Source organism: Oryzias melastigma, linkage group LG21, assembly GCF_002922805.2.
Source record: "Oryzias melastigma strain HK-1 linkage group LG21, ASM292280v2, whole genome shotgun sequence".
Taxonomy (NCBI): domain Eukaryota; kingdom Metazoa; phylum Chordata; class Actinopteri; order Beloniformes; family Adrianichthyidae; genus Oryzias; species Oryzias melastigma.
The window spans coordinates 7297784-7350632 of record NC_050532.1 but is presented as its reverse complement, the minus strand read 5'-3'; the positions used below and the strand labels follow the sequence as shown (position 1 = coordinate 7350632).

General features: G+C 38.1%; 3 protein-coding genes and 1 long non-coding RNA gene across 4 annotated transcripts in view; 3 read left to right on the top strand and 1 right to left on the bottom strand.

The window, feature by feature from the left end:
• Positions 1-1517, bottom strand: part of tsn (translin) — a 3799-nt gene extending 2282 nt beyond the window's left edge. The window contains exons 1-3 of the mRNA XM_024287290.2: positions 1305-1517; positions 930-1023; positions 743-839 (exon numbers count right to left, since the gene is read on the bottom strand). Of these exons, the coding sequence (XP_024143058.1) occupies positions 743-839; positions 930-1023; positions 1305-1370 (257 nt within the window). The 5' untranslated portion in view covers positions 1371-1517. The remainder of the gene's footprint in view (positions 1-742; positions 840-929; positions 1024-1304) is intronic.
• A 3635-nt stretch (positions 1518-5152) lies between these two features.
• On the top strand, positions 5153-39139 carry LOC112154806 (protein FAM124A). Its single transcript, XM_024285979.2, has 4 exons — positions 5153-5416; positions 12799-12830; positions 27797-28569; positions 37668-39139. Exons 1-4 carry the CDS (start codon positions 5361-5363, stop codon positions 38469-38471), a joined length of 1665 nt encoding a protein of 554 aa, XP_024141747.1. The 5' UTR covers positions 5153-5360; the 3' UTR covers positions 38472-39139.
• Positions 39140-46151: 7012 nt separating this feature from the next.
• LOC118600289 lies at positions 46152-47394 on the top strand. Its single transcript, XR_004949911.1, has 2 exons — positions 46152-46773; positions 46905-47394. It is a non-coding gene; the product is annotated as an uncharacterized LOC118600289 (long non-coding RNA).
• Positions 47395-51229: 3835 nt separating this feature from the next.
• The window catches only part of serpine3 (serpin peptidase inhibitor, clade E (nexin, plasminogen activator inhibitor type 1), member 3), a 6379-nt gene continuing 4759 nt past the window's right edge, over positions 51230-52849 (top strand). The window contains exons 1-2 of the mRNA XM_024286730.2: positions 51230-51799; positions 51857-52042. Coding sequence (XP_024142498.1) covers positions 51542-51799; positions 51857-52042 — 444 coding nt within the window. The 5' untranslated portion in view covers positions 51230-51541. The remainder of the gene's footprint in view (positions 51800-51856; positions 52043-52849) is intronic.

Genomic DNA, 52849 nt, shown 5'->3' with positions numbered 1-52849 from the left:
CCACCACTCTGCTGCGGTTGGGCAGTGCTTTGCAGCACTCTCCATTCCTAAATCTAATTGAGGAATTCTTTCCTGAGCCAAGTGGGGTTTAGTTTTTGTTGTAAATGTTTTTACCCTAGATTTACAATGCTGTGAACAGTTGAAAATATACATTATAATGTGCATATTTAGTGTTTTTCCTTTATATGTAATTCTAGTTTTCAAAATGCCATACATGATATATAAGGCTGTATTCACTTTACAGGACATTGGGAAGTAGTTCCAGAGGAATCTGTCCCAATGAAAACATGTTCAAACCTTTTGATCCAATTGTTCAAAGATACTGGGTTCCTAACTTATCATTTTGACAACACTGATTCTTTCATTGACATAAAAACTTGAAGACTGAACTACCCATTTTGAGCTACTCTCTTGATTTTGAGCATTTGATTTTCTACTGAGTGACCAGGTTATCTACCATGTTTTGCAGATTGCACTAAGAGTTTTGAGAAAGGCCTTAGTAGTGGTGAAAACTTTAATACTGTTGTTAGAAATGTACCAAAGCGACAGAGGAATAACTGTAAAATGAGCACTGGATGTGCTAAAAACAATTCAATATCTTTGCAAGAGACTGTAACAATGTTCAGCAATAAAAATGTGTACATAAGAAACACACACACAAAAATGAAACTGTTCACAACATCCGACAGCAGCTCTGAATGTTTATGATGTAAATAAGCAGCAAGTACTGCCAAATCTGTACCTGTAATACTGCTCCGCTGGAAATTTGGTTTTGAGGTCTCCGATTTGTGTCTTGACTGTGCAGAACAATTCCCTGGCCTTTGCGCATTTACTGGGAACTACAGGGACAAGAAGTTGGTGCCAGCTTCAAAGTCCACGTGCATGGTAGTTCAACAAAAACGTGAGCATTTAGCATTAAAAACACTTACTTTCTTTAAATCCAGAGGGTTGGTGGACACTTTGAAGTACAGTCAGTATTTCTCTGGCAGTCTGCTCCAAACCCTGAACCACCTTACGAATTTCCTTTTTAAAAATAGGGAAAAGGGAATAATATTGAGTTATCTTTATTGACAATTTCATTTAATAAAGTAGAAATTAGTGTAGCTGATTCCGAGCTGACAAGTGACATTAATAATGTAATATAAAAGCTATGATACGCTACTGTAAGGTAAGCTTGACTTGTATCATTACATTACAGTAGAGTTTACGTAAATCATTAATGTTTATTTAAATAAAGTTTTCGTCTAATTTAGCTGCTAGCTACATGCTAACATGTGTAGCAGCAGAGCGACACCCGTTCTAACCTCTCGGACGTCCTGGTCGGCGCTCAGGAAACCCTGGATGTAGCTGAACATCTCGGTGACCGACATTTCTGTTTTGGTGCGGCGAACTGTCCGGTACCGACAGCGAGACGTCAAAGGCTAACGACCACAACGAGCACGCGAGGGTCGATCCACTGGCGCATGGAGGTGACGTCATCACACCGTGTTTATGTCTGAAAAAAAAAAGAAACAGAAAAAAAGGGATTGTTACTACTTTCATTGTTACTTCTTTTACAATAGTGTCCTTTTTAAATTAACATACAATAGAATACATTTATAAATATAAAATATATTTGATCATATATATGTTCTTAAGTGATTGAGAGAATTGAATGTGCATAATGTTAACATACAAGCTAACAAGCAAAAACAAAGATGCCTTAGCATGCATTGAATATTTCAATGGTTAAGAGTCAGACCGGGATTCGAAGTTGTTTTCTATCACATTCATATACTTTAAACATTTTCAGTTTTTAAGCTTTACAGTTTTAAGCTTTGAAGTTTCTAAGTCTTTAATTTTACAAATATGCTTGCCTTTACTTGTTTTAATTTTGTTGTATGTTTTGTTTATCATGTTAGCATTCATATGGAGAAACGAGTGTTTTTAATTCTTCATTCATTCATTCATTCAATCACTTGTTTTGTACTTCGATGTCCCTTTAAAGGCTCCGTATATTTGGACCTTGTCTGTAATATTATTCTATTCTACGGGCCAAAAGCTAAAATCAGTGACACAGGTCTAATCATAAAAAATAAGCGTAAATGGGCTAAAATACACGTGCTTAGTAAAAAAATAAAATGATATAATAATGTGAAAGTTTCAAAACAAACAAACAAAAAAAAAGGTGAAAACGTTTTTGGAATATTTTAATTACATTTCAAATAATAAGCAAAGACCAATACTCTCATAACCCAAGCAGATAGAGCTCAGTTAAGGGTCACAAAGTGATACCAATCAAAGCTGTTAAATTGGTGTTGACTTATTTCAGGGAATGAAAACAAACAAACAAATAAGGCAAACTAAATAAGACAATCAGACAAAAAAAATAAATAGGAGAAAAAGAGATATGCATCTATACTTAAATATGTCAAACCAAAAACTATTAGTTGTGATTTGATTGAAAAATAAAATCTTTAAAGTCAGGGAAATACATTTCTCTATAACCCTACAAACGTCCACATACATTAAGCCATTATTATTAGTCTTAATTATGAATTGACATGGGCTGCACGGTGGCGCAGTGGTTAGCGCTGTTGCCTCACAGCGAGAAGGCCCCAGTTTGAATCCCGGCTGGGACCTTTCTGTGTGGAGTTTGCATGTTCTCCCCGTGCATGCGTGGGTTTTCACCGGGGACTCCGGCTTCCTCCCACCGTCCAAAAACATGCTCATAGGTTAATTGGTGACTCTGAATTGCCCTTAGGTGTGAATGTGAGAGTGAATGGGTGTGTGATTGAGGCCCTGCGACAGACTGGTGACCTGTCCAGGGTACCCAGCCTTCGCCCAACAGTAGCCGGGATAGGCTCCGGCACCCCCGCGACCCCGAAAGGGACGAAGTGGACAAGAAGATGGATGGATGGATGGATGGATGAATTGACATATTTTTGCTTACACATATAACACGACACTTTGAATCAATTAAATGTGAAACTTGTCAAAGCGGTCTAAATAACTGCTTGAAACAGAGTGAATAACTAAAGTCTGTCCATAACTCATCCATGTTCATCCATAAAACAGTTTGAGTTAGCACCTCAGCCTGCTGATCATTGTAGGCTACTATTAATTTCTACAGGTAGATCATATTGTAACACTGCCACAGGTGGGCAGTGTAGATCTTTATCAAAACGGAAACAAAGGTATTTTTGGCCCATGTTTATGTAAGTGGCCACTACACAAAAAGCTAGGAAATATACTTTTTTTTTTGACTGATTAATTTTTGAAAACTGAAATGTGACTTTTTTTGCACTGACAACAGCCACAAGAAGATTGGTAGAACAAAATCTGTGAGCCATTGTGTTGGGTGCCTCTGTTTCTTGTAAAAAAGAAAAAAAATGCAAAAAATGACTACAAATATTTCCCCCAATAGAAGTAAATGTGGCTCAGACTTTGATCAATTAATTATATGATGGTAAGAAAAAAATCTCTTTTGATGCTCTGAGAAAACTAGCCAAGGGGCCTGCATATTTCCTGCTGTCATGTTTAGTTGTGCTTTTATTAATGATTTATTTTACAGTCTGATTGTTCCTATTGATAATGCGTCACATACTTTCAAAAGGGACAACCTCACTGCGTTCATCCCACACTAAAGGATTTTACTTCTGACACATTGAAACAGTTGAAGGCAATAAAACCACCAGTGCTGACAAATACGATCTGAACTACTTTCTCGTTTAATAATAAGTATTGGAAAAGTTGTGCAATTGTTGCGTTCTTTTATGTCTTTCCAAAACAATATGTCATATGTTGTCATTTCAACCCAACTGACTGAGCCCAGCAGAAAAATTATGATTTCTCTGATGAGTCACAGAGCACATTTAGTTTTGTGCAAAACCAAGCTGTGCTTTTCAGGTTACATTAGTGAGTAAATTAGTAGAATCTAAATGTATTCTGAACAAAGGATTTATTACTCTATGCTGTTGAAGTTGACAGCAGTTCATATGAGCTAATATGACATAATTTCATCATATAGTCTACCCCTTACATCATATGTTTTCTTTTGTCCAAATGACAGGAACATTTACCGGGGAAATGAGCTGGCACTGGTCTAATTCATGAAAAGATAATTAGATTTTTGCACGTAAGACCGTGTGCACAAGACATTTATTAGACCCATACTCTCCCACCATCTTATTCTTCCTTCAGTTTTGTTTCATCTCTAAAATGTTTTGTTTCTCTTTTTCTTTTCAAGTTACTCCACAGATATGTTGCATTTCCTAATTTTTCTCTGTTGGGGGCGCCAAAACAGTATACTAACAGATGTTGCCTTCAAGTGCTGCTTGTAAAATAAGGAAGCAAAAATGTCAAATAATAAATTAAAAAAAAAACAATACAACAAATTAAAGGCATGCATGTACAAATTTAAAGGAAAAAAACTTAAAAGTTAATTGTTATAATGACAATATACCGGAACTGAGCGAATAGGAACTAAACTACTGAATAAACAAATGAATTAAAGTTTCATTGGATTTTTTGCATAATAAAATAATAAATCAATAAAACAAGAATGCACAACAACTAACTCTTTGAGTTTCATTCAACCCCTCCTTTTTTCACTTTATAGATTTTAGGTTAGGATGTTACATTTCATACATTTTTGAAGTTTTACGTCTGACCTCGTGTCTTATTTTGTATACCTTGGACTGAATGTGCATCATTTTTCATGCATGTCTTGGATTTGTTTAGGAACATGTGTTACAGTTTGTTTGTTTTTTATTGTTTTTTTGGTTAATTGAAATGTTTTTTTAATGAGCGTGCTGTATTTATCAATTTCATCAGTAAAGTGAATTTACCAGCAATTTATCAGTTTATTTTGTTTTTAGTGTACATTCATGCTGTAGCTTTTGAAAATGAACAAATCAAAAGTGAAAAGTATCAGTAACCACAAATATTGAATCAAATGAAAGTTAAAAAGAATCAATACACTCCTACTATCTTGTTTTTTGAAATTCACTTCACTTGCTTTCAGTGGTTTCTATATAAACTATACATTTATAGAATGTATATATATATATATATATATATATATATATATATATATATATATATATAAAATGAAATATAGTTTTTATTACACCGTCATTTTCAAGAAAGGCAGTTAACTTTTTTTTCCACAGTCCCTGAACGCAACACGTCAGCCGTCTGCCGCCTGTTGCCGCTCTGCAGTCTGTTGAACCCGCAGCTCATTAGCGGGGCCAGAGCCCGCTGGATTCAGACTCTGCGCCTCCTTCTAACGGAGTTCCTGCTCCTGAGAGCGCTCCTCCGCTGGACTCCTCCGGCCTCTGAGGCGATGCAGCGTGCGGCTGCGCAGTCCACAGTCTGACATGGAGAAAAGCTCAGCAGAAGATGACTGCGTGGACTCTGGAGCTGAAACTGGAGGGTGAGTCTACAGAGGTCCCGATCCTCTCCATGGATCTGACTCTTATTGTTTTAAACTGGAACAATTAAAACAGTTTGCGCCGCTTCTGAATTTACCACTTTCATTATATAGTTTTTATTAAAAACAAATAAAGCTCAGCAAAGCCATTAAACTTCTGCAACTTATTTGTTAAAAAGATGAATTGCTTGAACGCAATAAAATAAAAATGCATTGGCTGCTAAGAGTTGAACGAGTGTTATTCCATGTATTACAGGCACTGAACAAACATGAGCTTCGGTTTCTGCTGCGGTATGTCTGCTAGATGTGCTGTATGTAACCTGCTGTGTGTAAATGTGTGTGAAGGATACATTAAAGGATTGGTTCACATTTCTTAAAATTCATTTAGAAAAAAACATAAAGCATGTAAAAATAGTAGATAATAATAGTTCATTAAAGTTGAACAAATCCAAAGTTGGAGATAAGGTGGTGCAGGAATGATGTTTCAGTGTCAATTTTTGGTAATAAGTTCCTTATTAAATTGATTTAAATTCACAAATTCATATAACTTGATTCTACTTATGATTTGATTCTATTCAATTTGTTTGAAAAAAACTGTTTTGCAACTTTGAGGCAAAAAGTTAAAAATTCTTACATCAAAACAAACATTTTGAATAAAAGCAAAAACCCCAAAAGTTTAAATTTACTTGATCAATCCATATTGCAGCTTAAATAAATGAAATTACTCCAGAAAATGTGAATCTATCCTTTAATTATTGTAGAATGTCAGCATAGTCGCAGATTTTGCCATTTGTGATGAATCTCTTAGTTCATATTTTATTATTTCTAGATACATTATCTAAAAATAGATTCCACTATATGTTTATAATGAAAATGGCTAATTAATTAAACAGTATTTCCTTGCATGAATGTTTATTATCAGTAATTCAAGACATTTAACAAAAAATAAATGTGTTGAATTAACCCTCGTGCTGTCCAGATGACCCCACCCTTACACTGATGTGTGATCCCTCCCATGACAAACGTGTAAAGGATTGTATGTCTGCCACAGACACCAGTAAAGATAAAAAATCCTCGGAAAAAAAAGTTGTTGTGGGGTCCAGATGAGCCCACTTTTAATGTAAACATGCCTAGGGTAGCACAAGGGTCAAATTGACAAATGTCAGTTAAATAACTTCAAAATGCCGAACTGGCTACCCATCCAGGGTGTGCCCCCACCTTAGCTTAACAGGGGTTGGGATAGGCTCCAGCAACCTGGTGACTCTAAATGGGATTAATTGGGTTTAGAAAATAGATGGTTTGCGGGGGGGGGGGGAGCACAAACATCCAGTTTTCTCTGTTTAACCAGCACAACTTCTGAAAATTCAGCCACGATTTATACAAATTTAGCATTTTGATATGTCAAATCAAGTTTAAAGGTCATTTGTAAGCATTTTCAGAGCATGCAGTGTGCTTTGCATTGTATCCAAAATGTATTACAGTGTTCCCTCTCTATATTCCAGATCACTTTTAGTGGTTTCGTGGATCAATTTTTCATATTTTTTTTCTTTTTTTTCTGCATTGTGTTCTGCATCCTGATTGGTTGTTGACCTTTTCAATTGATGTCCTCCTTGCTGTGTCTCCAGTACACATATGTACAGTTTGCCAAATTTATAACCTATTTTTCCACAAAAGTTTGAACTTTGGGAGTTTAAACAAGATAAAATGTTCATGTCTGTCTGAGAAAAGTGTATAAAGTGTGAAGTGAGGAGTTTTACAGCCGTAAAACCTCTTTAATCCTACTTTGCAAATTTCACTTATCACAGGTTATTTTTTAGAGCATAGCTCGTCATAATGAGGGAACACTAATCAGACCCTTTGAGGAAGGAGGAATTTAGGGTTCCCAGTTAGTTGTTGGTAAGTAGCTCCTCAACCCATTAAACTACAGTTGCTCAAGTGTCTGGCTTATCTTATCCCTCCGTTTCACGCACAGAGTTCAGGGCCAAGGGCCATGTCAAAGAAGTGTTGTTCTCCTTAGGTCTGGGTAGATGTGGTGAAAAATGTTTGACGACTGTAATTTATATATGTTGCATAAGATGGAAAAGGAAAGCCAACATAAGAACAGGCCAGTAGGGAGCTAAATGTTTGTCTTGAAGAGACTATTGGGAAACTAGATAGGAAAGTTTTACTTTTTTGTGCACGACCATCCCTGGGATTGGCTCCAGAAACCCCAATGTGTGAATAGATCATTGACTGTATATAGAGAACTGGACTGAGTTACCCCTCCTTCCTCACGTTCTAAATAAGAAGTACCTGCTGGCTCCAAGAAGTCAAAATCCCATAGATGTCCATTGAGAAATAAACATCTAATACTCAGTCATTGTATTTGTCAGAATAACTTTTCTTGCTCTGATACTCTTTTACATGTTCTTGCTAACATTTTTTCTCATTATATTGTTTCTTTATTGTATGTTATTCAAGTTATAAACTGACCAGTCAGATGCCTCAATAAAAGCTCACTTTCAAGTAGTAGGGGTGTGGCCTTCCAATGAGCTCACTCCTGATTGGTGAGAGTGGTTGCCATAGAAATGTGGACTCAGACCGACTGCTTACTGACAATTTCTGGTTCCAACATGGCGACTGAATTGACTTTGTTTCATAGTAATCAGAAGCAAGTCATTTTCTATGGGGGACATCACACTCACTTGGTCCAGTTCTCATATACAGTTAATGGTATAGATTAAGGTTGGATTATACCATCTCTTTACAGGGGAATTTATCTGGTCTCTTTTTTGTGTCAACCAAAAAATTGTCTGGTTTTGACACCTTCTTGTTTTTTTAAAGGTATAGAAGATTTTCTTTAGATGTATTATTATTTCCGTCCGTCCTTTCCCTTTAAATCATGACAGTGGACCTCCCCTGAGCAGAACCGGTGCCTGACTGTAGATGTGACGGACCATAAAGCACTCTTATGATTCATTGTTGGAAACATCCACAGGCAGAGCGATTTATTATTTCAAACTTGATTTCTTACCGTCTTCGTCTTTCTGTTTGCCTCCCTTCCTCCCCACCCCAAGCAAACAGTAGACACTCGAATTTGTTCAGCCCTCCTCAGGTCAGATAAACCGCTCAGACGAACTTTAGGTCACTCCTCAGTCAGGCGAGTGTGTGTAACCGGACTGCTGCCTGTCTGAGCTTCACTCTGTGTTTATTGTCTTTGGATGGAGATGAATCAAGGCAGCGCCTCCAGACCTCGAGCGGCAGGCCAGACGTTAACCGGCTCTGCTGGGGGAGCCCTGCCAAACACTCGCACCCAAGGGAGCCATCAAAGAGACCTACAACTACACACATTACCACTCCCAGCTTTACTCCGACAAGTCATAAACCTCAAAAAAGAATGTTTTTCTCATCATTTTGTCATCTTTTCTCAACGCTTGAGTAGACAAGACCATGACTTTTACAGTGTGTCCTTCTGGGGGAAACTTCCGGTAGTTTATAATCAGTTATGTGGAATTCTTAACCCCCCACGCCTCTCAGCTTTCCCCCTCTACAGTACCCCAACGACTTTCTCCGTTACCTCTTCTCCTCTGTCACTCTCAACCATTCGTCTCTGCAGTGAAAATTCCTGTTGGTTAGATTGATAACCTCCTGCTGCAGGAAACAGCTCTCCTCTCTCCTCTGTTTCCTGAACTTCCAGAGGTCCATTAGTTTAGACACGGAGTCACAGGGATGAAGAGACAGTGGTCTTTAGCTGTCAGCTGACTCCTTTGAAACCAGTAATCTGGGGCTGTGGAGTTTGTTTAAATCAGTGAGGTGAGCTTCACAGATGGATTGCGTAATTATAACCCAAAGAATTCATGTTGGCCGCCCGGCTTCTCCGTTTTATTGTGCAATATTTCTTTTCGCTCCTCATTTTTGTGGATCGGATTAAATCAAATAAATAGATTTACTTCTTTTTCAGTCAAAGATGGGAAGTTTTAGGCAGAGATCTCACAAAAAAGGTAAAAAATACTTAAAAATACAATCATATTTGCTCAAATATTAGTTTAAATAAGATTATTCCTAAAATTGGAACCAGGAGGCTCCTATTGGAAAGCTTAAAATAAAAAAAATATCTATGATTTTGTTAGCTGAATTTTAATGATCTTTTAATTATTAACATATAAGAACATAAAATCTAAGTTTTGACAAATATAAGATTTCTATAAGAAATATTTTGCAGATGCCGCATGCTTGCTTTGTTAAGGGTGTGCCTGCTTCCTCGTGGAAATTTTCTTTTTCCCGTTCCATTCTTGTTGCCAAACTATTTTGATCAACTCCAAACTTCAGGAGCCTCATGTGTGAAATTACAGAGCCGTGTGTAAAACTGTATTTATGCACCAAAGTACAAGCGGCATAGTAAAACCTTTATGCCTGACACATGAAGTCATGTTTGCCTTTGATATGTCTGACTAAACGAGAGAACGTCTTGCAGATTTAACGGCATGTCTACCGCTTTTTGCCATAAAGGGATGATGACACCAACACAGCCAGCTGTTTGTGTGTAATAAACAGCAGTTGACAATAAAACCAGCAATTAAAAAGAAATGTAATTTCAATGGGAGCCTCTGTAGTGGAACATTCATCTTTGAAGGAACATTATATTTAAATGTCCGTAGGGGACTGAACGGAAAATTCCTTAAAGTCCCTCTCTGATCATCTTTTGATCCATTTTAAGAGTTCCCAGTGGACTTTTAATTATTAATATGTTTTTTTTAACCAACCTGTGTCATTTTCAAGGACATAGTTTCTGCAGAGTGGCAGTGGTTCGTTAGAAATTCCCGTCTGAGTTGTGATCATTGGCACGTAGTGACTCCACTCCATTGTCCTTCTTTGCTGAGAGCTCTCTGTTTACACTCTCTCCTGCTAGCTTACAGCCCCTCACAACCCCAACCTAACATTAGCAGTGCGACAAAGATGGCGAGCAATATTGGAGCTATCCAGTCGTACAGTTTTGAGTCAAATGCCAGGAAATCACATCATGGATCTATTTTTCTACAAGTGGATGCATCAGAATGGAGCAGATCAGGGATCTTTTGCTCCGCCCACTGTATTTCTGGTGTCACGACTACAATCTTTTTTAAACTGCATTTTTGTGTCGGCTCCTAATTCACAACAATTCAAATAAAAAAATTGCACAGAAATACAACTTTAGGCATAATTTTCTAAACATATCTCCTCCACCATCAGAAAAATGCAATAAGAACGTGTTTAAAACACCTTTTTCATTGGAGTGGGTCTTTAACAGTAACTATTTTGTCGTGTATCTGGGCTACATATAGTTATGAAATTCAATATTAATTAAAAAATAAAACTACTATCACTATAAAACTCAGTCTTTACACAGTATTTTTTAGTTAAAATACTTTCTCTTCTATTCATTTTGTGTTTGTTATTTGATTTTACAGGAGCACAGAGGCATTGTTTTTTTTACATTTAATTATCAGGTCTGTGAACGCAAGAGACTTTTAAATTTTACTCTGGCCCAAATGGAATTCCCTCCCTTTCCCTACCCTTACACTTAGCCCTCCAAACGGAGAGTTATGGAAGAATAGCATCTAGTAACTTTCGCTCGATGACGTCATCAATAGTCACCGGTCAGCTAGCTCTAGCACAGAGATTCCAGCGCTCGAATATACATAACAACAACTTGTGAGCTTTCAGAGTGCACCCATGAGAAGAAAAGCACTTCTCCTGACGCGGGACTCCTTCACAACAGAGGGCTTCGTATCCCTCCGCTTGAAGGGTGGGATCTTAAAAAAACTATTTTGGACACTCCCTAGCACTACAAATGCCCCTACAAATGGAGGGATAGGGAGAAGGGAAGAATTTGGCTTTTCTCTTGCCATATGTTGGATCTTGTTGACTTGGATGGAACAAAATCCGGTCAGTCTGCACCTCTGCACTCCAGGCTTCATTTTTATGGAGTCCAATGGGTCCAATGGGTTTTGTCAAAAATGATCTACCCAATTTATGTATGGTTTCTGGTTTTAAAGCTTCCTCCTACACTTCATGTTTCCAACTACTCAGAAAAAAAGTGTAAGACTTGTAGAAGTGTGCACATAAGTATGTGTTTATGTGCAGCCCCCAAAAATCTATCCATATTTCCATTTCTACACGTCATTCACACTCCTGGTCATAGAACTGCACCCCACTACTTCTCAGTGTACGGCAAAAAAAAAAAATGTTGAGGACTTTTAAAGTCATTCTGATAGAATATGCAGCTTCCTTCATCAGAATGCAATAGTTAAATAGCTACAAGAGAAATCATGAGCTCATGTTGCATTCAAATACGCATACTTTTCATTCTTCAATGACAAGCAATCAGACTGTTTAACATGGAAACCATGCAGGCCACATTTTATTTAAACAATGCAATGCTATTCACCAGCGTCTGTTGGTTAGCATGCAATAGCACAAGGGTTGATTCTTTATTCATTTATTATGAGTTTAAAAAAACATCGGCTTTAAAAAAAAATATGAGAAAAAAAACCTTTAAAAATTATTTATTTTTGCTGTAATTGCAGCTACATTTGGGGGTTTCCATCTGTTAATGACCGAAATTCCAAATACATTCAGTGAACCATTAACGACAATAAACAACCATAATGAACTGTGGTTAACATTTTTTTTTAAACACAGTTGCTTGTAATTTACTGTGTAAATAATATGAGAGGAACGCCGCCACACAGTAAAGACCAATGCAGGCTTTTTGTTTTGGACTTTTAACAGTAAAGAACCAAATTTTTGGCTTTTTTTCCTCATTAGGGATTTTCTGGAAAAAATATTTAAAAGGTGCTGGAAAAAAACAAAACAAAAAAAACTTGATGATGGTGGCAAGCCCTATAGATGCTTCTTTACTGCTACAGCACTCCTCCAAAGACAGAAGGATGTCATTACATCAGATACTTCCATGTGGTATCACAGTCTCCACAAAGTCTAGCTTTGTCAATATCTTTGTGACTGAGAAAGTTCTGGATTAATTACTATATGAGGCCTGTGAGACTTTTTTGTGTCACCAGATTTTCCTGGCAAAATCTTAAAACTACCACCGGTAAAAAAAACGCTGCAGAGTACAACAGAAACAATCAGTTGTGAAATACAAGCAATCCCATAGACGTCCTGGTGCTTCATACTTTCACCAAGAAACTGCTGTCTGCATTTTTGTGGCCTTTCCAGCTGGAGCTCTCCCTACTGTTTAGCCAGATGTCAGCATTTGAAATAGGAGCATGTCCTGTGCTGATTAACGTAACGTGGACTTCATGCTGAAATCTAAACTCCTGTCCTCTCCCTTCTGTCTCCTCCTTCCCCCTCATCCCACGTGTCCACGCCGCCCCTCTCGACCTGCTTTCTGTCATCCTCTGCAGGTCTGATTACAGTCCCCTGTCATCAACGAGCAGTAAGTAAAACTAATCTGCTTTGTGGAGCATTGCTAAGAGCATCACACACACACCTACCGTAATACAGTCTGACAACACAAACGCACTGAAAGAAAACAAATCCACTCACATACTGACGGTTTTAGAAAGCTGTTTTCCTGCAGTTTACAGGAAAAATATCAAATTTTTCCAACTTATTGAATTGATTCAATTCAATTTGGAAAGAATCGTTTATAATTTTTAACTATACTGGCAACCTCGTGGAATAAAATATTTAACTCACTTAAACAAAAATGAACCTTTCCTAAATGTATGCCTTTGTGTAAGATTGATTTATGTAATTTTTTTTTTTTGTTTGTTTTGTTGTTGTGACTTGGTCAGGTGAACATTAGCCCTCTCATGCATGAATTATTATAAAATTAGTTAGAATTTTTATTTACCAAGTGCTTTTATTCATCTCTAGGAATACAGATTAAAGTTTTTTTTTTTTAAAGAAAGTTAGATATTTAAATTCTATAAATATATATTTATCTGTCCACCAAACATCAATGTCATTTTATGGTAATTTGTAGGTATAACTGTAAATAATTTGAATGAAATATTATAGCCCGGGGTAAGCTGAGGCAGCCCCGTGACCCCGAGAGGGGAAAACGGATTTAGAAAATGGATGGATGGATGTTATAATGGTGGTTCTTCTAAATCTATAGGTTATTTTTCTTGAACATGGTTAAAGTTCGTGACGTCCATGTTAAAAAAGACTGATGAAATTTAAACAAGTAACCAAAAAACTTCACACTGTTCATACATGTGTTCCTTTAGGTCTGGGGTAAGCAAACTACGGCCCGGGGACCAAATTTAGCTTGTTAAACTATTTAATCTGGCCTGCCAAATGGAAATATAATTATTATCCTTATTTGATTTATTTTCCCTATAGTTTTGGTGTTTCCCCATAGACGGTGCACCATAAATACAATAAACCTTGTTTCTGTGGTGTTGGAAGACTTGTCTTTTTTTTATACATTTTGTTTTTTCCGAGTCAGACAGTCCTTTTGCGATCATTCTAACACCACATGAAAGCACAATTTGTCTAAGTTTACGGTTTTCCCTGAAAAGCATTAAACCATTAGTGCAGTTAGCACTAAAATGAGAACTATTGTCAGTTTTGAAATTAAACCCCATGTTTTATGTTAGTTTTAATCAAAATTAAAACATGTTTTCATACAGCTTTGAGTCTTTCTCTTATGAGGCGTATTACCAAAATACTCCACACATCGGGTCCTGGTCCGGCAATTTTGTCAAATCTTAGAGCCTACAAGTCAAAAAGTTTACCCACCCCTGCTTTAGATATTTGTAACTGATTTTGGTTAATGTTCCTTTCATTTTTTTCTTGGTTTGCCAACATTTCACATTGAATACATTGTTTTTGTGTATATTAGCACATTAGTCTGGTCAAAGGAGGCTGTTGACCCACCAGTGTGGAAGAGGAGGTACATCTGAACATGCTTTTCATAAAAATAAGTTGGTTTTTATACATAAAATTGGATTATATTCTCAAAGATAACTACGGCTAAAACAACATAAAGTTTTCTTCATTTTTTTAACGTTTCTCTATTGGATTGAATACATTTTTTTAATGGTTGTCAAAGAGCTTTGATGAATGGCATTTGGTGAATTCATAAACAATAAATATTGTCCTTTAGGTTAAAGTCATTTATCTCCAATCCTGTGATCTCTCAAAGCCCATAAATGCACAAGTTTGATCATTTACATTGAAGTTTTCTAAATAAAAGTGTATAAATCAAGCAGCATCAGAAAAATAAACACAAATTGTTAAAGAGGAGATGTTTTTCTTTGGTGAAGAGAATCATCAAGCTTCCAGTGGTTTCTGCTTTGGTTAAGTCATGATGCTTTGTCTGTTGTTTAACTGTCCGTCGCCAAACCAACAATATTTCAGGCGAGGATAATCAGCGGTCGATGAGAGAACGCTTACAAACAAAACATCTTAAAGTCTGATCGCATCATCTTTCTTTTCGGGCTCCAGAGAGTTCAGTTTTGCACCATTTTTATTGAATTATTGGATCATTTGTTCAAGTTTTGTGATACTTTTGTTACATTGCCGTAAACCTTTAGTTATCAAGCGTTTCTAAATTTCATGCTGTTGTAAAACTACAATTTATCATAAACAAAAGTGAAATTGACTCAATTCAGTTAAACGTAGATAAGAGGTTTGAAATACCTTTTGTGTTTTGGTCATTTTTTTAATTAAAATGTAATGACTTTACTTCTATACCCATGACTGTGGGATGTATCAAACTATTTAAATACTGAGGTGGTGAAGTCTTTTAGTATTAAAGGATGTCACTTTTTAAGTATCCATCTTCTTATTGTCACTGTGTTTTCTCAAACTGTAAAAAAAAAGAGTTTTAGTGACTTTCTCTTTGTTTAGTTTCCAGAACCAAACTGTGAGTTAAAGTCCACAGCTTGTATTTCTGCATGAGTTTGTAAAAACAGTGTTTCCACAGACTGATAGAGTGAAAATCAGAAACGTATGCGGAGGGGGAAAGACAGACACGTATGAACTACTGCGACAACTGATTTACTGAAGTTGTGATGGTGACAAATGACCATTTGTCTCAGGCTCAGCTCTGTGTGTGGCTGCTCTCAGTGCCCACGCTGTGTGTTTATGCCTTTCTGCATGATTTTCTGACCTAATGTGGTCAGTCTGCACACGAGCATGTAAAATCAGACTCGCCTGTCTCCCAAGAAATACGTCTGGGTTTGGGAAACAACATTTGGATATTTGTACAAGTGGTCCTAACTACTGACTTTTGACCCCATCCCAGACCAAACGTAAGCCGAGTGGAGACACAGGGATGCCATTTGAAACCTGCAGCACCCGTCTTATGAAATCTGCTCTCTACTGTAGGTCCTTGAAAATAGAAGTTTTTGAATTTTAGAGGATCTGACTATAAATTGAAATTTTCTTTAGTCTATGCTATCTGTTTGCAGTTTCACTCGTTTTGGTATTTCAGGAAGGAATGAACCAGATGAATAGTTCATTTTTTCATCTTTTCACTTCCTATCTCACAGTTCCACTAGTTGAGCTTTTGTCTTCAAAGTCAGAACTAATTCCAATTCAAGGTTCACAAGTATTTTAGCCAAAGATATCAAGACAGGAGGTAGAAGTCACACCATGTTACCATCAGAACATAAACATGACAACATTTACTTTCTACAAAGCTTTGAACAAAAAAGTGGGCTGTTCTTTAAAAACGAAATTATTTTTTTTCTGAAATTTAGGATGCTTTTCTGAAAAGTTTCAGCAAAAGTGTTAATTGAGACAAACACAGGCCCTGAAGTACAGAGGACCTTCAGCCAAATTAGTTTGCTGTGTGTCTGCTGCTCAATGTAAACACAATTTCTTCTATTCAGTGTTTCCAGTTCATGTATATTCAGGATATTTTTTTTTTCCACTAAAGAGTGTTTTAGCACTAGAGTTCAGATGAAACAAGCAAAGACAAACAGAATGAACATAGGACTCCATGGACACGTTAAGCAGGAGTCTAAAGTCATCAAACTAAATAAAAATAAGAATGTCAAGTTTTTCTTAAACCGGATGTGGTGTAATGTTCAAGGTTTTTCTCTTATTGACTATTTTGAAATCAAATTTTTGGGCCTGCAACAGACTGACGACCTGTCCGGGCGTATGTGGACGTATGGTTCAGGTTCCCTCTGTGGCACTTTTCAACGCATTGGCAAGAACATGATAAATATGGTATCAAAACAAGAGTGGTCATTCTGACAAATAGAATGTCTTAGTAAATCTGTTTATTTCTCAATAGAAGTCTATGGGATTTTGGCTTCTTGGAGCCAGCAGGTACTTCCTGCTTTGAACGCGAGGGGGAAGAAGTCACTTAGTCCAGTTCTCATGTACAGTCAATGGCCATGACATACATGAGCAGTGAATCCGATTTTTGACTTGATTATTAATACAGGCCCGAATCTGCTTATGCATTTCCATAGTCAGGTTACATATCTGTTATTTCTAGTTATCTGACTTTTGTGAGCATGTAATCTGGCTAAGGGAAACACATGTTCTGGGGCAAATACAGAACGTTAAAAACACGGACAAATAAATATTGTAATACAAAAAAACAACAGTAGAATCAAAACATTCATTATTGGCCTCTTTTTTTTAGCATTTAATGTTTTGAAAATGTATTTATGTGTGGAAACTGCTGTAGAGTTATGGATTTTGGATGAAGTGTTGCTTCAAATTGCTGCTGTTAGCCAAAACAATCACAATGAAGTCACATGAAAAAACAAGAAAATAAGAACTACGGTAAAGCTTCACTTCAATATATAAATGATTAGAGCTTTTTAATTATTATTTTGAAAAGAAAAAGGAAATATTGTTTTTGAAATTTTTCCTAATTTAAATTTTGGCCACAAAACATATACATGTATGTTTATCCAAACATTTTTACTTTTACAAACATAGTTTTTCTCATTTCTTACTCAAAGTAAGTCGATAATTGCTCATTTTTTCCACCGCTCGTTGTTGTCTTGCATCATCTGGACCACTTATCTCACAGTCATTTCAACCATTTACTGAACTTTTTGATCACCGATTTTTCCTACTGTTCTTGGAACTGTTCCTAGTCTAAACTTGAAGCCAAAACGAGCCTGTAAAAACCGTTTTATGAACTGAACAGTTGTAGTTCCAGTGCTGCGGTCAAAATGAAATGTTTTTAAGAGAACTGTCAACTTCTTGTAGTAAAAAAGAAAAGATAAATTATAGCACCTTATTTTCTGCTAATTATTGTAGATCCCACTAATATTTATGTATTTACTGAAGGCTGCATTCACAGGGAAAACTGTAAGAGAACGAGCGTCATGGGGTCATCACACCAGCGGGGTCTTAAGGGTCATCTCTTTTTACTGCAGGGAGCTTAAATATGAAGTTTTTCCCTGAGTAAGAGTTTCCAGGTGTCTCTGGGCTCATATCTGTTCAGTGAGATGGTCTTGCTAGTATTGTTCAAGCCAGTTAACCACAAAGGTGTTAACAGGGGTTGATGTCAGGGTTCTTGCCAGCGTTCCACCGCACCCAGCCGTGCCGTGACGGGCGTGGTTTTCAGCAGCAGAGCTCAGTCATGCTCCAGCAGAGAGGGGGTCTTTTCCATCTGTATGAAACTATTGCAAGATATCTGTGCTGAAGCATTAAAACTGTTTCGACCACAAGTTTGATCCAAACCTGAGCTCCATACCATTATTCTTCCTCCTCCAAGCTTCACAGTTGTCACAAAGCAGTCTGGCATGTAGGATTCTGTTAGAATCCAGGCTAATCCAGGCTAATCTGACACCAAAAAGAGAAGCAGGGTTTGATTTCTATAGTTCTGAGAATGTTAGTTTGATGAGATGGACACAGTTGTTGTGGTAAAATGATGCTTAAGCTGCCACTGCAGCGCCTCACGTTTGAGATCTTAAATCTTTTGTCTGATCCATTCAAACCATGTAATCCAGACCTTCCTCAAGTTTGTTTGACCCCATAATACGGTTTGTTAGGCTGGTGTAAAAGCTTCATTATCTCATCAGACACGGTTAAGTGTACCACGTTAAAGCTGTCCACGGTTCAGCAGGTTCAACTGATCTGGTATGATCTCTAAATGTGCCAAGACACGATGTTCCAGTGCTATGATTTAAATATTATCCACAATCTCAGAGATTCCAGATTCCCACTGCTGCTGATTACCTGGATCGGGTGTCTTTTGACAATATGTTTGACACTGCCCCTTGAGGCCAGGAGTTTAAAGCCTTTAACTGTTGACTGTACATGAGAACTGGACTAAGTGATAACTCCCTCCTCATGTTCCAAACAGGAAGTACCCACTGGTGCCAAGAAGCCTCAATCCCATAGATTTCTATTTAGAAATTAACAGCTGTTATTTGTCAGAATAACTATACTTACTTTACTACCTGTTTGTAACATGTTATTGCAAGTTAGATTTTTTCAAAGAATATATTTAAAGAATATATCTGACCAATCAGATTCCTCCATAAAAGTATGTAGTGTGTGCTGGCCCCCACGTCAACATTTACCATTTTTTTCCAAGCCCACATTTAAATGGTAGGGGTGAAGACTTCCAAGAAGCTCACTCTTGATTGGTGAGAGTAGTTGCCATAGAAATGTTGACTCAGATCAACCAATCACTGCACACTGATGATGGTCTGGCTCCATTATGGCGGCCTACATATTGTAAAAAATTGCCACTGAAATGACTTCATTTTATTGGGGGTGGAATAAACCATTTTCCACAGGTGACGTCACACTCACGCATTCCAGTTCTTTTATACATTCGATGCCTTTGACCTATTTGTTTTCAATTGCCACAGATGACCTAAAGTTAAACCATAATATAAACCAACTTCATGCCTTCTCAACTAGACAGTGTATACTGGAAAATAAAAGATATATTTTCAATTTTTTTTGTTTTCTTATTTGTGGAAGGTTGACCAAGAAAAGTAGTTCTGTACTTTTTGTGCTAAGAGAGAATAAATCAAACTGTTGGGAAAAAATAGTCCAAATTGTCCGGAGTGAGTAGACTCCATAAAAAAATGTATCTTTTGCAATTTTATAAAAGGTTCTTGACAAAAGATAAGGTGCTTTTTTAAAGAAAATCCTATACATTATTAGTATTTGATTCACAAGTTGTTCCTTTTGTCTTATTGTACTCGTTAATTCATGGTTGAATTTTAGAATTAGGCATTTTCTTTATCTTTTAACAATGGATATCTGGTTGTGAGACTTGAAAAAGTGACGCACTTGCCTGAGTAAGAGCAACGCTGGTCCCCTTTCACAGAGGAGATCACTTACAGTGACGTCAGCTGTGGCTCTTTCAACAAAGTCACTTTGTGAAGCACCTGACTGATCAAAGACCACCTGCAACAGCTGAACTCTCCCTCTCACACATGAGGTGGAGATGCTTTCTGTGCAGCTCAGGCTGTGATGGAAGGCAGCTGACATGAACATTCTACTGCAGTGACATCTGATCACTGTGGTCACTTCCAAAAGTTCTGCAGTTTCTGTCTGTTAACTATCATGTTTCTACTTTTCACAATAGTTTTGATCACTGAGTCCACAGAATCCAGAAAGTATCAGGTTCAAAATGTTTGACATTTTAGTTTCTAGTTAAAAGCAAAAATAATGAAATCCTTGATGTAAATAAAATATTTTGATATGCAGCTGAGAAGTAAAACCAACACTTAAATATTATTAATGAGAATGAAGAACATCCAAATGATCCTATTGGTCAATTGTAAAAGTCTTTCCAGTGGTCTTTTAATTATTATTATGCTGTTTTTAGACAAAAAAATTGTAAAAATCTGCTGTTTTCTATGACATAGTTTCTGCAGAGCTGTAGTAGTTTATTAGAAATTCACCTCTAAGTTTCGGGTGGACCATTGGTGCGGAGTAAGCCTGCACTCATTTCCCATCATCCCTTTATTTACACTCTCTCTCTCGCTTACAACCCCTCACATTTCCATTAGCAGTGAAAAAATTGCTAGCAATATTAAAGCTATCCATCCGTACACTTTTGATCCAGATTCCAGCTCGGATGAGGAAATCAAAGACATACATGGATTTAGTCGTCTACAAGTGAAAGCATCAGAACAGAGCAGAGCAGAGAACCTATTGTCTTCTCCATATAACAAATTACACCCTTTTTCAAACAGTATTTGTTGTCTTGTCCTGATTCACAGAGATTTCATAAAGAAGTACTCAGAAACTCAAGTTTAAGCTTTACATTCTTTCAATATACATATTTGTCCTCCACCAAGAGAAAAATGCCACAAGAACATGTTAAAAACATGATTTTTATGAGAATGGGTCATTAGAAATTAACCCCTTAGTGACTGAAAATAATTCCAGCTATGAAAAAAAATATCACTTTTGTTTTTACTTTTATGTAGATGCTATATTTAAAAGGGATCAGACTTTGAAAAGGATGGATCTTCTTGTTGTAACGTTGGAGGGTGTCAGTGATGAGTTAAAAAAAAGCCAAAGGATCAAAAGATGGTTTATTGTTAAAAAAAAAAAAGGCAAAATAGACCTTTTATGGTAACAGTAAGGAAAATCAAAATCTTAAGATGAAGCTGCTCCAAAAGCTGCAGACATACTGTAAGGACTCAAGTCTGGCTCTAGTGACCCCATGACCCCAAATGGGAATACAGCAGGTTTAGAAATGGATGGATGCATGATTGATGAGTGGAGTGCAGAGTGACGTAAGAACCCAGTTTACCCGGAAGTGAGGTAGAATTATCGAAAAAGCACCAAAGCTTCACTAACAAGATGGTGAAAACCTAACACAGCAAGCGCTTGTTTGCTTTTGGTCGAAAACTATCTCTCCCAAGTAATTAGTGCAAAGTAAAGGTCACATGGCATTCATGAAACTGAACAAGATGACTTTGGTTTCCTGACTCAGCCTCCTTTTCTAAGCTTTTGCCTCCACAACAGTCTGTCGTAATTTATCTAATCTAGCCCCCCCCCTCTGTCCCTAACAGCAGTTTTAAGTCCCAAACAGTGGCTCCATGTTTCAGCGAGGCTGGTTTTATCTTCTGTGAACCTTCAGGCTTGGGGACACATGCATACAGAACCCTTTGTACATTTCTCTCTGGGAAAGGAAGTTGGGAATTCTCTTTATTTTTGAACCCTATTCGTCTTGCTCTCAAAAACACAAAGGCATGTTGTGTAGAGTCTACTTGACAACAAAATGATTTTTTTTACCTTGTTTCAGTCTGTGCTGAGTGTTTAAAACTTATGGAAAAGCCCTGCACTGACTGTAAGTGTATCATTTCTCACCAGATGGTTAACATCTCATTCATAGAAATGCAGGGAATTTGCTAAATACTCATTAAGGGGAAATGGACTGAAAGCAGTAAATGTTTGTGGTTGTTTAAATTGTTGCATAGTTGCTAAAGGTGCTTTAGATTTGTGTTTGTTTAGTTAAAAAATATATATATGCTGAGTTTATTAATGTGAACACTAATGATAAACCCGCAGTCTGCTGAGTGGTGTTAAAATGAATAATTCAACTTCTCCTCTGTGATTAACGTTTGAAGGGTTCCACAAATTAAAAGTGACGCCATTCATGCGTCAGTACCAAATCTGAGTTCAACCGGATTCCACCTGTTTAGCTTGCAACTCACGTTCAATGGCCATGTATTATACATATATGGGCGTTTATATAGACTTTTTATTAGAAGTGGCCGCTTGAATAGGCAGAAAGTTCTAAACACAATTAGAACATAATCTAACAAACTGAACTGACTAAAAACAATCACAAAATAAAATCAACAAAATTGAACTAAAGAGAATAAACTCCACAAACTGTCTCCAACTCTCCTCGGCTCTCTTTATAAACAGTCCCGAGGCTCAGAAGCGACGTGCAGTGATCAGTGTAGTTAACCTTGTCCACAGGATCACTTGTGTGTTTTTACGTTTCTCATTGGACTGATTTTTGGCAGCAGCCAGGGATGGAACAGACCATCACTGGGCTCGCACGATGTCCGCACCACTCACCGCAGCAATGAAGAATAGTGATAAAGATGCAGAAACAGCACCCCTGTGAGCCTCCACAATGACAAATGATAACATTCTGTGAAAAAGTGAGGGGAAAAGCACTTCCTGCTCTCTTTTTGAAGGCCCCCCCACTGTTGTAGGCCGTGGTGCACAATGAAGGATGAGGAAAACCATATGCATGAGAGTTGTTAGCACGCACTTTACATGCGTGCGTTACTTTTTTGAGATTTTCTGTAAAGCTTTAGCCTTTTTACATCAGTTTAATTTAGTGTGAACAGATCTTCATTGTTTAAGCATTTTGTCCCACTTAGAGTTTACTGGTGGCTTGAAAAGGGCAATTTGTTGGAATCTGAGATGTGTGACTGAAAGAAAGTGTTAGGATTACCCTTGTTACTGAACTTTATATTACAATAAAAAATGTAGCATTGTAGTATTTGTGGTATAGCTGCGTCAAAGTGATAAATGGGTGTACAGCCTTGCATCCTTTTATGTTCTTTTTACCCAACGACAAAAAAAGGGGGCCCCCATCTTGAATTTCCCCCTTCAGCTGACTGCAAGCCAAGCTAGCTAAAGCTGTGACTTCAATATTTCTGCACGCACACACACACAAGGAGACACACAAACGAGACGAGGTTGAGTTTTCACTCCTAATCACTCTCAGATGTGGAGGGGCCACTGGAAGGCGTGTTGTTTTATCTCACGTCCCCATCTGCGGGGATGGCTGAAAGCATGTGTTGCTGGTTAGCACTGAAACAAAAAGCGAAGGTTTAAATTCTCAGAGAATTATTGAAGGCAGGCCCGACTATAAATGAGAACATTTTATAGTGGCGGTGTTGATGATAGTTATGCGCAGGCATGCACCAGACGAAGTGGAGGAAGAACATCAGTTCTAGCTTCAGCACACAAGCGGATTAAGAGCTTAGGGACACACTCCTCCAGAGCTCTGCACACAGGCCTCCTTCATTCTCTCCACACGATTGGGGTGATTTAATCTCTAATTTAGTTTCATCATGCCAACTCCCCATTAAACCTCATTGCAAAACAAAAAGTTTCGTGGTCTGCATTCTACCATCTGGAGAAGTGCATGAGAAAGTCACGAGTGCACAAGTTGCATTTCTTAATCTAAATGGATAGATATGTTTGAAAGCTCAAATGTAAGTAAAAGTATATAAGTTGAAGTTTGTTTTATTGGCTAAGGTTGGAAATTAGTGATACAGGACTTGTAAGAGAGTGTCCAAGTTGTCTTTACATTTTCTCAAGGGTTCCTATAACTTTTCCTACCGTCTTTTCTTGCTCCAGAGTATTTTTTCCCCTTAAAAATAGTTGCTAAAAATGGCAAGTCCTCAATTTAGTTTTACCTAAATGAGAGATCAGGATTACTACTTTGTGGGAGGTTTGTGATCTAAATTGTGGCAGATGGGTGACAAAAACAAGAGTATTTTTTGACAGAAATGAGGGGGGGGGGACCTTAAAGCTGTCCCTAAGGGCTTGTTTTGCTGCTTTGTCATCCTCAAAGTTTTAAAGAAGCACTAACGGATAACACCGCCACCCCCACACAAACACACCCCCACCTAGCTTAGACAGGGGCTTTGTCAGGAAAGGAGGGGCGTTGGACCTGGCAAAACTATTGATTATGTCAAACTTTAAGCTATTCTTTTCATGGTTTAAAAAGTTTAACTTTTTTATAAACATTTTTACACAAAATGAGTGGTGTGTCAAACTGTACAAACAAACAAAAAAAATCATTTCAATATAACGTCCCCTCCAGCAGATTCCGCCCTAGGCGACCGCCTAGCTCGCCTATGCCCAGGGCCCTGCCCGTGACCCCGAGAGGGATTGAGTAGGTTTAGAAAATGGATGGATGGGTGACAAATTGGAATTTAGTCATGTCAATATCATGTGATGCAACCAAAAATTGTTCAAAACATTTTTACCTCAATTTCAAGACTTTGTGTATTTTTGTCATGAATGGGTCCCGTCTCCCCCTCTGGCCATCAGTGGGATCATCTCCTGAAAACAACCCTGCCTCGACTTCCCATCACCCATCTGTTTACGCTCCTACCGCTAGCTTACAGCCCCTCACACACTCAGCCTAACATTAGCGATGCAACAAAAATGGTGAGCAGTGTTTGAGCTATCCAGCTGTACAGTTTTGAGGCAGATGTCAGCTCTCTAGGAAAACAAAGCATGCATTGGAATTGAGAGGATCAGGGAGCTTGTTGCCCACCGATTGTAGTTTTAATGTCACAACTACAAACTTTTTGATCTGCATTTTTTTTGTCTGCTCCTTATTAACACAATTTTCATTTGAGTGGATCTTTAAATACCAATCCAGTGTAGAAACAAAATCTTTATGTTAGCTTTTTGTTTAAACGTTGAACTGATAAGCTGTCATTTAATGTTGAATGATGAATGTTGAATGGTAAATAGATGAGGTTGGAAAGTGGGGAATCAAATGTGTAAACACTAATAGAGCCCAACAAAGTAGAGTGGAGGAGTTCAGAAAGAGGCTGTGGAGCCAAAGTAAAGGTCAGGTGATGGTCCTCCCCCCACCTTCAACTTGGTTTGCCGTCTTTTAGACCTGAATGAGACGACACGGACAAAGGTCTCCTGTCCTGATGGGCCTGTTTCATGTCAGACGATTCTCTCAGAGCTGTGCAGAGGAGCAGTTAGTGCAAGGAGGTCAAGCTGTGTGAGTGATAGCACAATGTGCTGCACTGTAAACACCCTCAAGGAAACTCCTTCATCTTTGTGTTTGGTGTCTGTCAGGTAGATGTTCCCTGATTCCAATGAATTGAGGCAGATGTTAATTAGGGGGTTTCTCTAAGAGTGTGTGTGTCTAAAATCTGGAGTATTAAGGTGAAGAAATCCAAAACCCTAACAAAATAGATTTCTGGCTAAGTGGTTCAAAAAAACAATCAGTTAGATGACATTTCAGCTCAGATTTTTGTCTGTTCATTGCTAAAGAGCAACTTTCCTCATTTTTTTGTTTTTTTTGTGACAGTATTGAATTAAATCTTTGCATCAGCACAGGTATCAACTGTATGAATCCATGTTTTAAATGAAAGTTTTATTGGCTATAATATACAGTATGGGGTGAGCAGGCACAGAAGCACACTGGAACAGGAACCAGGAACAAGGATCAACAAAGATAAGATCTCATGTTGAACAAAAAGCCAGTAAGAATATATGCTTGGAGGAAGACGGCTAACACAAAGCATGTGTGGAAGTTGGGAAAAAAAATTAGGAATGAAAGAAGGCAGGAAGCAAATAAAAAAAAAATACTCAAGAATGAAATATTTTCAAAATAAAATACGGAAATGAAACTATGATACGGTTTTAAAAACAGAAAGTTGTTCACATTTCGGCATTTCCTTTCAGGGATCGCCATGGCGAAACAGCTTCCACCGAGTCTCATATTTGGTTTGGCATAGAATTCCCTTCCTGACACAATCCTGTGTTTAACCCAGACTTGGGTCCCCTTGTGGCCACATTAGCCGTGTTTCCACTGAGCGGTCCAGTACGGTATGGTCCAGTATTTTTAACTTTTCCATTGTAAAAATTGATCCTGTAAACAGTCCCGAACCGTACCTCTTGAGGCCCTGCATTCGTTGTAGGTTCATAGAAAAATGGAACGGCACAGTTGGGGTGGAGCCACCGTTGCCACCTGCTGATTGGAAGAAAGTGATGATGTCATAAGAAATCGCCAATATAGTGTTACGCTAGCGTTTCCGTTTTCCTCTTTATGGTGGTATTCTTCTTAGCCACCCGCTATCTTCTTTCAAACAACATTAAATTCCTGTAACAACCGATGTACCAGAAGTAAAGCAAGAAAAAGACGAGCTGCTGGACCTCCATTGTTGTAGCTTCTCTAGTCATTGCACTATAATGGCGCAATGACACGCTAGCGATCTATACCACTCATGTAACGTGAAAACAAACCGCTCAGTGTGAGCGAGGGTTAACTAAAGTGAAAAAGCTCGCCAGAATCACCTGGACCATACTGTAACACACCGTACCGTACCAGACTGCTCAGTGGAAACGAGTCTATAGTTAGACACATAGTCTCGCCTTCGGGCCCATACTGGATGTTGTTCATCGCACCCACTGGGAATTGAACCCTGATTCCTGCAGCCAACTGAGCCAGCCAGCTACTGGATAGAAACTGAGTTCCGAAAACACCAAAAATGTCAAACATATATTGATTGTGATATGACAGAATCTAGCCAAAATAGTAAAAATATGCTTGTTGATTAAAGTCAATTGTTTTCAGAAGATTATTCATCAGAAAACTCCTTAAAAAATGTTGATATAATGTATTTATGCATTTTGAACAGGAGCATTCTGTAACATCACATTTCACCCATTAAATCTATCTACTCAGATAAAATTTTATCCAATTTCAATCTAAATCAATTAAAAAGGAACATTTATAACTTTGCATATATTAATAATACACCAGGTGTGCAGCATCTGTTGTTCAGGGCTAGTTTCATTGTAACGTGAGCTTAACATTTTGGAAATGTCACGTCTTTGTCCCAGCAGCAAAGACTAATGGGATTCATGAAACTGGTCCAATCCCTGTCTGGCCTCTCTGTTTGGGATTTTGGCAGCAGTCAAACAGTCTGCTGTACTTGGGACAAGAAGACTGTGTATCTGCTCTCAAAGCACCCACTAAACGGGACAGTTCCCCTGAGAAATCAGATAAAGACCGCAGGAATATTTCTTCAAAAGGCCGGCCCTGAGCTTACATGCAGATAAGAGCAGATTGTGTATGCTTGGACATACGACATCCTGAAACACAACATGTATGTTTGCCTGGAAGCAGGCCAGCTCCTGAGCTTTACCAGGTCGGAAGTTCAGGGACACGCTTCACCTGAATGCATCCCTACTGTTGTGGTCTGGGAGGCTGCTGCCCTGGCCTCCAGTAATGACTTCTAATGGCACTAATGAGCTTCTACAAAGAAGTAGAGCCTCACAAAGACCCGGTAGAACACAGGAAACCTGAAAAGGGGGGGAAAGGTAAACATTGAAATTGGAAAATGAAAAATGGAGTTGGATATGGATAAGTGAGACAGCTGGAACAAGGACGAGGACAGAAAATGTAAAAGATAAACTGTCTTGTATTTGTAAGAAAGAAATAACAGAGATTTAGGAGGTCCTGTCCAATATGCATACTGTTTTATCTGGATTACTATCTTTGAAAATACCTCCAGGCTTTTATTACTTTTACTAAACCATTCCTGACTGCAGTGTCTTTATTGGAAACAAATCAAACCTTTGTGATGCTGAGTGGCAGGTATTTCAAAATAGGTTTTTTTGGTGGAAAAAAATAATCAAATAAAAGTTCAAACTTTTTTCTCCAACCTTTTTAATGTCTTCTCTTCTTTTTTTTTATATCTACTGGTGGAGGTGAGTTATCCATGGGAGACCTCCAGGACCCGTTCCTCGTCAGCATTCACCTCATCGCCGACCCTGGTCAGGGCAAGTTTCTGCAGCGGGCTGCCGATGCCGTGCTGTCGTGGGTTCACCCCGAGCTGCAGCTCTTCAGAGTCTCTGAACGGGCCTCCCCTTCCCAGCGGCCGCGCCAGAAGCCCCATCAGAGCAGCAGCCCGTCTGCGACCTGTCAGCCGGCCATGGCGGTCATCCTATTCCTCCAGGAGGCCTATGGTGGTGAAGAACACATACTGATGCTGCACCACACTTTGCAGCGGCCACCTTGGCGTTACCACCACACTGAAAAGGTCAGCAATGGCCGCCAAATGCTGCCACTGACCCCTTGCAGTCAGGACTTTTTCACTCTGGCTCCAGGAACGCCGCTCTGGGCCGTGAGGCAGGTTCACTACGGCAAGGAAATCGTGCGGTTTACAATTTACTGCCTTCATGAAAACTACACGGACATGGTTCGGCTCTACAAGCTCCTGCTTCAGCGACGGGTGGCGCAGAAGAAGGAGGACTTCTGCTTCTTTGTGGTGTACTCCAACCCTGATATGGAAATCCAGCTGTCATTCAAGAGGCTCCCCCGAGGCCACAGTCCTGTGGTGCTGGAGTCAGCGGTGATGGAGGTGAGAGTACGGGACGTTGGAGAACTGGTGCCACTGCTGCCACACCCCTGCAGCCCCATCAGCGAGGTCCGCTGGCAGACCGAAGACTACGATGGAAACAAGATCCTGTTGCAGGTACGTCTTCTGATTAGTTCATCATTTGTTACTTAAAAAACTGGCCAATTCTGACACGATACCTCCCAAAAAATTAACTTCGAGTGAGTTATTTGCTTAATTGTATTCTTTTTTAATGTCATTTAAATTAAGTGTTTTCTATTAAGTTTTATAGCAGATCATGGTGGTTACCATTTGGCAGCACAACCACAGCTTTGTATGCCATTTCAGAGAAATGTGAGAGTAGAGGAAAGATTTAAGAATTTGACATTAAACAGACATTTCAGCACTACTTATTTTTTATTATTTTAAAAGACCCTCATTCTAAAAAAAACTCCACCCTTCATAATGAAAGTTAATGGAGCTTTCCTTGAGAGAATGTGTCTGTGTCCTGCTGGTTTGACTAAAAGCTGCTGGAATGCTTCGGCGGGAAAGAGCACACCCTCCTGTATGGAAACAGGCTCGCACAAAACGCTCGTTGTTGGAGGAGTATCGGTTTCAGAGGGGATGTGTGTCCGGGCGCTAGGAGATAAGTCGTTTGGAAAGTTCAAGCCGATTAGGCTGCAGTCCATTACTGGGATTGGAGAAACACTAAGAGAAACAAAAAGCTAATCTGTCATGACAATGGGCCATATGCATGACACTTCAGTGCCACCTGGACTGAAAAGCTGGGCTTCCACCACAAAAGTTACAGCCACTATGTGATCACATAAGGTCACAGATTTACAGAAGATATGCTGATGAATCAATGAATTCATGTTTGTTAGAAGCTAAAATAAAGATGATTAGTTGAGAATTGCTAAGTATAAAGAAGGAAAGGATACATTACAGCCGTACTCTGCAGAGTAATAGAACTATGCTCCGTAGTACAACCTCAAATTAAATTGAAAATGATAATTTAAATTTTTTTTAAAGCAATCGGACACCTAACTGGGAAATTTTAAGAAAGAAAGAATAAAAAAGTAGTCAAAGCTGGAAATCGTTGGGTATGCCCTGCAGTTGCTACCTCCCCCAGCCCCCCCTTTGACCCGCCCTGACTGTACTGACTGAGCAATTGCTACAACTTGCTACAATACTCCTACATAGCCCCTCCCCCACTTCCATCCTAATTTTTTTTTAAAGCAGCTTTTCCTAGGATTTTTTCTCCTAGCAACCATTTTATTTTTTGATTGCCTGGCAATGATGAAAACACTTATGTGATTTTTAGAAGAGTCGGAAAAAGTACATTTTTAAATTTCCTTGCCAACTGAAGTTTTTGTTAGCCACGCCCACATTCCGAATACATTCATATCGCATGTTATATCAATTTGTTCAGCTTGAGCCAGGAATTCATGTATTCATTTTTCACAATATCTCATTAAACAATGTGTGAGCCAAAAGGAAACACCATTTTTTGCCTTGCTAAGGTCCTTCAAAATCTAAAAACTTTGAAACCAAAGTTTTTTTCCCAAGAGTAATCATCAGGATTAGCATAATTTTGTAGAAGTTACTAAAGGTGATTTTTTTTTTTATTCAAGATGGCAGCCTTTTCCATAGGTCAAAGGTCAACAGAATGTGTTTGGTTGTAGACTTAACCTGGTGGTATGTGTGGGAAATTTGGTGAAGATCACTGGAACAAAAGATTCTTTTTCCCATATTATGGGGAAAATCGCCAAATGTTATACTTTTTCCACTAAATAGCCATTAAGTTGGAAATCCTGTGGCCATTCCATAATATTTAAAGACTGTCTTTGGATATCCCCAACACATTTTTTGGTATCATTTGTGGACATTTTCAACCCCTTTCAATATTTAAATATTTAAATATATTTCAATATATTTGTGGTTTTTGATGGTGTCTCCTGTTGTGATGTCATCTTTTCATTTCACTGGGTACTAGCTGCACGCAAATTTTGGTGAGTTTTTGAGTTTGCTCCTGGGGTGAAATTTTTGGTCAAAGTCACAGTGAAGAATTGTGAAAATAATTGCAGGACTGCTACGGTATTGCTACGGTACTTAATTACAAACTAAATGAACTTTCTACAAAGCAATTATATCTACACCCAGCAGTCAATCATCCCCAAAGGGAAATTTTAAAGCAAGGAAGAAATATACGGGTGTTAAGAAAGAAGATGCTTTGGGGCACCCTAAACATTTACCTGTCCATCTTAGGACCACACAAAGACAAGCAACCACACACATTCACACCTTGGGGGGATTTAGTCACCAATTAACCTATAAAACATGTATTTGGGCTGTGGAGGATGCTGGGAGAAAACCCACATATTGTCTAGGAGAAAATCCACAGAGAAAGCACCTAGGCTGGGATTTGAGCCAGGGCCTTTTTGCTGTGAGGTAAGGGCGCTAACCACTACACCACCCACTGTACAGCCCCATTTTTGCAGTACTTGAACTTAATATGTAAAGCTTAGTTGAAGCCAAATCTCTGTTGTAACAACAGAGTTTAAAAGCTGCTGGAATCAACACAGCTGAGGGGGAAAGAAATCTGTAAACTCAAACATGCACATACACTGAAAAGCAGCAAAAGTTGAAAACATGTTACAGGTTTCCTAAAAGAAGAAATGCATGGATTTGTAATGAGTAAATGGTTGTGATGTAACAAATCTAGTCATGAGAGTAACACTGGTATTGGTTGAAAATCACAGATACAAACAAGATTCTGTTGATTAAAAAGTGCAAATTCAATCAGGAGGTTAAACGGTTTCTGGCTAAGTCAGTTTCTCTTTCTATTTTCCTCTTTGATGTCTTTTCTTTTTTATGTACAAACAAGAAGATGTCCAATCACAAGCTTGCTTCTACACCAAGTTGGGCTAGTTACCTCTGGCTGTTACATAAAATACATACATTTTTCATTTATTGCTTAAAATGCCAAATTAATAGATAAAAATCTAGATTGTGTTCATTTAGGTAAAATAATTGGCCTGTATTGTATTGCCACAGTTAGTTGATTTTTTTATGTATTGATTTATAGACCATGTGTTGAGATGTGTATTTAATTATATGAAAGGAAAAGGGACACAACCTGAGGCAAATGATTAAAACTACTTCTAAAATGCAAGTCATGGGTTTTGAGATCCAGGGTTTAGAATCACTGCCTTTACCAGCACAAACACACTACGAACATTTGGAAACTCCTGGAAATGTGAATCTAGAAAAAACCCTTTCTCTACTGCTCTGAGTGTTATTTGTACAACATTTAAAGCACTACTTTTGTTGTGTTGCTTCAATTTCTTTGTTAGTTCACTTGTGGTCACAATGCTGGTTTGTAAGTCCAACTCATGAAAAGTGGTGGAATTTTGCATCTATTTGTAGCTGAAAATCCTCATAAAAAACTGAAAAAAACACAGTTTTGTTCAAGTTTTATAGTGTCATGCTTGAGGTCCATGACCAAGTTCATGACCCTAACTTTGCAGAAAATGGTTGATCAATCCAAGGAATATATTTTAAAATAATATTTAAAACAAAAAATGGCAATCATGCAAACAACATACACTCACTGGCTACTTTTTTAGACACACCTGTCCAGCTGCTCATTAATGCAAATTTCAAATCAGCCAATCACATGTAGGCATGTAGTCATGGTCAAGATGTTCTGCTGCAGTTCAAACTGAGCATCAGAATGGAGAAGAAAGGTGATTGAAGTGACTTTGAATGTGATACAGTTGCTGGTGCCAGATGGGCTGGTTTAAATATTTCAGGAACTGCTGATCTGCATCTCTAGGGTTGACAGAGAATGGTCAGAAAAAGAAAAAATATCCAGTGAGCGGCAATTCTGTGCCCTGTTGATTCCAGAGGTCAGAGGATTATGACCAGACTGGTTCTGAAAGGCAACAGTGACTCAAACAACCACTAGTTAGAACATCTCTGAACACACAACACGTCCAACCTTCAGGCAGATGGGCTACAGAAGCTGAAGTTGCACTCAGTTGTGCTGCTTTTGGCTTGCTGAGGTCAGATATCCGGCTGACCTGGCTTATCCTCGGATAACTCCAGCTTACAAACAGTAAAGGGTATATGGCCATTGCCAAGTGAACAAGCTCATTACCCAGCACCCCCTGCTGTGATTGCTCACCAGCATTGTTGCATGGTTTCGTTCTCGTTATTAGCGGACTGAGGCGGTCACTGTCTTCCAAACATGCATAGAAATTGATCCCGTGCCACGGCGCCACTTCATGAACCCAACCAGCGGAAGCTGTAAAGAAGGGAGGAAGGAAGGATGAGAAACAGATAAACAGACTGAAGTGGATTGCAGAAGAGAATAATGACTGAGAACAGAGCCAACTTTTAGTCATTCCTGTTAGAAAAAGAATGAAAACTGTCTTTTTTTTACCCCAGTTTCTAAATTTCTCCATGTTTATTCACAAAAACAGTCACATTTCTTCATTTAAAGAGCTTTTGAGATTCTTTCACCTGTGTTTAATGTGAGCAGTGAGCTGAAATCACATGGATCTCACAGCATAATTTGATCAACCCTGACCCTTTATACTGATAAAGTTTCAGCTCAGGGATATTAGGATAATAGATAAACTTCCAGACTTGGAGTCAAACACGACTAACGGATCTCAACGTTTGTTTTCCCTGACATCAGCAATAATCCAGCTGTTACAGTCGGCTTTCTTTTCTTTGGCTCATTAACTCTTATCAAAAGATTTGTATTGCTGCACCAGCCAAGAAGTAGCAATGAAACAACTTTGAAGCATCTTTTTTATTGTTTACAATATTTACAGAAAATTATGTTGTTGATAAAAAAAAATATATAAAAAAATGAATTCCAACTTTTGAAGGTGATCCAGAGATGTCATCGTCTGATAAAATCCATAACTTGTAAGTAGTTATTCTCTTCGTGAGGTGGAGAAACAGCCTGTTTCCATCTCGCTTCTTCACTCAAGTGTTGAAGTCTGTTTTTCTCATCATTGTTTCTGGTTCATGGAAGGTTTCCAAAACGCTCCTCTCTGATGCAAGACACCAAGCAAATGCCTAAGTGGAATTCTGCAGTTGCTCCTCATGTGCTGCCCTAAAACATCTTAGTTTCCAAGCTATTATCTCTTGACAGCACCAATTTACCCCTAAAACTATGAGTTGGTATTCACATTCACATTAGCATCCATTACTAACTTGAATCTGGTGGTGCTTCTACATATATTAAGCTATTCATGTACAGTCCACTTTCATAGATACACTTAAACAATTTTATGTGACCTACTTAAATATTGTTAAAGTTCTACTCTGATCATCTTTTGATCCTTTGTCAAGTGTTCTTAGTTGACTTTTTGTTATAAATATGCTGATTTTAGCCAAAATTAAAAAATCCTAGGACGTAGTTTCTGCAGAGCTGCAGGAGTTCATTCGAAATTTGCCTCTGAGTTGTGGGCGGAACTGTTAGCGTGGAACAACTCCACCCCCCTTCCCCTCTCCATTACTGAGAGTTCTCTGTTTACACTCTAATAAATACATAAATAAATAATATATAAAAAAACACTTTTACAACAAATCAAAGATGATCAGAATGGGAATTTAAGGTCCAAATAGTCATATATTGGAAATCTTCACCTATGTGTAAAATAAGAAGATAAAACACGATAAGATAATTAAGAGCGATTTAGCAAAAAATGAGAGAGAGCTTATGATGTTTCCATATAAACACTGTGTCCTGTCTGATATAAAAGTCCAGTGAATTCATCACATCATTTTAGCACACTGTAGGAAAACAGATTTTAAGACTGTTACGCTGAGTTTTGGTAAAAAAAAAACCCACAAAACATCATGGTCTTGCACCATTTTCCCTCTCTGACATGTGAAGTGAGCATATCACATTTCAGTTTGACAGTTGTTCCCCGGAAACTTTAAGATTTCACTCATGATATTTATCGCTGTAACTTTTCAACATATGGAAATTGACTTCCTTTGATCCCTGTGCTCTTAGAAATGGTTGTCCAGTGGGCGCTGCTGTGGAAAATGATTGCTTTCGCCTGGATTGTGTGTTTGGAAAAAAAAAAAAGCGATGATGGGACAGACGTGAAACCAGAAATATGGGTAAACCATCAGCAGCTAGTCATGTGTGTAGCTTTGCATCCGTGGAGGAAACCCTTGACAAGAACCTGGACTATCAGGGCCACAGTATGAATATCACCACAGCTGCTTTACATGAAGGTTTCTGCATTTATGTCAGAATATTTTGTCTTATATTTCCATTCCTGACAAAGTTTTGGAAGATGAGGGACTTTAAATTAGCAGTTTATCAAAGTCTGTGTTTGACTCAGTAAAGTAGGTGGTAAACACATGGGGCTCATCCTAGTATTGATGACTTCTGCTGCTGTTGGGGGTGATTCACAAATCTCCTAACCTTAAGAATGGGAGTGTAGAAAGGCTTATATAAACCTTGAGACGTCCTTGAGTTTTACAAAGGAACTCTACTTTCCTTTTCTTCCTGTTCATCACTAAGGAAGCAGCTTGTTGCGTGAGAGGCTGACACATGGAGTTTACTAACCATGAATAAGCCCCTCCCTTTTGTGCATCCCTTAAGACATTGTATTTCAGCACATGTATGAAGTATTCTACAAGATCTAAAATCCACACACGTATTTTTTCATAAAACAATAAAAAGTTTTTTGTTTTTTTACTGAACGTTCAGGTTGTGAACAGGCCTCCACTTTCCAATCCTTGATTCAGCAAAAGTGCCATTTGGTAAAACTGTAGGAGACCTATTTAGCCATTTTTGGTTGTTTGTTTGGACCAATGCTACTTGAATGTCGATGTATTTTTGCTTGTACCTATTTATCTATGCCGTTCTACTGCGACACGGGTCAAAGATGCTTGATGTTTTGATGACAGTTGTAAAGTGACGGTCCTTGAGTGACTCAACATGATGGAAGAAAAACTTGGATGATTGTTTTTTGCATGTTTAAGGGAATTAATAAGGTCCTGCTTGGAATCCAGTCCCTGTGACTTACTAATAGGTCAACGTCGTAGACTGTTATGGAGTGAAAGTGTGACCTGTTGTGTGCAGGAAATGGCTGCGCTGATGAAGTGAAAGTTTTATTCGTCGCGTTTTCCTGTCTGGCGGCAAAATCAAGTCATACTTAGCTCTTTGTGCACATTTGTACAATGTGTCAAATTTGTTTTTAAACCAAAAAATAACTTTTCTCCACATTTAAGCCAATTTTCAGACATAATAAAAACTTTAATTGACTTCGCAGGGTTACAGTGAGTACAAATGTTATCAACCCCAAGGAAAACTGTTCTCCTGGGAAGTCTTTTCTGCATCAGGATCACAGTGAGACTGTTGTTGGTGCTGAACTAAAGTGCTTCAGCTTCAATCAGGAAGTTGTCTGTGCCTTTATCCATGAGTGGCAAAACATTCATCATATCCTCCCTGGAATTCGTAGGAATTATAGCTACTTCATGGCCTCAGTTGGTGCTTTTAGTCTCCATTTCTTCCAAGAATAACACACAACCAAATCTGATTTGTGGTTTAGAGTAGAAAAGCAGCTTAAATGTGACTATCAAGAAACATCAGGAAGAACTTGGATTTTTAATTAATTTATCATGTAACTCTTTGTCCTGACATTTTTGAATCTACAACCTGGATTTGATTCAGTCTTAAAAATGCAATTTTTTTATATTTTTCAGTGTTAAAAAAATAATTTGGTTCAACTAACTCACACCTTGAAGGTGTCTAATTATAGTTTATGCAGAAAAAATCAGCAGAACTCCAGAGGATAATGATCTTTTGTCATCTAAGTTTGACAAAAGTTCAATTTTGTTTGAGTTCTGTGCACTTATATATGTTTAAAGAACCCGATTAACCATCTTAATCAATATAACTTGGTTAGTTAAATGTCGTGTAATAGAGAAACCTGGTTTTCCTAGCTGGGGTAGACGTCAGGGATCGAAATTGGAGAAATCTGGATTAATAACGTTAGTGTTTTGGCATATACATATTCCTAACCTGACTTTTTCCAATCATTGCATGGTGCTTCAGATTTGTATGAAGTGAGTAAAGACACACCTTTGAGGAGCCAGAAGTGTGGAAATCTGGTCACAGTTGTGTATATAAACATAAAACAGTTTCTAATCAGGTTTTCGCCCAGAAACTAGTTTATCGAAGAACATGTAAATACATCTTTTGATGATAGAGCATAGACCAGTAATGAAAGCCAATGCCAAAAAAAAGAAACTACTTTGAGGTGATTCATTGGATCAAATGCATTTGGAGAAATGTCTTAAAGGAAACTCCTTTGTGGGACTCACTGAACCATTGTCTAAATTCAGTCATCCTTCCCTGTGATTACCGGTCCTAAGAAAAGTAAGTTGAGTATACAGCATCCTCCAAAAAGGCTTTAAACTCTGGAGACTGAAGAAATGGAAAAATGTGCCTGATTATCCTTCCAAAGTCAACGAGGTTCACCTAAGCGCCCCTCCTTCACCTGTATTAACCCATTCAGTCCCCAACATACAAACTATGAAAGCCACGCATTCATTCACGCGTTCTAATGGGTTAGATGAGTTCAAGTGAGCGTCTGCACTGGCTTGAGTGTTTAGCGGGAAATCTGGAAGACATAACACATTAAGTGCAAGCTCTGCAGGCGTATAATTAGGTCCTGCGTGCTTCATGTGTGAGATCTCTTTATCAGTGGGCCTTTTAACATGTCACAGAAAGATAAACACATGTGGAAATAATAAAAACAATAACAACAGTGAGATGAACCAGCTCTAAACCGGTGCCGTTTGCCATGACGGCTTGCTCTCAGGTCTAATGTCAGATTGTAGTGGAACTGTGCCAGTGTTATTGTAAGCGGTTCCACTAGGGCTTTTACTACTGCGGAAGGTCAGAGTGTCTGCTGTTTAAAAAAAAGATCTTTTATTTTGAGGAGGATCAGATTTTTGAGTTACTAATTCTTTGGGATATTTGAAGCCAGAATACTTTAAACATCCAGCCTTTAGTGTTGAAACTAGTCATAAAATAAGACCTGTTGGGTTTTTCCAGCAGACTGTAGATTTTATCACTCAAAAGAAGAACATTTCAAGTATTTGACATTTCTGTTTTTGCTGCAGAAACTTTCTTAAATCAGTAGCTAACTGCTAAAGTTTTATTGGTCTTCCTTTTCCTTCCTGCCCAGGTCCAAGGTGCATACCTCAGACACAGACAGGATCCCTGCCACATATCATCCACCGCCCCAGAAACGGCCTCAGCCCCACCCTCCCAAAAGATCCGCCGTCACCATCAGAGGGTGCTGTGCCGGCCCAGAGTCCACCACAACTTCCACAAGTCCCTGCCTCCTGGCGGCGGCGACGAGCAGGACGAGCAGGAGCAGTGGCCCGACCTGCACGGCTTTGACAGCCAGAGGTCGCAGTGGAGGGGTCACCGCTCCAGCTCCCTCTTCTCACTCCCCAACCTGGGCTCAGCCAGCTCCCACTCCAACTGCTCCTCCCCGGGCCCCTCCTCCACACCCCACACGAGGAGCCACTCCCTCAAAAGAAGCCCCTCCCTCGTACCCCCGTTCCGTCTCAACGTGGACGCTCTGATCGGGGCGGAGGAGACGGATGTGGACACGGGGATCAAAGTGAACCTTGGCAGCAGCGTGGATCTCTCCGTGGTGTCTGCATACATCGAGTCCAGCCTGGCTCAGACGCCTCGGCCGCTATCGGCCCCGCCGGAGGACGTCGGCCCCCCTCTGTCTCCTGTCATTCTGCAGAACAAATACAAGTCGGCCACACTGGGACGAACTCCTAACGGCTCCTCCGTCAAAAGCACTCCCCCTGCTTTGTTGGGGTCACGTCCACAAAACACCAGCAGCCTGAGCCCAAGCGCTGCTCCATCATCAAGTGACATTTCCATGAACGAGTCGGACAGCTGCAGCATCGTCAGCGCGCCCGCTGACGAGCCGGCCAAGATCGAAGAAGACCAGGAATTCTACATTTGAACCCTTTTTAGTGAAGACGATGCTCTCCGGCCAGTAGTGATGCAAGTCAGAGCTGAGATGCTTCACAGCTCCATGCTGCTCTCTAGTGACTGATAGTTGAACTGCAGGAACAAATTCATTTTGTAAACATTTTCTTCTGTGCAGATCAGAGCTTTGTAAATGTCATATATTAAAACTTTTATAGACCGATCACAAACTTGTGAGATAAGACTGTACATTTAAAAATATCTTTACTGTGCTACATAGAAGGTCATGCAACTGTTTGGTTTATTTATACATTAGGCGGCTGATTTTCCAAGATGTATTAGATACTGTAACATATGTAGTTTGTTGTATCTGCAGTATGTGGACACAAATTCAAATTAATTTTTTGCAGACTTGAAGTACATAGCTTGTCATGTGTTTGTTTTTTAATCAAATACTGGTTTCCACTCTCATGGCTCTGCATATAACATAAATTATGATCAAAGGTGATCAAGCATTGAGGAGCAGTGGGGATACACAGGTGTGTCCATTGAGCAGTTTAAAAATGCCCTTTTGTGCAGTCAGAAAATGTTTTTATACTTGTAAAAGCAGCTTTTTCGTGTTTAAAATGTGCTTTAATATTGGTAAACTGATGCATTTTTTTACTTTTAGTGCAAATAAAGCTCCAGTATTGTTAACAGGCAGTTGTCATTGTGATTATTTGATGCTGATTTAACAGGGGTCGGATTTCCAAACTTTTTGCCAGTTCAAACTTGAAATTGCGTGTTATAATGGCTTGTAAAACAAGTATTTATTGGCACAAAATTGTATTAAAAGCAACCAAAGGGGACACAAAAAGCACCTAATGTTTCTGTAGACCCAAAAGCAAAAAAAATCTCAAGTCCAAGTACCTATTTTCATCTAAGGATATAGCACTTGGTTTATTCTTACATTTATGGCAGAAAATCTGAATGTCTAAACAAAGCCAGAATGTAAGGTAAACCAGGAAGTACCGAATGTTGCCATTCCACCAAATACTCCTAGAAACAGGATTTAAAACAGAACAATTATCCATGGGATTCCAACATTCTTTTTCCTAAGTTTTTTTTAATGGTTCACTTATTGTTCTAGAAAAATCCAGGGGTGAAAGCTAAAATTTGAACATATTTACAGGCATGTTTTTACTGATTAGCAGTTAGGGTTTATCGATTAATTTTAATGATTCGATTCATATCATAATTTGTGGTTAATGATCTGATTCATAGTTGATTTAGGTTCACTTTAAATGATCCAACTAACTGACCTAAAATGGATCAGAAATGGATTCTGATGTATTTATAGCTTAAACTGTTGCTATAAATTGCAATTTTTCCATAAACTTTTTCCGATGTCACGGATCACATTAAATTATTTTTATTGTGGATAAATGATAATTGATCCAGGTGATGTCATCAATCTGATGAAGCCACTTGAATGAGTGGTGAAACATTTCAAGATAGAAGACTTCAGGCCCTGATGAAGTAACTCAACTTCAAAACGACACTTTAGTTAATAAATGGAAACGTTTTTAATATAAATCAGTGAAGTCACCCAAAAAAATCTTCAAAAACTCTGGATTAAAAGCAAAATTTTTGCTGCAAATGACTTAATGTTGTTATCAAATCAATAAAATGAGACATACAGAATGATAACCACATGACAATATACAAAGTTTTGTGTAAATTGTCAATCATTTTATGATTTTGAGTCACACATTCATACTCTACAACTAACAGAACAATTTGTTTAACAGTGAAAAGAAATAAGAATTTGTCTCATCAATATTTCAATTAAAATTAAGTATATTTACTCTAAATGCAAGAATAAGTATAAAAGTTCTTGGTAAAATCCAGACCACACAAGATTATTTCAGGTCAGCTCAATACCGCCCTCCAGTGTTCAAATTTTTACTTCATTATACCAAAACCATAAAGCAACTTCAAAAGTAAAGAAAAAGAAACAGGGGGGTTACAGAAAATGTCAGTATAGTTTAAAAAGTCTGTTTGAAAAGGTTTACCATATTCTGTCCATTTTGACCACATTTTATGAAACCTTTCTGTTATATTTTTAGACTGATGGAGGAGGCCAGAGAAACTCACATTGTCATTTTTTATGCATATTGTTAAATCCATGAAAAGTCTTATTATGAAGATGTGTGGAGATCAGTTGCAGAGCTCATTTTACTTTAAAAGTGCTCTTTCAACGTTATTCATGTATGTTGGACTTGCAGATCCGAAACCTTTTGGTCCCAGAGAGTCTCCAACTCTTGTTTGAGCTGCAGAAAACTGTGCGGTTTGAATGCTTAAACAGGTGTGAGTGTTTCTGTGGGCAGTACAGGCAGTTTGAGGGGAATCCCACAGTACCCCACTCTGGTTGTCATGGCAAATTGCACTGATGTAATCGTGGACCAATGAGCAGAGAGAGCGGTGCTGCCTGTACACCACACCGCCAAGTCTGGAAAACACATCAGGATCTCACTTTCATAAAAACAACGTTTCCTGAACAGATGAAACTAAATTTAAAACACAAACTTGAACTATATGCATATTTTTTTGGAAGAAACTCAATGAAATTGAGTGAATCTGTGTAGAATTAGAATATAAAGACTCCAGCAGCAGTGGAGTCTTTGGAAATGCCGAAAAACTGATTTATTTGTTTATTGAACGAGAAAAAAAAAAAACCAGAATGCATTTCTGATTCTTCATTATATTTATTTCAGTTTGTTCTTCCATTGAGTGATTGTGGGGGTTGTGGCTTTCACCAGGAGATCGTGACCATTTTCCTACAATGAGCAGAAGACATCTTAATAAAATTTAAAAAAGACTACAGTTTGATCTAATGTTGCTCTTAAATATGCCCAATACTGCTGAAGTTGGCTCCAGCACAACTTTAATCCTCAATTCAATTTAATCTTGTACCGCTTCTAGAAAAATAAAATAAGAAAAAAGATACCAAGAATGTAAAGTTGAGTTGTTGCTTGGTTGGGTAGCTATAGAGATAAGAAATATATTTTTTCTTTAACCTTCCTCTATAGATTTCTGTTACTATCCACAGTGTTAACGGGTCAGTTTTGACCCATGTTTTTCAAAAACAAATATTGTTAAAATATACTATCTCTGGTCTAATGAAGCCTCCCATAATTGTGAGGAAATAAAATGGTTTGATGCTGTATAGAATGACAGCTTTGATGTGCTTTGGAAGACTGAATGTAGAGAGGTCTGATTTTAGATCCTAAAATTACCAAGAAAGGTTTTAGACACACAGTTATTATGGTTTCCATGATGTTTTCCTAAAATAAACATGATATGGAAAGCAGCAGCAAGAAAGAAACACATCCAAACAGTCGTGAAATGATTCTATTTGAGCACTAGAGTTGTTTAATGTCTGGTTTCTGAGATTATTCTCATTCATTCACACCACAGGGTTCTGTTTTGAGACCAACTGGACTTTAAATGCAATATTTGTCTTCTTTTTGTGACTTCAAGAAACATTGTCTCATTTTTTTTTTTGCGAGAAAAATTACCTTATCACCTTTGTTTGAGAAAACATGTCAGTGTCAAGAACATTCTCCCTTTTTTTAAATAAAATTAATCCAAATAAAGTCATATTTCCAAATAAAACGCAAAGATGGAAACTGAAAAGTTTCAGCCAATTGTATTCTTTCTTTGAAATATTATTAATCTAACATTATTTAGTGATAGTTTCCTCCTCTTTCATGCTGTAAATAAGAAGCAGCAGCGTTTTTCCCATGGTCCTCTGCAGTCATGCCTCCGCCCCTGTGAGGTGAAGCCTCACGTCGCCTCACGTCGCCCCTCTCCCAGTGCCAGTGCTAGTGGCTTTAATCCTCTGTGGCGTACCTGGCAGATTATTCTGGCGCCACAGGCTCTGTAGCTGCCTGGCCCGGCCCTGCACACCAGCATTCCCTCTAATCCGTCCTCACCTCAAGCACCCAGAGGTCCCTATTGCTGAAGTAGAGCACTGGAGGTGAAGCAGCATGACTCTGCATCCTTTACATGTTGATGTAAGTTAAGATGTTTTTTCAGTAAAATTGGATCTGTTGAGCTTTTCTTACTCTTGTCCTGTTTGTCTGTGTTTCTATTTTTATGTTTATTTATTTTAGAGTAAATCTTTTGTTTAAGCTTGCTTCTTGCTGTAAAGTGCAGAAATATTTAAATGGACATCCAGAAAAAAAGTCAATAGAGTGAGTAGCAAAAGTTGTAGACAACTTTTAAAGACAAATGTGCATAATTTAAAAGTTAAATATTTGGCATGGATATTCTTTTTAATAGCATGCATGAATTACTAAACAGAATAAAAAAAAAAAAATAGGAACAATTTTCTCACATTTGCACATTTTTGTCCATCTTGTTCTAAATTTTATTTGTACCAGTAAATTAGTTTTGTTTCAAAGAATGACCTTTAAAATATTTTTACAGAAAAGAAAGTACATTTACATCTATAAGAAACAGTTCATAAACGATCACTACGAAAAATATCCTAAAAATAATAGTCACGATCATAATAAACGTATTTAAAGTTGATGTGGTTTGAAGTTGTAGTCTATGAATAAAATACAATAGAACCTTCTAGTCTCCAAATGCCCTCAATGAGTCCATGTTTCTTTTCTTTTCCAGAACCCCATTTGAGGTTCTTTTTCGTGAAGTTTCACAGCAGTCTACTAGAACATTTGGATCTGCCACTGCAGAATCTGAAGGCCGTTGGTCTCCTCAGGGACTTGGGTGTTTCTTGTACAGCATTTAACACATATCTAAAGTCAAAATATTTGAAATCTTTCACAAATATTTTGATATGCTTTGATTTTAATGTTTTGCTTGTTTAGTTTTTTCTAGCAGGCTTTAAAAAATTGGCGACAAACACATTTTTTAAAAATCAGACAAATAATAATGCTATGTTATCACTCATTAACTATCAGGATCTCCATTTATATGAGACTGTTCTCCACAGTAAAGGTGAGAACAGTGGTAGTGTGTTCCTTTTTTTTTACACAGTTTACACATTTAGACACATTTGTTCAGAAACACATGAATAATCTACGTATACAGTATTTTTTCAAGATATCCATATTAATCTGATACAGTTCACATACTGTAACATTCATCAGTGAAATTATAATGAGATTGGTAATAGCACAAAGTGTTACATGGAATCTCAAACCGAGAAGCTCCAACATTTGTTCTGCCTTTTCTGGAGGGCGTTACAATTTGGCCACTAGGTGGCAATAGCGGTATAGTATTACACCTTATTCTAGAAGAAGAAAGTATGAGCAAAAAAACGATGCTTTAGACTACAAATGGTTACTTTAAAAAATATTTCCTTAAAAGAGTTTGGAAATTCCTCCCTGTGAGTTTATAAAGATGTTCATTTAGACAGCAATGTATTTTTAGTAAAATTTCAATATATATATATTAGCATCAAGCGAGCAGACCTTTGCATTATGTGTCAAATCGATCTCTACTTTGATGGATCGATTGTTGATCTATTAAATTTAGATTGATCTGGATCGATTAATCAACCCAGCCCCAGTCACGACTGTGCTTAAGGCCAGAAACAGGCTTTGTCTGGGGAAGAGATAGGCATGCAGGTGGCCCACACCAAATAGACTGCTCAGTGAGTCTATAGAGGGATGTCTGTGCACATTACTTTTCAGGGACATGCTGCAGATGACAGGTTTTAGCAAACACTTATCCAACAAGCAAGGGTAAGTAAGAGTGAAATAGCTACAAAGTAGTACATATTTTTAATTTTCTATACCTCCCACCAAATCCTGCAGCCTATACAAATGGCAGGTGCTGTTCTCGTGATAACATCCCTTACAGGTTAGTCCTTTTTTCTTCTTTGTCATTTATTTTTCATTTAGTTCTCCATGCCTCTGCTTGGTGCTGTGCAACGAGAGATTCTAGATTCCAGCTGGGTCAGTGGACCTCACCTATGGCTCATCCCCCCCCAGCTGTCCCCCAGCTCGACATGTAGTTATAAAGTTAGATAAGTTAATTCTTCTTTAACAGTCCTGGTACATCACCTGCCATCCTGGGAGAGGATCCCTCCTTCATCTGGACATCACTGAGGTTTCTTCTTTTTTTGCCAAGAATTTGAGTTTTTCATTACTGAGTAGGAGGGTCTAAGGGTATGAATGCCTAGTTTAGTCTAGTCTGCTTAGTTTAGTAATTAGGTATTATTTATATTTTGTGATTGATTTTAACAATTACTGGTGTAAAGCCTGTGGAGGTAACTGGGTTGTGTAAAAGGGATAAATAAATAAAATTGAGTTGAATTGTGACTAGTTATTTACTACTGACTAGTGTGGGTCAAGAACATAAATGACAGTGTCACCTGTACTCAAACTTACCACACGCAAGACATTTGGATATTCTATTTCAAGGGGACTATAAGACACACTTGCGTTCCCTTTGAGGTGTGGTCTCTCCACTCCACGACCATCCAGGGGCCTCGACAACCCAAAAACCTGCAGCACCTGTACAGACGATGACCCCTACAGGTGCATGTGACTTTTGGACACTGCTGTTACAGTGTCCTTAACCACGAATATGTGCACTGATGGGAACCAGTTTGAATCTAAGGCCTGCAGCATGTGCAGCAGAAAGACACTGTTCTGACCTCTTCCTTGACCTCACAGTGTAGCGGCATTCTCCTCTGCAGTTTGTCCAAGGATCCGAACTGAAAGTCTGAACCTTGACATTATGTGCTTCCAAATGCCTCACAAAGAAAGCCCTCCTTCATGGTCGCTCCTTTTCAATGATTGTCTTTGGTCAGTTACCGTGACTTCTCATCTCCTGCAACAAAGTCCTTAAAATTCCAAATTCCTGCCTTTGGAGTTTGAGCCGTGGGTTTTAAAGAATGTGGCAAGTCCGTTTAATGAAGCCAAGCTACGGCTTCTCTCATTAGTCAAGTCCAGTAATGGCTGGAATCCGCCAAAAGACAAAGAAGCCAAATACCTTATGGCTACCAATCATGCTTCCCCGCATGGGAAAAATACCCACACTTTATTTTGCTGACTGTCACGGCCCCAATTAAGAGGGACAGTGAGGAGTCATTCCACAGCAGATTTTAGGTTAAAGGACGGGCATGTCATAATCAATAGTAAAAAACGTGCTCAAAAAGAATCCGTCTAAGAATCAAATAGCTGAACAGGAGCTACCTCAAAAACAAACCATAACCAAACCAAATTCTTTCTTCTATGTGAAACATTTATAAGTGCTTATATAGAAGACTTACTCCTCAATTTAAGTAGTTGTATAGATTTAAAATGTTTTTCTTAGAGCTGTTAGCAGTCCATTGTCACTTTGATTAAAAAAGTCAGTTTTTTTTATTGGTGGATATTAGCATTACAAACTCAAAATGTCAATCTGCCACCTGTAATCTGACTCCTATAAATGATCCCCTTACACAGAGTCTGAGAGGATGTTAAAGAAGAGACTGACATTTCATGTATTATGCACATATTTTAATTTAACACTCACAGTGAGCCCGCATGAAGAAATGTCATCTGCTCTGCATTTCTAAATGTAGGCGCAGGCCGAGACAAGCCGATTTTTACATTTTCTTCAATGATGGACATGTTGACGAGTTTGAATCGTTTTTTTACCAATTCACCAAGAATCTTTACATCCTACTGGTGGTGTGACGAAGACACGGAGGCGTTTGGATCCATGTGCAAGCAGGTACGTTTATTTAAACATCCAAGAGCAGACACGGGCAAAAACAGAGACGTGGTCAAAAGCCAGGCAGAGGTCAAGGACGAGGAGCTAGACAGGGAGGTAAGTAAAACAGGCAAGGGTCAAAACACGAGTATGCAAAAGAGTAAATAAAACCGCTCAGAAATTGCTAGGGAAAAACTAGGCAATACTTTGCGGAGAATGAGGACTAAAGTGAGAATATAAATATGGTGAGCCTGATGAAGGTAATTGCGTACAGCTGGTGAAAGAAGCAATGGAGGAAATAACTATTATTGTCTAATTTAAATTAGCAAATTAGTTTACATTAAAAACCCACCACCTACTTTGATTAGATTTTTTGATCAATTTTTAAGATAATCTCTACATTATGTTTTTTTATACTGATATAACCCTCCTGGCAAGTATTCCTACTTTAAGTCATTAGTTTTTTTTAATTTGTGATACAACCTTTTATTTTTGCAGCACGTAATCTTAATTTTCTCTCTGCTGATGGATGTTTAGGACAAAGATTTGTCTTTTTCGCCATCCTGTTGTGTTTCGCCATCGTCTTACTCGGACATACAATTGACATGCAGTGATTTAAGGTTTGAAATGTATTCTTCTATGACTTAAACCCCAATTTTTAACTTTCTAGTTACAAATTTTAAGTGTGGAGTTGTTTGATTGCTTTTTTTTTTTTTTTTTACAATTGTCTCCTCCGCTTGTGTTTCTTCAGGCTCAGACTGCATTTTTGGGGCCTCTGGCGTTGTCTTCTCTGCACATGGTTTCATGGGTTTTGTGCCTGTAAGACTTGTTTTTAATGTTTCAGCCTTCACCTTTATCATCGTTGCTGATTTTATCCTTGGAATGCCGGATTTGACTTCTGGAGTATCTTCTGGAAGTGTTTCGTCCAGGAGTGGTCCTTCTGCCTCAGGCTGAGTTCTCTGGGGTTGTCTTCTCAGCACGTGGTTTTATTGGTTCTTGGTTGTGTGCATTTAAGACTTGCTGTTATTCTTTTACCCTTGGCTCTGAACTTTTTCATTATTTCATCATCGCTCATCATTGAGTCAAATACCTTCATTTTTTTTAAAGAGTCTTTTTTTAAAGAGACTACAGAACAAAATATAAATTATAGAACAGAGCTTTACATTACTACAATCAAACAGAGGGAGCAATTTAAACTGAAACAACTAAAATATTATCAACAACAACAAAAAAATAAAAAAGATCTGAGCAAAGTGGGGCAAACAATTAAAATTACATAACTACAAATGCACATGGGAAGTTTTTAGTCTATCATATATAGTTTTTTTTATTTTTGGTCTCTTAAAGAGCTTTAATGTTTCCAAATATAACTTGAATTCATTAATGAATATTATACATTTTGGGGAGGATATTAATATATTTACATTTGTGTTTGTTAAATTTAGCAAGACAAAGGATTTTATTCAAACTGATTTCTTCAAGTTTATTTTCTAATATGATCGCAACACTCAGAAATATCTACTGCGAAATAAATCTGTGAGATGAAAACAAAAACAGTTAGGTAGGAGATTTAAAAAATACATATTGTACAATTTTAGTTACAGTTGGTTAGGTTACCTTTGATCATTTTCGTAAAAATGTGTTAAACAGCGTTCAGCTGTCAGCTTTGGCGGTCTAGACCTGGAAGTCACTTTACACACTGGCTGCGATGTCGCCATTTTGTCTGAGGTCATCGTGAAAAGAGTCTATTTGGTACTTTAGAAGACCTGGCCTTTTGAAATGATCTGGATTTATTTTTGTGAGACGACAAGGGATGTAATGATTCAGTCAAGCCACAATTCGATTCGATTCACAGTTTTAAAGTAACAATTTTTTTTTTTATCTCAACACAATGCATTAAAGGTAATTTAAGACCACATATGTTTTCTTTTTGCCCCTTACATCAAACTGTCTGTTTTACCACTAAATAAACAATTATACTTAATACTGAAATGATCACAAATCCTTTCATACTCGGTTCATGCTGTGGTCCACGTGTGATGGACCGCTCCGTGCTCGCTCAGCGTAACACCCCTGACTGTTGTCATGGTGGATGGGTCAAAATGCATGAAAATGTAACGTTGCTTGAATTTGCGCTACTTGTTGCGATCACAACATTGAACAATCCTGGAGGGTTTGACTTATGTGAAACTTTTAAATCCGAAGGAGCTGCAGGAATTTCCAAGGAGGGGGCCACAGATGAACAACACGCAACCTGTCCACCATGCACACACACACACACAGGCGCACAAACACTCACAGTGAGAATGCATGGAGAAATGTGATCTACTCTGCATTTTTCTAAATTTCGGCACAGGTCGAGACAAACTGATTTTTTTAATTTTCTGCACCGATAAATTCAGATTTTATTCGGATTTTGTGAATCTAGGGCAGAGAAAAAAGGGCATTTGAAAAAGTTTATAGTTTGGACGTAGAACCTACAAGTGAATTCTGGTGCATTTACTTGCAGATGACAACATCCATGAATGTCTTTGATTTCTTCGTCTGAGCTGGTTTTAACTTATATCGTAACATCAGACATTTTACAAGCTTTGCTTTGCTAACAGGTAACCTAACAATTTCCTGGTTATTAAACCTGAATTCAGGTACTTTTATTTTTTTTAAATAAAGAACTCTGGAATACTGGGATTCCTTTATACTGAACAAAGATTGTGTTCCTCTAAATACATTATATCATCCATACTAGGCCCTATATTTAAATGAAAGCCTAAACTAATAACATTTATTATGTGCATCGTGTGTAACTTCACGTTTTAGAATGTAGGTAATACCGTATATTTTTGATCATGTTGAATGGCTTTTGTTTCTTAATTTCAAATTTTAACATTCCACGTGTTTATAATTCTTTTCCTAAATGTTTTTTTCCCACGAGTGTGCACAGCTCTGACAGTGTTTCCAACAGTAACATGCTGAAACAGCAGAATTCCTATGAAGAGGGAATCCACATTCCACAGGGTGGAACCAATTAGAAGTGATGTAGAGGTTTGATGCTCGGAGAAAAGTGTCTTTTGATCATCACAACAAAAGACCCACAATTTATATATTTGGAAAAAAAAAATTTTAAAGAAAGAAGCCATTTTGAAATGATCCTATGATTAAATATCCAAATTCAAAGGGCTTGTGTTGTTGTCCTGGGATGCACTCTTACAGTAACAAAATATCCTTTCCTCCATACTCATTTTATTTTAAAGTCAAGGCGTACAATAATTGATCAAATAATTTGCAAATTATGAATTTTATATTGAATGCTCTGGACTGTCATCAACTTAACCAAATATTGTTACTCCCTAGTGAGAACCACACTAAACTATTGGAACATTATTTTTGTTTTGGCGACCTGCTAACTCATTTGATTCGTATCTTAGTTTTCCTGCTAGCCCAGTCGGTCAAGAGGATCCACAGGTCCATTCCTAACTGACTCTGCTCAGCCATTAAACACATTTTAAATATCTCAGTTGAGTCTGTGTTTTCTTGGGGTTCTGTCTCACAAAAAGCTACACAAATAACCATAACACCTTCTGAAAGTGAAAATTATTTTCTTTTTCTTTTCTTAAATGCACTTCTAGTTTTAGACAATTTAAACTTCAAAATAAATAAATAAATCTTATAATTGTGCAGTTCTTTTTTTTTTTTCATTTATTAAATTGAAAGATGATCCTGCTGCAGAATGATTACAACACCAGAGGCTGTACAATGTTGTGATTGCTGCTTTGGGTCAGGATATTTCTCTAGATGTATTCGTTAACCCTGGTTCCAGCAAACCATGATGCTTCCCCCTCCGTGCATGACACTTCTGGCTTTAAAATGAGGAGATCACAGGTTCAAATCCACAAATGGGTTTTGCCAAAGCCTCCTTTGGGAATAAGGGTTCGACTGTTGGAATTTTACCAGGTTTTAAGGTTTTTTTCTGCATCTTTCTAAGCTTTTCTCAAAATCAGCACATTTAAGAATGTTTTATGACTAAGAGAAATTAGGAAATTGCACTGTAATTCTGGTTTGATTTTAAAGATGTTATTTTTAATTCAAATAAATATTGACAAGTTAGACTGGTATTGACTATTTTTATTTTGGAAAGCAAAAATATACGTTTATGTTCTAATATGTGCTCATGCTTTACATTTTATATGGATTCATTAAGATGGGCCAACTTATCATAAAATATTTTAATTATTTGCTTTGAAATGAATCAGTTCCACTTATTGCACCTTTTGTCATCAAAATGAACAATGATTGGGTATATATAAAAACTCAAAAATTACAAACCATTTAATACTTATTATTTCCTTAAATGACAGTTAATTTTACGTGATTTCATTATTATTTTCCTATTTTTAGGCTACTAATTTGCAATACTTTTGACTCTTTCAGAACAATTAAATAATAGAACAAAACATGTTTTTTAATATAAAATATCTAATTTAGGGAGTTTGACTAGATTTTAAATATTTATCTATCTAAACTATTTTACATACTGCAGAATCTCTAAAAACATTGTTTTAAACTTTAGTGAGTGCCATCAGCTCTATTTCATTTCATTTTGTGTGCACAGACTGAACCTTATATTTAAGCATCATTAACTGTCAGCTCTGTGCACGCTCCTGTGGGTGTTTGTTCCCTCTGCCGGGATTTGCTGGTGAGTGACTCGCCTCCCTCCGCCTGGCTCCTTATAGCTCCGAGGAGGCAGGAGCCCCAGAGGAGTGGTACAGACATCGCCGACCAGAACTGTGAACACGCAGAAGGAGTTCACCTTAAAAAAAAAAGTCTCATGACTGTTTCAGTTAGAGACAACCACAGGAGCGAAGACGGACAGTCCGGGACAGCAAAGGGGGGACTGAGAGTTGAGGACCAGGAATCAGTGACTGCAGCTCCCCTGCAGAGCCTGGATGTTTGCTGGACTGCTGGACTCTACCTCACCTGTACAGGTAGGAAGCACGTTGGTGTCAAATCTGAAAGGAAGAAAAAAAAACCCAAAAGGATTACTTTATTTTAAATTGTTTTTGTTGTTGTGACATCTTTTGCAGAGAGAGAATAATCTGTTTTGCAATAAAAATATACATTAATAATAGTTCGAAGTGATAATATTGATTATTAGTACTATTATTCCAACACTTGTTTGCTTTTATTATTATTTTTGCACACATAAACCTTTTTGTACCCACAAATATGCTTTGAAACTATTATAAATATTTTACAATAAACTGAAGCTGCTACTGTTCAGTTGTCTCCCGAGTTGACCTTGCTGACCTCATTCGGCTGCAGGTTCATTGTGTTTTTCCCACTTCTGTCTCATAGGATTTACATTTGTGGGAACTTCCTCTTCTGCAGGACATGCGTCGTCTGTCAGTGGCTTCCCTCTTTCTCTGTGTTTGGTTGGTGGAGAGAAGCCACAGTGCCAGCAGCCTCCAGGACAGCATGAGGCACCTCCACAACAGTTTCTCCATCAGTCTATACCAGACTGTCACCCAGACGGAGAACGGCTCCAACCTGATCGTGTCCCCAGCGAGCGTTTCCTTTTCTCTGGCGCTGCTGCAGCTCGGTGCCAGGGGCAACACGCGGGCTCAGCTAGAGGGGGTGCTGGGATACAGTGTGAAAGGTGGGCTTCATTTCCTTCTGCACATACGTGCTGATCGGGGATAGCATTAGTGGCTCCTTGGGAAGCTGGAGCAGTTGTCGGTGGCTCTCAGTGCTGTTGGTACCAGGTGGTGTGGAGCGGTGCTGCTGCTGCCGCTGGCTCTGCAGAGCACAGTGGTGTCTGGAGCCCTAATACCTGCCTCCACACCAACTCTAATCTCATTAACCACTCCTGCAGCTTTGCCTCAGGGTCAGGAGGTCAATTTGTCTTGCAGCAAATTAAAACAAAGTTGATGTTATTTTTCCTCTAATAACAAAGTTTAGAAAATTCTTTGATGAAAAGTCATTAATTTAAAAAATATTTCCAGGAATTATTTAAAAAAAACTTGTGTTTTTGTTTTCATGTAGAGGCTAAATTAAGGTAAGTTTGGACCAGAAGTGGTTTGATGCATATTCCTAATCTTATTTTTTTATATAAATTATGAAGATAAATAGAGCACACAATAAAAAAAACTTGAAGATGTTTTGAGTTCATTTTGATAACAATTTCTTTTATAAATTGAAGAAAGAAAATATTTTAAACAAGCAAAATGTTTCAGTACTATGAGAGTGTGAAGTACGGATCCCCTGAGGGGTAATAGAAGTTCAGAAACAAAGCCAGAATTTAACCTGTGTGCACCAGAAACTACCCAGTCTACGACTAAGAGAAACCTGTGTGTACCAGTAACTAACTGGTATGCATGTGAAACTAACAGAAACCTACATGGTGTGCAACAGTAACTACCTGGTGAGCACCTGAACGTGACCAGTGTACACCTATAACTAAATGGTGTGCACCTATAACAAACTGGGACGCACCTGTAACTAACTGGTATACATCTAAAACGGACCTGTAGCTAACAGGTGTGCGCCGGTAATTAACATATGTACACCTGAAACTGACCACTGTGCACCTGTAACTATCTGCTACGCACCTGTTACCAGAGGTGGGACCAAGTCATTGTTTTGCAAGTCCGAGTCAAGTCCCAAGTCTTCGTCCTCAAGTCCGAGTCAAGTCCCAAGTCA

Bases quoted from the DNA above. Each gene is read 5' to 3' on its own strand.
- LOC112154806 (XM_024285979.2), top strand. From the start codon at position 5,361: ATGGAGAAAAGCTCAGCAGAAGATGACTGCGTGGACTCTGGAGCTGAA. The intron at 5,417-12,798 runs GTGAGTCTACAG...CATCCTCTGCAG, and splicing joins TCTGGAGCTGAAACTGGAGG to GTCTGATTACAGTCCCCTGT. The intron at 12,831-27,796 runs GTAAGTAAAACT...TTATATCTACTG, and splicing joins TCCCCTGTCATCAACGAGCA to GTGGAGGTGAGTTATCCATG.